The sequence below is a fragment of the Lissotriton vulgaris genome, chromosome 1_1 (assembly GCF_964263255.1).
Source record: "Lissotriton vulgaris chromosome 1_1, aLisVul1.2, whole genome shotgun sequence".
NCBI classification, from domain to species: domain Eukaryota; kingdom Metazoa; phylum Chordata; class Amphibia; order Caudata; family Salamandridae; genus Lissotriton; species Lissotriton vulgaris.
In genome coordinates, this window is record NC_141685.1 from 51,320,424 (window position 1) to 51,392,512 (window position 72,089).

A 72,089-nucleotide genomic window follows, 5' to 3' on the forward strand; every position below is an offset into this window, starting at 1 on the left:
CACCTTGGCTGCAACTCTTAGCAAGGGATCAGTAGGTAAACAAATAGTGTAGGTAGGTGCATCACTTACACCACACTAGAAGCAGCATGTCAGACAAAGGAGGAAACTCTGAGTCTCCCCTCATGTCAGTCGACCCTCCACAGGTCATGTCCAGATATGCTGCACTTAGCTTCCAAGAGATGCGACAACTCTGTACATCTCAGAAGCTAAAACAGGGTTCAAACCCTACCACTCCGTTTCTGATCGGTCTCTTGGAGACTTATGATGCTAGGAGGGCCGGTAACACCGACCCTTCTCATCCGGAAGGGAGTATGCCCCCCCTCGAGGGAAGCGCAGGTGACCCTGACCTTATCCATCTCTCCGCAGAAGGCGAAGAGGAGGATGAGGATCTAGAGACATCTGAGGACGAGGCAGACAAAGGTCCAGTCGTAGTTAGCCAGCTAACTCAGGACAACTTAAGCCGGCACGAGAATGGTACTAGGAGACCCCTGGGGCCCCTCTCAGGCCAGCTTAACATTGGGAGTGGACGAGTTAGGTCTCTATCAAGAGGCTCTAACAGATCCGCTCGAACCAATGGCTCTCGAGGCTCTGCTCGAAGAGGGATGACATCCCCTCAGAGGAGAGTGTACGAAGCTAAGGAGCGGGAAGTCAATCTGCGGATCGAAAGGGAAGAACTTGCCCTAGCCAAAGACAGACTCGCCTTCCCTAGAGAGCAAGAATTGAGTGGGACCATTCCCACTGGTGGCAGCATTCCCCCACGGGAAAACAGGAGTTTAGACACTAGGCACCTGAGTAAGATAATGCCCCCCTTCAAGCAAGGGGACGACATCCACAAATGGATTACTGCTTTGGAGCGGGCCTGCACTGTACAGTGCGTCCCCCAGAGTCAGTGGGCAGCTATCTTGTGGCTCTCCTTTGAAGGTAAAGGTAGAGATAAGCTCCTCACTACTAGAGTCGAGGATGCTAACAATTACCAGGTCCTGAAGAACACACTGATTGATGGGTTCGGCCTAACCACTGAGCAGTACAGGTTGCTGTTCAGGGATACCCAGAAAACTCAGTCTCAGGACTGGTCTGATTTCATTGATTGTGCCACTAAGGCTTTGGAGGGCTGGTTGCTGGGCAGTAAGGTTACTGATTACACAGGATTGTATAATTTGATCATGCGAGAACAGATTTTAAACAATTGTCAGAACCAGTTGTTGCATCAGCACCTTGTCGACTCGGATCTGACCTCTCCCCAAGAATTGGGAAAGAAGGCAGACAGATGGGTCAGAACAAGGGTTAAGCAAAACCAGGGCCAGAACCAGGGTGGTCAGAAGAAAGCAGACCAGAAGGGTAAAGATTCGAAAGGGGACCAAAATGACCAGAAGTCTTCAACAGGTCCCCAACAACCCGAAGAGGGGGGGGGGTCAGGCTTCCCTGAAAAAGAAGAATCAAGAAGGCCAATCGAAAAGGTGGTGCCAATACTGTAAAAGTAAAACTCACTGGTTTAGTGAGTGCACCAAGAAAGGAGGGCAGACTCCTGCTACTGCAGCCCCTAAGGCACCTGTGCCCCCTAGTACAGCCAGCAGTAGCAGTGCACCTCCCAAGGGACTAATTGGGTTAACCTTGGGTTCTGAGGGGTGTGACAACTTAGTTGGCACACTCACTCAGGCTGTCCTTGTCTGTACAGGGGATGTGGATATATCCCCTGATGTCAGTCCCAATACTTTGGGCAAATACCGACAGACGCCTTTGATCAATGGAAGAATGGCTCAGGCCTATAGGGACACTTGTGCCAGTGTCACCATGGTGACGCCTAACTTTGTGGACCCTGGACAGATCATGCCAGGTACAGATTTCCTGGTGACCAATGCCAGCAACGTCACTACCAGTCATAGTATGGCGATTGTTGCTTTCTCCTGGGGAGGGGTAAATGGCCAGAAAAAGGTTGTTGTTAGTTCAGACCTCCCAGTGGATTGTTTGTTGGGCAATGATTTGGAGTCATCGCAATGGTCAGAAGTGGAGCACCGGGCTCACATGGAGATGTTAGGCTTGCCAGCGCATGTGCTTGCTGTGACTAGGTCACAGGTCAGACGATGCCCCACTGAACAGTTGCCGGATCCTGGAACAACGGACCAGACACCTCCCAAGAAGAAGAGCAGTCGGGTTAAGGCAGCGCCTTCCCCCTTGCCCCAGGTCGAGGATCAGGTCTCAGAGGAGGCTGACCTCCAGGAATTGCGGGAAACTGGACCTAAAGAACTCTAACTTGATCAAGTTGAGTTTCTGGGCTCAGGGGGACCCTCACGAGAAGACCTGGGGAAGGACCAGTTAGACTGCCCTTCCCTTGAACCCCTCAGACAGCAGGCTGCTGCTGAGGCTGCTGGGAACGCCACAGGTACCCACAAGGTATACTGGGAGGATGGACTCCTATACACTGAGGCAAGAGACCCCAAGCCTGGCATGACCAGGAGGCTGGTTATCCCCTTGTCTCAGCGTGGTTTCCTTCTTACCTTGGCCCACGAGATTCCCTTAGCAGGACACTTAGGCCAGACGAAGACGTGGGACAGGCTTGTTTCGCACTTTCACTGGCCTCACATGAACGAAGATACCAAGGAGTTTTGTCGCTCCTGTGTCACTTGCCAAGCCAGTGGTAAGTCAGGTGGCACGACAAAGGCCCCCCTTATACCCATGCCTGTGGTGGGGGTGCTCTTTGAACGTGTGGGGATTGACATTGTCGGTCCAATGGAACCCCCAACAGCATCAGGGCACAAGTTTATACTGGTGGTAGTGGATCATGCCACCAGGTATCCTGAAGCTATTCCCCTTAGGACCACTACAGCACCTGTTGTGGCAAGAGCCCTAGTTGGAGTGTTCTCCAGAGTGGGCTTCCCTAAGGAGGTTGTCTCTGACAGAGGTGCAAACTTCATGTCGAGCTACTTGACTGCTATGTGGAAGGAATGTGGTGTCAACTACAAGTTCACTACACCCTATCATCCACAATGCAATGGGCTTGTTGAGCGGTTCAACAGGACCCTAAAAGGGATGATTCATGGACTACCTGAAAAGCTCCGGCGTAGATGGGACGTCCTGATTCCCTGCCTTTTATTCGCTTATAGAGAGGTCCCACAGAAGGGGGTTGGCTACAGCCCTTTTGAACTTTTGTACGGACATCCTGTAAGAGGACCCCTTTGTTGGGTGAAGGAAGGATGGGAGAGACCTCTCAAAAAGCCTGCAACCAGCATAGTGGACTATGTGCTTGGCCTCCGCTCCCGGATGGCTGAGTACATGGAGAAGGCATCCGAAAACCTTAAGGCCAGCCAAGAACTCCAAAAAGCTTGGCATGACCAAAAGGCTGTCTTGACTGTTTATCAGCCCGGACAGAAGGTGTGGGTGTTGGAGCCAGTGGCCCCAGCAGCACTCAAAGACAAATGGTCTGGGCCCTACACCATCCTGGAGAAAAAGGGAGGGGTCACCTACCTGGTGGACCTTGAAACTCCCAGGAGCCCCCACCGGGTGCTCCATGTCAACAGACTCAAGGCATATGTCGACAGGAAGGACATGAGCTTGCTCATGGCCATAGATGAGGGACAGGAGGAAGAGAGTGACCCTCTCCCCGACCTGCTCACTCAGAATCCTGACGATGGATCGGTAGACGGTGTTGTCTTTTGTGGCAGCCTCTCCGAACATCAACAGGAGGATTGTAAACAGGTTCTTCAATCCTTCCGGCATATGTTCTCTCTAACACCCAGTCAGACCAATTGGTGTACCCATGAGGTTGACACTGGTGACAGCTTGCCCGTCAAGAGTAAAATCTACCGGCAGCCCGATCACGTTAGAGACTGCATCAAGACTGAAGTGCAGAAAATGTTGGAGTTGGGAGTCATTGAACCCTCGGATAGCCCTTGGGCTAGCCCCGTAGTTCTAGTGCCGAAGCCTCACACCCCGGGTGGTAAGAAAGAGATGAGGTTCTGCATAGACTACAGAGGTCTCAATGCAGTCACTAAGACTGATGCCCACCCAATACCGAGGGCAGACGAGCTTATAGATAGATTGGCTTCTGCCAACTACTTAAGTACGTTTGACCTGACAGCTGGGTATTGGCAAATCAGGTTAGCTGAGGACGCCAAGCCTAAGACCGCATTTTCTACCCCTGGTGGGCATTATCAATTTGTGGTAATGCCCTTTGGTTTGAAGAATGCACCTGCCACCTTCCAACGGTTGGTTCCTCTCAGGAGGAAGGATAGAACCCTATGCCGCTTGGTACATGTGCCCAGCCCCCTCATGTTCCAGCTGAAGAACTTGTGTGCCATGAGTGGTGAAAGCGTCCATCCGGGCGAACAGCTCTACGTCCTGTGACCCACCATTTCCGTGCCCGAACTGTAATACACCTGATGCCTGCAACATTCCCCCCCAACTTTACGTCCCTCAACCCCAACCACCCCCCACCCACGAGCAATATTACTGCAACAATTAAACACGCTAATATGCCCTTCCCCTGCCTGTGCCAGGACGTACGCAGCATTACAAGTACCCAAACGGGAAAAACCTCCCAAACTCCCCCCCAACCCGACTCCCCCCTAGGCCGCCCTCCAGGACCCAAAAACAACCTCCATCTCATTGTTAGCAATAAAGGAGACCCTCTTACAGCCCTCTTACTGTCCAACCAGTGTCTAGCAATTTGTCCAGAGTTCAGGAAACTATCGGATGTATGGCCCCTCCTCACGATAGTCCATCCGGCTCCCGCCCCTGCGTTCCAGCCGTCTCCGGGACCGTTGCACTGGTCGGGGAAACCTCCTCCGCAGAGGGCAGTAATGTGTCAGGTACCAGGATCTCCCCAGGAGAAGTAGGTTGAGACGCTGCCGGTAAATCCATGTGTAGGGAGCCATCTTCTCCCACCATAACACTGTTGCTCTCCACACTCTCATCCTCACGGGATCCTCAACGCCGTCCGGCTGCGCCGCCTCCGTGGTCCAGGCCCCCATGTGCTCCGGGCCCCAGCCCGTTCTCCAGGAGGGAGATCATCTCCCCGAATCTCGAGCCACTCCCACACATCCGCAGGAGCTTCGAAGAAGTGAGCCTTTCCCTGAGAGAGAACCTTGAGCTTCGCCGGATAGAGTAGCATATACTGCAGGTGCATCTCCCTGAGCTTTTGTTTAACATGCCAGAAAGGACTTGTGCTGTTCCTGAACTAGCTGCGTATAGTCCGGGAAGATGGATACCTTCGCATTCTCAAAAGTAAGGTCCTTGGATTCCCTCGCCGCTCGTAGGATGCAGTCCCTGTCACGGTAGTTCAGAATTTTGGCGATGAGGGCCCGAGGAGGGACGCCGGGCTTCGGAGGTGGGACCAACGCTCTGTGTGCTCTATCTATCACAAATACTCCGACAGGCCCTCAGAGCACAACACCATATGAATCCATTGCTCCAGGAAGCGCTCCGGGTGGCCCGCCTCCGCTCGTTACGGGATACCCAGCACACGGATGTTACTGCGGCGCGCTCTCCCTTCTGCGTCTTCCGCCCTCCACTCTAGGGCCCTCGTCATGGCCGAAAGTTGGGAGACCGTTTTCTTGAGGGACGCCACCTCCCCTTGCAGTTGAGCAATATTCCCTTCCGCAGCCATGACTTTATCGGCCACCTTGAGCAGGTCAGTCCGTAGAAGGTTCACGTCGATGGAAACAGTCTCGATCTGACGTTCCAAGGCCGAGTGGGACCCCTGTATCGCCTTCAATAATTCCGCCCATGACGGCTCCTCGGGCGCTGGACCCCCTCCTCCTGACCTGACTGGCGAGTGAGTCTCTGAGAAGGGAGCCTCTGCGTAGTATACTGTGTAATGGTGTTGGGCTGCACCGCCCGGGGTGTTCTATCCTTGCGCATCATGAATTGCGACGGAGGGCCTCTCAAACGTCCCCCATCCTCTAGCTCGTCGGCACAGCAGCACACTCAGAAGCCCTATACGGTCCGGGCACCAGGCCACCAGGCCCACTATATCCACTTCTGGGCCCCCCACTGACCAGGGACGTCACATGTGTAGCTCTGTCTTGCGTATCCCCAGAAAAATCGTCCTGTAGGAGCCGGCACGCTGGGCTACGGCCACCTATCCGAGCTGTCCCTCACTCATGCAGACTGGGCCAGGAGGGCATTGTGGGGGTGCGTCCCAGGATCCGATGTACCATAAGGAGAGGAGAGGCTAGGCCCAGACGCCGGTTCCAGTCCTGAGTGGCGCTATATGTGGGCAACACGGTATCCTCCCATCTCCATCAGCTGTAGGGCATTCCCCCCAAGGGTACCTCCTCTGGGCCACCGGGCATCTAGACGCTGCGTCTCAAAGCTTATGCCCCAGCGATAGCAGAAAGTTCCCATAGACGTGAGGTCCCCAGCACCAGAAGAGACTTGTTCCAGGGGCCCAGTATACCGCTCTCAGTCCGGTCTCCGATAACCCCGCCTCCGGGCAGTCGGGACTCAGGCCTCCGTCGACCCACTGTCCACCTGTACTTCTCCCATGCAAGGGGGGGGGAAATCCCCGATGGCGGCAAGTGCCCTGGAGACCCTTCCTTCCGCAGGCTCAATGGGCAGGCCCAGTCCCCGGTCCCCAAGCTCGCGCGGCCCTGTCCCGAAGGGGACAGGCCGCACTCTCACCTCAGGGCCGGGGCACAATTCGGACCCAAGGGCCGGGTCTCAGATAGCAGTAGGCACCATGCAGGGCGACACCCCGGCCGCGGCAGACAACCCCGGAGGCGGCGGACTCCCTCGCACCAGGCACCCTGACAGGGCACAGTCCGTCACCGCTACCGGCACCGGCAGCTCGTCACCTTGCCTCCCGAACCGGCCGGTGCGGCAATCCAGGCTCCCGCTATTGCCTCCGCCGCCGCAGAGCCCCCCGATGGCAATGGGGCCCCCCGGCAAGTCTGCTTCTCCGCCGCGACTAGGCCCGATCCCCGGGCTCAATTAGCGGCGACCGTCGCCTCCACCGCGGGTCTGCAGCCGGCCAGTAAGTTCGGCCCACTAAGGTGCTCCGTTCCTCGATGGGCACAACGCCGCTCCGGGGCCTCGGTACCTGCGGGAGGGCCCGATGGCAATGGGTCCCCCGTGTCCGGAACCACCGATGGTCGGGTCAGGCCGCAGTCCCCGGCCTCGATTTCAGGCAGGGCCGGCGGCGGACCTGTCGGGTCGAGCTCGCCGGTGATCTGGTCACCCACAGCTTTGAAAGCGGGACCGTAGGAGTACAGCACGGTCTGGGATCGAGGAAGCTCAATTTAGCATTCTGAGGTGGGCTGAAAGGATCGAAAATCAGGATTTAAGCGGCGGCCGGCAGGGAGCCGAAGGAGCTCACGCCCTGTCGGCCATGCTGCTTGGCCATGCCCCCGCAAAGTCTTAATATTAATTTGATCATAGGAAAGTACACTATTGCACAGCACTCGCCACTTTAATAGCTTTTATGGATCTGTCCTCAGCTTTCAATTTTGTTAATAGGTCCCGTCTATGGTCCATCCTTTTAGAATATGGACTGGATGAGGCCCTTGTTCATTTTTTGGCCTATCTCCATACGGACCTGAAAGCGCGGGTCAGGATTGGGGTTGGGGGAGAAGTTTCCAATTACATCAGAGTAGATAGAGGGGTCAGACAGGGGTGTGTTATGGCTCCTTTTCTATTTATCATATATAAAAACAATTTACATAAATCCCTGATCACACTAACTAATGATGTTCCCAGAATTCAAGGCAAACCTCTCCCAGTGCTTTTAGACACAGATGATGAGGTTTTAATTGGTCGCACACCGAATGCACTACGGACTTTAGTTCGAGGTTTCACAGATTTTATGTCTGGCTTAGATTTATGCACACATTTTAAGAAATCTTTTAGAATGCCTTGTGGGGCAAGGAAATGTCCTTTAAACTGTATCTCTGTTGGCGACCAAAAATTAACTTGCACTGCTACTTCCCCTTATCTGGGAATGGTCTTCGCTGCGAATGGCACTTGGTGTGAATACTTGGCATATTGTAAAAGTAAGTTCTCAAGGGCTTTTAACTCAATCCTCAGTCTCCTCCGCCCTAAAAGATCGGGAACAATTTCAGCCTTTTTAAAGATTTTTAAGATCCAGTGTGTACCAATACCTACCAATGAGGCAGAGATATGGAGTGTTGCCAAATGCTCTTGCGTCCAATCAGAGGAAAATAGATTTTGTAGAAAACTCTTGGGCGCTCCTATCTCCACCCCTCTGTACGTATGTCAAGGCGAACTGAAATTAGGATACATTGAAGACACATAAGGGCCTGCTCCGCACTATTTTAGCTGTCCATAATGAAGAATCCCAAGGCTTCTCTCAGAAGGGCCATAATAGGTATTAGTCTTCGCTGTGAGAAAGGGACGGATATTCCATGGCTTGATGGGGTAGTCAAGAGTCTGGAAAGCGTTAACCTTGGTAGACTGTTTGCCAATTCAAACACAGCTGTAACAATGGACAAAAAAGTTTTAAAGACAGTACTGTACGCACTTTATAGCGCAGAAAGACTAGAAAGGGAATTGAATAAACAAACTGTTGCAAAATGTATATCCATTGCGTACCCTGAGGATTGTCTACCAAGTCATATTGCACTACCCATGTCCCAATGGGAGAGAGGCCTCCTATTCCGTCTAAGAGCTGGGACAGTAAGATATTTGCTTTGTTTTCCCTATAGCTATAACGCAAAACGTGACTTCCTGCCATTTCCATGTGATGGTCACAGCGGTCAAACACTTTTACACTTTTTATTCTTTAGTAGATACTATATGAAATATGCACTATGGTTTCTAATTCCGTATTTTATCAAAAATTGTCACCTATTAATTTATCAGACGCTCTTGACTGCAAATTTAAATTGGACAATGTTGAATTGATCTTGCGCATTGGCACCTTTTTGAGAGTAGCTACGGGTGCACGGAAATCTATGTGCGATGTATGAAGTCATTCGTATTGTACTATTCACAATATCCACTTTACCCAGGTTTACTGTATTTTGCTACATTATGGATTGGATATTGCTATCTATGTCATTCAAAACATCTTTATTCCATTTGTGGAATCATAAAAGAAAAAACAATACAATATTTATAGATGCATCATTTCCGTCCAATGCCATAATCCTTGAGAAAGTAAATTGCAGATCTTTGGGAATCATTACATTTGTGCAAATACGCAATTCCAAGATAAGGTGCAGTTAGTAGAATCAGTGGAAATAACACGGCCATTAGGTTCTCGGTGCAATAGACAATTAAAATAGTAAAGTACAGTTCATATTTATAATAGTAGTATTCCCAAAGGTACTTGTGCCCCTTATATGTTTACCACAGTAAAAATTAAAAAAGGAAATAATAAGAACTACTACAAATAAAATACATTGTAAAATATGAAATACTATATACAATAAAACGTTTTGGCGATTCAGTCCTGCAATACTCAATTAATGTTCTTTTATCCTCTATTGAAGAATCCTAGTTAAAATGTCAAACCCTTCTTCATTCTTATGTAGTTGATAGCCAATAAAAATCTAAAAACTCCAAATACAGTAAGCTGGGTGTTATCTGTTTTTAAAATGCGTAACATATCATTATATCTTCTGACACCCATATTCCTGCCCAACGGTACAATCCATTTATGTCTAGCTCTCAGGTAAGTGGGGCAGAAGAACAAAACATGTGCTATATTTTCCTGCATACCCAGCTGGCACATTTTACACTCACTATCTTCCCCCCATTTCGGCAATTTTCCCATTTGGTTGTAAAGGACTTAACACGGTGGGTCCCATACCTGCATTTCAAGTACAATATTTTCGCCAATTGGGGTTTGATTTGGACTAAAAATGCCTCAAAGCGGGGTGTTGGTTTAACCATCAAAAAGAATATTGTTTGTGAGTGAGCCAACTCCACAATTTTGTAAAACTTTGTGCACAGTGAAGTTCCAATAGACCCTTCTGAGTTCCCTTTTTGATTCTGCGGTCAACCTTTCTGGGTGGTGCCAGAACTCACTAAGCCCCAAGGTCAAAAGCCATCTACGTATATTAGCCAGCCATGGGTAAGTAACATGGGTATCTAGTGCGATAAGTTCACTTAGTGCCTGCCTGTAGATATGGAGTTCATCAGTGGCCCATAACCTAAACCAATATGACAAAGTTATCCACACAGCCCTATGCTCGATGCGTTTTAACCCCAGATCGTACATGTAGGGAATCACCGGTGTATTTTGGGGGAGGGGGACCATCTCTCTTAAAACCCTGTTTTCTCCCACGGTTAAGGTGGAGATTTGCTCTCCGCTCCACAGCTCCGAGCCATAGAGAGAAGCGGTTTGGCCCCTAGATTCATATACCTCCAATGCTGGGGTGATGGACTTCGTACCAGTTGCATGGAGCTTTTTCAAGATGGGCACTGAATTTTGCATTAAAATGGTCCCAGATTTTCTGACATGCGGGCACCATGAGAGCTTGGAATCTAGGGTCACCCCTAAGTAAACAAAAGTGTGAACCCTCTCTATCGCTACGCCATTCAGCATCATCTTTTTCTTAAAACTTTTGTGCGGCCTGATGGACATGTATTTTGGTTTTGATGGGTTTATTTCCAATCCTTTTTGTTTACAGTACACCACCAACTTATTCAGAAGATTTTGCAGTCCCATTGGGGTCTGTGAGAGGAGGATGGTATCATCCGCAAATGTCAGAGCACATACATGAGAGCCACCTAAATTTAGGGAATCGTGGTTTGTGTCCAATAGGAAATCCACCATATCATTAACATAGAGGAGAAACAGGGTAGGTGCCAGGACACAGCCCTGGCGGACCCTCTCCTCGCCGGTATCTCCTCTGTCAACTCCCCGCCCATACCCCAGCGCACTTTTGCAAAATTATCTTCATGCAATTTTATGAGTTGCACCAGTATGGTTTTTGGGACCCCTTGATTTAGCAGATTTATCCACAGCAGATCTCTTGGAATTGAATATTTGAATTGAAAGAGGCCTTTAGGTCAATAAAGGCCACATACAAATTGCCGGATCTTAGTTTAGTATACTTCCAGGCAATGGTTAGCAGCCTTAACACCTGATCTATGGTGCTGATTCTTTTTCTGAACCCTGCCTGGCATGGGGATAATATGCTGTTGTCAACTAGCCAGTTGTTGAGCCTGTCCAGTATCTGCTTTGAATAGACCTTTTGGGTAATGTCTATCAAGCTGATAGGTCTATAATTAGCGGGATCGTCCCTCCTGCCCTTTTTGTATATATGGACGATCTCCGCGCCCTTCAATGATATAGGGATAGGCTGCCCTCTGCTAATTGCATTGCACAGTAAGTTGATATACGGTGCCCATACCTCTGGGTCATGTCTAAAGAGGTCTCCCGGGATTTTTATCTGGCGTGGCGCTTTAGACGGCTTAATGGCAGCTATAGCCTACTTAGTATCTAAGATACTAAAATATAGTGTTTCAAACTCCTTGGAGATTGTCAGCTCTTTAATTATGCATAGGTTCTCGCTTGGAGGGGAACCCGGACATGCATATAAATGTGCAAAGTGTCTGAACCATGTTTTAGGATCTAGGAAACAGCTAAAAATCTCCCCCTCTGCGCGTTTCAACGGTTACCTCTCTATCTCACTCTATAACAACGGTACTGTCATGATCCAAGGCAATGACACCTGTCTCTCGCTCTTTGACCACCTCTTCCCCTCCCTACTTCCCTCCTCTACGACCGGGTTTTCCCCCGACTCTCCTTCTAGCTCCACCCATTACTCCCTCTCTCCTCCCCTGACCCCCCTACACTCCAATTGGCTGCACTCTCAAGAATCACAGGTCGGCCCTCTTCCCGCCCCCTCCCCTGTGACCTCCTCTCCTATTCCTCCCCCTCACAATATGCCCCCTCCCACTTCACTTCAGCCTCACCGCTAGCTAATGCGCTCCTCGTCCAATCTACATCATCCCGGTACTCCAATCTCTTCTCCTCCCCCATTTTCCTTCCAGTCACCCCCCTTTTTAGTCCACCTCTCCTCCAACCTTCTCCCCCAGTGAACTTTTCCTACGCTCCCCTTATCCCTTCTTCCATACCTCCTGTCCACTTCCCCCTCCCCTCGTTATTCACCCAGATTTCGCCTCAATCCCACTGCATCTCTCTCCGCCCTCCCACTCCTCCAGCAATGCTATGCTACTCCCTTCCCCCCCTGGTAACCCTGTCCATTTCCCTCCCTCGGGTCCAACAGTACCACTTCCTTTCCCCAACTTCCCTTTCTCTCAACCCCCTCCCACTCTGCCAGACGCCCGTTCCATCACAGCCTCCTCTCCTACCTGACATGCCCTCCACAACCACCTCACCTCTTTTCCTCCCAAACCTCCTTCATTCCCATGACTCCACACAGTCCTCCCCTCTCCTTCTTCCCTACAGCTGTGTTCCGCACCCTTCTCCCCCTAAAGTTATCCCTAATTCCTCTCCTTCTTGCAACACCAACAAAGGCAACTGTTGGACCTGGGCCTCTTGGCAGGGTCATCCCTAAACTTTTTGCCTTCCTCCAATACTCTCTCTGACCTATTTTGTTTGGTTTAATGACTCTGGGCACTTTACCACTGCTGACCAGTGGTAAAGTGCATATGCTCTCCCTACTGAAAATTGTACATGTGATTGATGTCCATGATTGGTTCATTGGATTTACTGTTAGTCCCTAGTAAAGTGCACCAGGAGTGCCAGGGCTTGTAAATGCCAATACTGCTAGTGGGCCTGCAGCGCTGGTTGCGCCACCCACAGAAGCAGCCTTAAAATGTGTCTAGGGTCTGCCATTGCAGAACCCGCGTGCAGTCTCGTACTGTCATGCTGGCTGGGCAAGTGCACCCACTTGCCAGCCCCTAAACCTTCCCTTAACTTTATATTAGTCACCCCTATGGTAGGCCCTAGGGCAGGGTGCATTGTAAGTGTAAGGTAGGACAGGCCCTGATGTGTGTGGCATGTCCTAGTAGTGAATTACAACCAAATTTGTATTTCACTATTGTAAGGCTACCTGCTTCCTTTAGGCCAGAATGGGCTGCTGGAATTATTACACTCTATAATCCCAGCAGGCTCAGGGAACATGGTAGAGAGTCATGTTTAGTATGCCTGAACTCAGAATAATAAAATACTTCTTTTAGTAAAGTTTATTTTAATATCCTGGGTTTGCAAATGCTACTTTTAGAAAGTTAGCATTTGCTTGCCTAACCATTTCAGCCCGCCTCTGCTCTTGTGTGTATCTGACTGTCTGAGTGTGTGAGTGACAGGGCTGGGAGTTGACAGGTTGTGAATAGCAAGATGACACCTTAGTGGGTGGTGGGAGTTTCCCCTGAGTGATGCATCAGGATGTGCTCTGCCTCCACAATACTGGCTCCGCCCCCCTGGGGAGCGACTGATGACTCAGCCTGCACCTGGCCCAGGAAGGACCGAAGCTTGTCAACAAAGTGCTCAAGCTGCCCCTATCTTCATAATGTCGGCTCCGCCCCCCTGGGGAGCGGCTGATGTGCCTGCCCTCACACTGAATGCAGAAGCAGAAGTACCCACCACAAGTGCTCAGGAACTGAGAACAGTTATGCAGAGGCCCCCCTGGCCTGTAAGAACAAAAGAAACTGGGTATAAAAGTAGGAGCCCTGCTCCTTGTAAATTAGATCCAGTTTGCGCAAAGAAGAAGCTCTGCCTGAAAAGAAGGACCCTGGAAGCTGCATGGAGAAGTACTGACTCTGACCCCAAGAGACTGGCCTGTGGTGGGTGCCTTGCTGCTGAAGGAGAGCAGGAGAAGAAAGACTGAAAGACTTTGCTTTTATTCAACTTGTGCCAAACTTTTACCAAGATCTTCAAGGGCTTGCTGTGAACTTGCCCCCTGACCAGCGCCCCAGGAACAGTGGGCGCTACCCTGGAAGAGAAAGCTGCTGTGAGTCGTGCATCTGTCCTGCACCACTACTGAGGAGAAGCGGAGTGCGCCGTGAGAGAATCGCTGTGCCCTCTGAAAGGCTCTTGGCACCCCCGTCCAGCCGAGCACCGCAACTGCTACCTGGCAGGCCCCAGCTGACATCGCCAGGACCAGCCTCGCTGGCCCCAGCACCGTGCCTGTCGCCTGCCTAACTGCGGTCTGCACCGCAAGAACGGACCCTGCCTTGTGCCTGCCTGCTTCACAGGAGAAGAAGTCGCCCTGAAGCCCCAGCCGCCGCCGTTTGCCAGCTGCAGCGGCGTGGGGAGAGAAGGACGACCCGCTGTGCGCTCAGAGGCTGTGTTCGCGCCTCTCACTGCTGTCCGGGGCCCTGCCCCCCTCTTGCCAGGCCGGGAGCACCTCGTCGGAAGATCTGACCCCCACCGCAACGCCGCCCTCCTGAGCCGAGCCGCCGCTCGGATCGACCGAGGAAGACACCGCGACGAGGGACCTACGATCAACCCCGGCATCGTCCGCCCCGGACCCCCGCCTTCAAGGATTAAAGGTACTGTTGTTGCTAAAGTGCGCCGCGCTCTGGACACGGAGTCCGTGAGGCGCGCACCCCTCGTCCCCTGCTGGCCCCCGCTCTGTGCGCTCTGAACTGCGAGACTCCGGGAAGCCGTCCCGCAGCCCAGTTCGAGACGCACTGCCAGCGGAACGCCTCTCAGCTTACGAGGTGCCCTAACGCCCTAAGGGGAGTCGGTACTCTGCCAACCTTGCCCCATCCTTGAAGGGCCCCTTCCCTGAGAGTGCCACATTCGAAGGTCCGCTCTTTGGCTGCCAAACCCTGTGCGCTAAGAAGTGTGCGCCTGTAACGGTGACTGGGAGGCCGGTACGCCTCCTCTCGGCCATCGGAGTGAACGCCGCGCACCCCTGCTCACGCGGAAGGCGTGAGGGTTGATAGGGACTTGCATCCAAAGCCGGGTACAGCGCCCAGAAGCCCTAGAAAGCGCTGTACTGTCCTGGAACGGGGTAAAAGACCCCAAAGATCGCATTCAGGAACTGTGACACTCTTTTTGAAGGGTAAAGACTGCTTTTGATTACAAACTGAACAAGAACTGTGGTATATGTCAAAGAGTAAACTGGAATCCTGAAAAATAACCTGAAAGACTGTATTTACAAGCCTGCTTGAAATTATATAAAGAATATATATTTTTACAAAATACAGTTTGGTGTCATTGTGTGGTGGGTTGGTGGTGATGGTGTAATATTGCAAATGTTTAACCCTATGTGCCCCAGAGATTAGCCTAAGACTGCTTAAGCCACACTACCTAGAGGGTAAGCAGAGGTTGTCTTGAAGGTAACCCTCAGCCCTGACGAGGAAGAGAGAGTCCCTGCTTGTCGCCAGTGCTGCACTGCGCCAACTAGAGACTCCCCCTTCCTACATTGGACGCAGCGGTGAGGATCGCGAATTTACATTTGCAGTGTTTTACCTTAGCTACTGACCATTGCACAGTGATTACAGTCCAGTAACTAAGCCACAGACTTTTGTTGATTTATGTTTTGCTAGAAGAGATCTCCATGTGTTTTTGAAGTCATGCCTGTGTCAGAGAAAATGGAAAAGGCACCATCCATTTCTTCTATTGACTGTGTTTGGGAAAAACTAGAAAACTATACCGGGAAACAGCTCAAGAGCTTCTGCAAAAATGTGAACATTTCCATGACCGGACTCTCCAGAAGGGAGCAGTTCCAAAAGGCGCTGAGGGCCTGGGTCAAGGCAAGGAATGCCCCTGGAAAAGATATTGAATTTGAGGATGCAGAACAGCAGCTGGAGGGACCCCTGACTCCAGAGTGGAGGGGTGCAACCTCCCCATTGAGTAGCAGTGTTTCTGGCCGAGGTCTGTCGCCAGAGGAGCTGGCGGACAGACAGGCAACCCGAGATCATGAAATGAAGTTGGCGGAGCTGAAATTGAATTGCCAACTGGAGCTAGAATCTAAGAAGTTAGCCCTGGAAGAAATAAAAATGGAGCTTGCGCATGACTTAAGAATGAGGAAACTTGACTTGGAGCTCGAGGGGCTTGAGGCCAGGAGGGCTTCAGCCCAGCAACAAGAAAGGTGTGTAGCTCAGAGATTGAGCTTTGCTGAGTTGGAGGTGGAGTCCAGCTCAGATGGTGGCAGCAACATTAAGGTATCTAGTGCTGACAGCATAGTGCGCGCACCTAGAGATAAGGCACCTGACTTGGAGGGGGTTAACTTACATCAGGAGGTTCAAGAGCATGAGGTAGCTCCAGTAGTGCGCAGCGTCCCTGAAGGGAATAGGGTAGCTGGCGTAGGAGTTCATGGTCCTAGAGGTGGGAGGGATTCCCCCATGGTTGAGGTCCTGGTGGGTGAGTGTAAAGACCGCCCAGAAGAGTGTGGGTTGTGTGACAGAGACAGTCCGCTACTGTCTGGCCAGTCTCAGAAGAATGGTGTGGAGTATGTGTGTGAGGCGCTGGATGGTGAGGTGAAGGATAGTTTGGTTAACCCTGCTAGAGGGCTGTGTGATCCAATCATGGGAGAGCATACTTTAAGTCCCAGTTTTCCAGAGCTATGCCAACACCTGTTTGAGAGTGAGTTCTCTGACCCGAGGGAGCTCACATTGGAGGCAGACCTTGTGGTGGATTCCAGTGGGTCTGGAGAGGCATTGGGGTGTGATCCTGTGGGGAGTGGCTCAGGTATCTTCCAGCCCAGAGTGGTGGGAGTGGCGCAGAGTAGCACAGCTAGGTCCTGTAGTAGTGAGAGGGGTGTAGGGCCTCACGTCCTGTCCTTGAGGGGAAGGAGTGAGAATGGGTTTTGTCCCGGTAGTGCCCAACCTCAGTCTCAGAGCCTGGATGGTTCTTTAAGGGAACACCAGGTGGGGAGCCTAGGCTGTCCCTATGAGTCACCCGCTGAGGGGGATCCCCCAGTGGCTAGAGAACATGGAGGCTCTGTAAACAGAGCTCCAGTAGTTCTGGTATCTGGCAGTACCACTCCAGTTGGGAGGGTGCAGAAGTCCAGAAGGAGGGGCGAGAGGGGGAAAGAGTCCCCAGTGGAAGAACCAGTGGGTCAGGGGCCAGCCAACAGGGCTGCGTCCCCAGTGAATGACCATGGGGACACCACTTCTGTCCTGGGGGATCTTCCCGCACTGTCAGATGGACAGGGGTTGGGAGATCTGCGCCAGGCAGACTGTCGCACGGCACATGAGCTATGTGCCACCCTCAGGGGGGGCAGGCGTGCTCCCGGGAAGTCCTGGTGCGCCAGGCAAGTGTTCAACTGCAGGGTTGGGTCCCTGAGTTGGAGAGCCAGGTTCAGGTGTTGTCTGACCTGGAGGGCGGGGCCCCTGTAATCAGTGTCCTGACCCATGTCACTTCTAGGGGTACCACTCCAGTTGGGAGTGGGCAGTACTCTGGAAGGGGGTGCAGAGGGAGGAAGTCCTCGCCCCTGACCCCGGTTCAACTAGAGGGTCTAGACCCTAGGTTTAAGGGCCAGGTGCAGGGTGTCCCCCCTGACCTGGTGCCCCAGTTGCAGGATAGCACCCCTGAACTGGTGGGCGAATTGTGCAGGTCACCTGCCACAGGTGCCCTGACAATTCTGGAAGGGGGTACCACTCCAGGTGGGAGGGTACAGAGCCCCAAGGAGCAGGACCGGGAGTGGGAGAGCCCACCCCAGTGTTTGGTCCAGCCGCCAGGTACAGGCCTGGGGCTGGTGGGTCAGTGCCAGGATGTCATACCTGACCTGACAGGAGAGAGAATGGACAAAGGGTGCCAAGCACCTGGGGCTACTGCCCCCCGCTCTTTAAGGCCACAGAGGTTTGAGAGCCCTGAGAGGCATGAGGCCTGGGTCTCAGCCCTGACTACTGTCAGTGGCCACTGTGATTTGATGACTTTCTGTTGGGACACACCTGTGAGCGAGTTAAGGTTAGAGGCTGCACAGGTGGTGTCCACAGAGGAAGAGAAGGGTGCCCCATGGAGTAACTGGGTGGACCCTGAGAGTATGTACAGAGGATTTAAAATAGGTTCTGATTGGCGTAGAACTGGAATGTGCCCCTGCTGTTGCGGGCCAGGTCCATGTTCTATCGCCCCAAGCAGGGAAGCCCATCACAGTGGTGATTGGTCTACCCTGCGTTTTGGCTGGAAGGGGGTTGTGTTGGACCTGGGCCTCTTGGCAGGGTCATCCCTAAACTTTTTGCCTTCCTCCAATACTCTCTCTGACCTATTTTGTTTGGTTTAATGACTCTGGGCACTTTACCACTGCTGACCAGTGGTAAAGTGCATATGCTCTCCCTACTGAAAATTGTACATGTGATTGATGTCCATGATTGGTTCATTGGATTTACTGTTAGTCCCTAGTAAAGTGCACCAGGAGTGCCAGGGCTTGTAAATGCCAATACTGCTAGTGGGCCTGCAGCGCTGGTTGCGCCACCCACAGAAGCAGCCTTAAAATGTGTCTAGGGTCTGCCATTGCAGAACCCGCGTGCAGTCTCGTACTGTCATGCTGGCTGGGCAAGTGCACCCACTTGCCAGCCCCTAAACCTTCCCTTAACTTCATATTAGTCACCCCTATGGTAGGCCCTAGGGCAGGGTGCATTGTAAGTGTAAGGTAGGACAGGCCCTGATGTGTGTGGCATGTCCTAGTAGTGAATTACAACCAAATTTGTATTTCACTATTGTAAGGCTACCTGCTTCCTTTAGGCCAGAATGGGCTGCTGGAATTATTACACTCTATAATCCCAGCAGGCTCAGGGAACATGGTAGAGAGTCATGTTTAGTATGCCTGAACTCAGAATAATAAAATACTTCTTTTAGTAAAGTTTATTTTAATATCCCGGGTTTGCAAATGCTACTTTTAGAAAGTTAGCATTTGCTTGCCTAACCATTTCAGCCCGCCTCTGCTCTTGTGTGTATCTGACTGTCTGAGTGTGTGAGTGACAGGGCTGGGAGTTGACAGGTTGTGAATAGCAAGATGACACCTTAGTGGGTGGTGGGAGTTTCCCCTGAGTGATGCATCAGGATGTGCTCTGCCTCCACAATACTGGCTCCGCCCCCCTGGGGAGCGACTGATGACTCAGCCTGCACCTGGCCCAGGAAGGACCGAAGCTTGTCAACAAAGTGCTCAAGCTGCCCCTGTCTTCACAATGCCGGCTCCGCCCCCCTGGGGAGCGGCTGATGTGCCTGCCCTCACACTGAATGCAGAAGCAGAAGTACCCACCACAAGTGCTCAGGAACTGAGAACAGTTATGCAGAGGCCCCCCTGGCCTGTAAGAACAAAAGAAACTGGGTATAAAAGTAGGAGCCCTGCTCCTTGTAAATTAGATCCAGTTTGCGCAAAGAAGAAGCTCTGCCTGAAAAGAAGGACCCTGGAAGCTGCATGGAGAAGTACTGACTCTGACCCCAAGAGACTGGCCTGTGGTGGGTGCCTTGCTGCTGAAGGAGAGCAGGAGAAGAAAGACTGAAAGACTTTGCTTTTATTCAACTTGTGCCAAACTTTTACCAAGATCTCCAAGGGCTTGCTGTGAACTTGCCCCCTGACCAGCGCCCCAGGAACAGTGGGCGCTACCCTGGAAGAGAAAGCTGCTGTGAGTCGTGCATCTGTCCTGCACCACTACTGAGGAGAAGCGGAGTGCGCCGTGAGAGAATCGCTGTGCCCTCTGAAAGGCTCTTGGCACCCCCGTCCAGCCGAGCACCGCAACTGCTACCTGGCAGGCCCCAGCTGACATCGCCAGGACCAGCCTCGCTGGCCCCAGCACCGTGCCTGTCGCCTGCCTAACTGCGGTCTGCACCGCAAGAACGGACCCTGCCTTGTGCCTGCCTGCTTCACAGGAGAAGAAGTCGCCCTGAAGCCCCAGCCGCCGCCGTTTGCCAGCTGCAGCGGCGTGGGGAGAGAAGGACGACCCGCTGTGCGCTCAGAGGCTGTGTTCGTGCCTCTCACTGCTGTCCGGGGCCCTGCCCCCCTCTTGCCAGGCCGGGAGCACCTCGTCGAAAGATCTGACCCCCACCGCAACGCCGCCCTTCTGAGCCGAGCCGCCGCTCGGATCGACCGAGGAAGACACAGCGACGAGGGACCTACGATCAACCCCGGCATCGTCCGCCCCGGACCCCCGCCTTCAAGGATTAAAGGTACTGTTGTTGCTAAAGTGCGCCGCGCTCTGGACACGGAGTCCGTGAGGCGCGCACCCCTCGTCCCCTGCTGGCCCCCGCTCTGTGCGCTCTGAACTGCGAGACTCCGGGAAGCCGTCCCGCAGCCCAGTTCAAGACGCACTGCCAGCGGAACGCCTCTCAGCTTACGAGGTGCCCTAACGCCCTAAGGGGAGTCGGTACTCTGCCAACCTTGCCCCATCCTTGAAGGGCCCCTTCCCTGAGTGTGCCACATTCGAAGGTCCGCTCTTTGGCTGCCAAACCCTGTGCGCTAAGAATTGTGCGCCTGTAACAGTGACTGGGAGGCCAGTACGCCTCCTCTCGGCCATCGGAGTGAACGCCGCGCACCCCTGCTCACGCGGAAGGCGTGAGGGTTGATAGGGACTTGCATCCAAAGCCGGGTACAGCGCCCAGAAGCCCTAGAAAGCGCTGTACTGTCCTGGAACGGGGTAAAAGACCCCAAAGATCGCATTCAGGAACTGTGACACTCTTTTTGAAGGGTAAAGACTGCTTTTGATTACAAACTGAACAAGAACTGTGGTATATTTCAAAGAGTAAACTGGAATCCTGAAAAATAACCTGAAAGACTGTATTTACAAGCCTGCTTGAAATTATATAAAGAATATATATTTTTACAAAATACAGTTTGGTGTCATTGTGTGGTGGGTTGGTGGTGATGGTGTAATATTGCAAATGTTTAACCCTATGTGCCCCAGAGATTAGCCTAAGACTGCTTAAGCCACACTACCTAGAGGGTAAGCAGAGGTTGTCTTGAAGGTAACCCTCAGCCCTGACGAGGAAGAGAGCGTCCCTGCTTGTCGCCAGTGCTGCACTGCGCCAACTAGAGACTCCCCCTTCCTACAGCAACTCTCCCTTAACCTCCGATTCATTAACTCCCGCTCTCAACCTCCACCTGTCCCCACTTTTGAACCCTACACCCCAACTCACCTCCTGTCCCCCCACCTCTCCCTGCCTTCCACCACCAATTCCACCACCCCCTGTTTCCATCGATCCACCCAACCTTCCGTGCTCTGCATTACTCTCGCTGGAAAATAAGCTAGGTTCCCTTATCACCTCCATCTCCCAGCTTACAGCTGCAATTTCACTTCTAAGATTTCCACCTTTCCTTGCACCCCCTCTCCTTCCCAACTTCCCACGAGATGCACCTCGCCCCCTCACCTCAATTTAGCCAAGCTCCATCAGTCGTCTGCAAACTTTGTTAACTCGCACAAGCCTTTGAACACCGCCCTTCCTCAACCTGCATACCCTAGCAACCCTACTATCTACACTATTCCAACCATCTCCTCTGTCAGAACCAAGCATCCACCTAAACCCTCCCGAGCACCCCCACATAAGCACAACATCCCGATCACCCTTCAGAGCCCAAGTGCCCCCGTCACCAAAACAGTCCTGACAGAGCTGCGCTGTCTGCTCCACAACTGCAGATCTGCAGTAAAACACAAACTTGAAATCTCAGATACCATCACCCACCACAATATTGACATGCTCTTCCTCACAGAGACCTGGTCCAAAGATACCTCGCATTCTATGTTTGATCTCCTATTACCTACAGGCTATTCTATACTTAGGAATGACAGAACTGACAGCACGGTGGGAGGTGTTGCAGTCATCTTTAGAAACTCCCTTCAACTTACGGCCTCTCCTATTAGCTCCTTCCACACCTTTGAATGCCTTTCTCTTGAGTTACAAGTGCACCACCGTTCACCCCTTAGATTCCATGTCATTTACCACCCGCCTCGTAGTGGCCCTTCGTTTTTGGAGGAACTCACTGACTTCATCAGTGACCAATACTCGCAAAGTGACAATCAGACCTTCGTGGGTGACTTCAATCTCCACTGGGGCTCACCGCAAGACTCTTCCGCAAACTCCCTGGCCACCTTCCTATCTGTAAACGATCTCATCCAACACTGCACAGAATCAACACACTCTAAGGGCTAAATCTTGGACCTAGTTATTTCTAAAGCAGGCATGCTTTCCATCACTACCCCTATTCATGTAGACTGGTCTGACCACTTCCTCATCCCATTCTCTATTCAACTATCACACTCTATAACACTTGGCCAACCCAAGAGGGCTATCTCCTGGTTCCGTGATGTTAAAAATATCGATGTCGGTCCCCTCTGTGAATCAGCTTTGTTATCACTTCCAAGGCTAGAACCGAACCTAGATGTTGACGATCTCACCTCCCAATGCCTCACAGTTCTTGCAGATGAAATCAATAACGTCGCTCCACTCAAAAGCAAAAGGTTAAGGCCCACCCCCTCGGCACCTTGGTTCAACAAATCCCTCTATGAAGAAAGGAAGCAGCTAAGATTCCTGGAGAAACAATGGAGGCAAGTGCCCTCCACCGATAACTTGTCCACGCTTCGCTCCGCAAGATCCAAGTACCACAAACACATCTTCCTTGGGAAAGCGGCGCACTTCAAAACCCTCCATGACTCAGTCAAAAATAGACCCAAAAAACTATTCAATCTCATCAAGATTCCTGACTGTTCTCCCCCATCCTCCAAGTTGGAGGATTCTGCAAAGAGAGCAGCGGATTTTGCTATATTCTTCGACGAAAAAGTGAAATCACTTGTGGATCAGGTCGCTCATCCTACCCCTCCAGAGGAGTGCAAATCCTTAGCCATTTGGCAAAACTTTGATCCCATATCTGAAGATGCCCTTCTCAAGTGCATCCGCGAAACAAAGCCCTCCAACCAGCATCTGGACCCCATCCCCAGTGCCATTGCCATTGACTTTTATACCCTTTCCCTCTCCTACTAGACCACTCTGGTCAACCTCTCCCTCTATCAAGGCTCCCTTCCTGTCTCCTTCAAAACTGGGCAGGTCACCCCGCTTCTTAAAAAACCAACTGCTGATGCGTCTGACCACAACAACTTCCCCCCCATCACTAATTTACCCTTTCTTGCGAAGATTACAGAAAGATGTGTAGCGAAACAACTCTCTCGTCATATCAAGGACAATGATCTTCTTGACAATTTCCAGTCTGGCTTCATTCAAAACTGCAGGACTGAAACTGCCCTACTGCAAGTGGTTGATGACGCACTGAGGATCCTCAACTCGGTGGGGTCCTGTCTTCTAATTCTCCTCGACCTTTCTGCAGCCTTTGACACCGTCAATCACAACACCCTCCTCAACATTCTTAAACAGAGAATGGGCATGGAGGGCACTGTGCTTAAATGGTTTGCCTCCTTCCTCTCTGATAGATCCCAAATGATCAAAATAGCGAACAGTCTTTCATCTCCTGTGGCGGTAGGTCAAGGTGTTCCTCAAGGCTCTATACTTGCACCCACATTGTTCAACCTCTATTTAGAACCACTAGGAAATCTCCTAAGTAAATCCGGGATCCACTATCATCTCTATGCTGACGACACTCAAATCTACCTCAAGGTTGCCTCCACTCACGATCTCTCTATCCTAAGCTCTACTCTCGACTCCATTCATAACTGGATGTTTACTCATCAACTGATTCTGAATCCCTCCAAAACCGAATTCCTCCTCTTCTCCTTTTCAATCTCTCCTCCCCCGGTGCAATCATGGATGGATCAGTTGAATCTACTTAACACTAAACCCATCATTGCCGACAGCGCAATATCCCTGGGTGTCATTCTCAACAAAAAACTCAATCTAACCCCCCACATCAATTCCGTTGCAAAGTCTGCTTGATACCATCTGCGCCTTCTTTGGGGAATCCGTCGCTTCTCCCCGGAGCAGGAGCTTATAACCCTGGTGCAATCGCTGGTCCTCTCCAGACTTGACTACTGCAATTTTCTTCTTACTGGCCTCCCCAAATCCCACCTGTCCCCCCTTAAATCTGTTTTCCATTCAGCAGCTTGTTTCATTTATGGGGCCAAAAGAAGCGACCACATCACACCAATGTTATCCACCCTCCGCTGGCTTCCAATCGAGGCTAGAGCTATCTACAAGACTGCTTGTATCACCCACAAAGCCTTGCACTTCTCCTCTCCTCGCTACCTGATGAATAAACTGAAACTCTCTGGAGGCTCTAGACCATCACGTAATGCGGGAAATCTTCTGCTTGAACCTCCCACTTTCAAGAAGGAAAGAACAATGGCACAATCCTTTTCAGGCAACGCGGTGAGAATCTGGAACTCCCTTCCGCCGCAGCTCTGGACCACCACCTCCTCCCAGGCCTTCAAAACTAACCTCAAAGTTCTCGTCCTTCAAAGACACTTCCAAATGTAATCCATGCCCTCTCTATTATCTGAAGGAAGCCCTTCCATTATAGAAAAATCTACTTTACATGACTATGGAAGTGTCTTCCCAGTGTGTTCTTGTGGTTTGAGAGTCTGCCATTTATTGCAGTATTATCTTTCTACCTATGTTTGGTACTCGTGTGTAACATATACCCGTCACTTTCTCTTGTAACACACTGTCTTCTACCTATTACATTTGTTTATTTTCGATACCTGCACAAGTGCCACCATTGCCTACGTAACGTTTTTGTATTTTGTATTTTGGATTTGGATTTGGATTTGTAGAGCGGCTTATCACCCAGGGGTCTCTAAGCGCTTAGGGGAGAGTGAACACATAGTTGTAAGGGGAGCAGGCTAGATGGTACCCCATGCCTCCTGAAACAGCACGGTTTTTAGCTTTTTCCTGAAGGGCAACAGACTTGTTTCTTTGCGCAGGTTCTCTGGCAGTTTATTCCATGCACTGGGAATTGTGTAGGAGAAAGTGCGCCCTCCTAGAGAGGACAGTTTGAACGTTTGTTCTTGTGCTTGAGGGCCCTCCATATATTGCAGTATTATACCTCTACTTGTACTTTCTACGCTTTTGTACCCTGCACACGTCACTTTTTCCTCCTGTAATGCACCGCTTGCTTCCTCTTGTATTTTGTTGGCTCACGATTGTCACTTTTGTAATGCACCGTTTGCTACCTCTTGTATTTTGTTGGTTCACGATTGTTACTTTTGTAATGCACCGTTTGCTACCTCTTGTATTTTGTTGGCTCACGATTGTCATTTTTGCTTCATTTAATGTAACGTTTGCTTTTGTATTTTGTTCACTTGTAATGTTCTCATGTATCAGTTCTGTTCCTATTGTGAAGCGCTCTGACGCCTTCGGGTAAAGTCCGCGCTATATAAAAACGCACAAATAAATAAATAAATAAAGTCTGTGCTTGCTGTGCTTGAGATTGTGTTCCTTTTGCCTGCGGTGTTTTCATTCTATGGCCTGCTATTTTTATTTGTTCCATTCTGTAACAGTTCTCTCATGTAACGTACCTGGTTCTATTGGTTCTATTGTACGGTGCTTTGACACCTTCGGGTAAAGTCCGCGCTTTATAAGAATGCATAAAATAAATGACTTCACCTGGGGTTTAATGTGGGTGCTGGGCTCTCTGTTGTGAGTCGGGTTAAAAGAGGACCTGTGGATGACCAACTGCGCATGCGCGGAGGACAGACATAGCTTCCCACAGCGCGGGCTAAAGAGGCATTGGATTAAGTACGCATGCGCTGAGAACAGACACTGACTCCCACTGCAGAGCGAGGGCCTGATGGATGACCAACTGCGCATGCGCTGAGGACAGACATCGATGTTACTACAATCCAACTCCAGAAGTGGGTGCAAGAAAGATTTCTTCATGTAGTTCACAGCACAGGCCCCGACAGCACGGAGCGCAGTAAAGGACTACAGCTCAGAGCCAGCACAGGTGGGACGGGGTCCGAGCAGAGACACAAAGAAGCACAAGAATGACAGTGTCCGCGCGGGGACACAATGAATGAGATACAACCGCCTGCCGCCGCGGAGCGCGAGGCGCCTCGCGCCACAGCACAGGGTGCGATGTATTTATATGCAAAGCTCCTCGGTCTGCTCCTCTGGTGGAAGTGTCTTTCCTCTGCGCATGCGCAGTGAGACTGAGTGTTCTCTGTCCAGGGCGGTTCACAGTCCGTACCCCGTGCAAGGTCCTAACTCGGCGATAGGACGTAGTGTCTTCGCTCCGCACGTGCGCCGCTGTGACGCGCGGTCCTGCGCGTGCGCAGCAGTGAGACACATTGTTTTATTTTGTTGAGCTCGCCCGTCACTCGGTGGGGAATAACACACCGGGCCCCATTCCTCACAGGCAGCCGGGCCCCCGGTGCCTCCCTCCCCCAGACCCTGCAGCCCCCACTGAGCGGGGCTCCAGCAGAGGTGAGGGAGGCCTCTGACCCCAGGGTGACTCTCGAGCACGGGGGCATCTTCAGGACACTGAGAGGCAACATTCAGGGCAGGGGCTGTGCAGTGCTTTCCAGACTCTGAACTGTTTCATACATGTGTGAATTAAGAAAAGAAAGTGCATTCACAATGAATAGTCCCACCATCTTTATAAAACAATGTACATATGCAAGCATAGAACAACTGTATATAGTGTTTCCCTACTTTGCTTTCCTGAGTGTGTGTCTGTTGGTCTCTGTGTGTTTGTCTCCCATTCCCTGTAGGGAGAGTATGTAGCTCCCCGTTCTAGAAGAGTCGGTCAAGCAGGAGCTCACTGCACTGAATAATTTCTCGGTATGCACTTTTTATTAGTATAACAGGAAATCACAATGATTGATTGTCTCTTTTGTATTCTTCTTTCCCACAGGGTCTTCCACTTCAGTCCCTTAGGTGAGCCTCGGCCGCCGTCGTCCCTCGGACAGAAGGAAAAGACTCAGGTAAGTGTTTTTGCTTTATGGTTTAGTCAAGGGAGGATGTGAGAGATACATAATAGCTATGCATAAATGTGAAGGGAGGGGGTAGAGGTTGGAGCAACCAAAAGAAAAAGAGTAGCCGATGATTTCTGCTCTTGTCTTTCTTTTCCGTCTCACTTATTTCCTTTTCCCTGGGCCCCTTTCACCCCTCCGCCTCCCCTCTCGTCCCTCTCTGACTCAGCCCCTTTCCAAAAGCCCTGTAGACGCTCACGCTCCTGTAAGAGCCACATTACTCCTGGGCCATGGCGTGGTGACTCCACGTCCTTCAGTGAGGTCTGGTCTCCTTCTGTTTCTACTTTCCCTCCTCCGCCAGGTCGGGTGTTCCGCTCGCCAACAAGCTGTGACCTCCGCAAGGCTCCAGTTCTCTCTCTCGGAAGGCTGTTCGGTGTTCTCCGTTTTTCCGGTCTTCCCTGCTGGTTTCTCCGCCTTAGGTTATGGCTTACTTGAGCTCGTGGAATGCCTTTCTGGCGGGTTGGGGAGGATTTACCAAGTCTTAGTTCCTTTTCTCTTTCTTCAGTAGGTCGGTTAGTGGTGCTGCTATTTCAGAATAATTGGGTTTAAACCGGCGGTAGTAGCCTTGTAAGCCCAAAAAGGATCAAATGCCTTTTTTGGTGGTAGGGAAGAGGGTATCTAAGACTGCTCTCAATTTCTCTTGTTGCAGAGCGATAGCCCCATCTCCCAATAAATAGCCCAAATATTTGACTTTGGTAAAGGTTATCCTGGACTTTTTGGAGTTCACGTGGAGCCCTGCAGTCCTAAGTGCTTGGAATACCTTCCCATAATGGACGAGATGTAGTTCCCAGTTAGGGCTAAATATTATGATATTGTCAATGAAGGCTAAGGAGTACACTTGATGTTGGGAGCAAACTTTGTTCATAAGTCTTTGGAACGTCGCTGGTGCTCTGTATAACCCAAAAGGCAGTGCAGTAAACTCGTATAGCCCATTAGAGGTGCTAAAGGCGTTTTTTTCTTGGTCTTCCTGTTTAAGTGGTACCTGCTAATAGTGTTTTGTAAGATCGAATGTGGTTATATATTGGGCTAAGCCTAATTTCTCGATTCATCGACTCTTGGTAATGGGTATGAGTGAAATTTCGAGATGGCATTGACTGCTCGGACGTTTATACAAAAGCGGATGGAACCATCAGGTTTCAGAACTATGACAACGGGGGAGACCAGTTACTGCTGGAAGGTTTTATGACTCCTAGTTGTAACATGCTCTCCATTTCGGCAGGAACTGCGTCCCGCCTATCGGTTGGTATTCTGTAGAGGCATTGTTTTATTACTTTATTTGGTGGGGTAACAATGGCATGCTCGAGTATTGTTGATTTTCCCAGGAGGTCGGAAAAGATGGAGGAGAAGGACTCTAAGAGGGTCTGAAGAGACACTTTTTGTTCCTCTGTTAGATGTTCGTTTATGGGCAATTTATTCAATGTTGAAGCAATGGGTTTTGAGTCAGACAACACGTAATGGGTGTCTTTGGGGAGGGGTCCCAACCATTTCTTTAGTAGCTTTATGTGGTATATCTGGGTTTTGGTTGAGGAAAGGCGTAACCGGTAAGTAGTGAGGCCTATCCTTTCAATAACTTCAAATGGTCCCTTCCATTCTGCCCTTGTTTGGCGTATAGAGGTAGGTTGGAGTAGGAGCACCTAGTCATGGACTTGTAACTGCTGTCACCTCTTTCCTTTATTGCAAGACATCTGCTAGCTTCTTTGAGCTTTTTCTAGGTTGTCGTGAGCCAAATCTCACAGTTTCTGTATGCTGTTTCTTAGGCTTTGGGTGTATTCTAGAAGGTTTTGCGTGTCTTCTTGTTTCTCTTGTTCCCACGCTTCTCTTGTCATTTCTAGCAAGGTTTGTGGCTGTCTCCCGTAAAGATATTCAAAGGGAGAACAACCCAAGCTTCTCTGAACCTGGCTTCAAATAACAAAGAGGGCGAGTGGCAACAACATGTCCCATTCTTTCCCTTCGGTGGTTAGAATTTTCTTCATGGTTAGCTTGAAGGTGGCGTTATATCGCTTGCACAGACCATCTGTCTGAGGGCAATAAACCAATGTTTTTATTTGGGTAATTTTCAGGTTTTACAGACTTGTTTCATTAAACGAGAAACAAAGGGGGTACCCTGGTCTGTCAAAATCTCTCTGGGAAATCCGATCCCTCGAAAACTATTCTAGTAACTTTTGACTGATGTTTTTTTCGTGCTTGGTGTTTGTAGGGGAAATGCTTCTGGGTATCGAGTTGCGTAATCAACAATAACCAGTATATATATATATCATCTTTTTGGTTTTGGGAGAGGACCCACTAAATCCATACTTATCCTCTTATAAGTAAAGCACTGGGTGTACAAGCGAGTCCGAACATTAGGGTAAATACTATTTTATCATGTCCGTGCACCATCCATTGATTACACCCACCAACTATTAAAACGACAAATCCATGCCAGGACTGTCCAACATGCATGGAAATTAAGAGTGCCCTGACAATGTACGCGGTCTAAGAAAAACGCAAGTTAAATTGTCAAAGCAGACTTGATACTCTCGTCATAAGAAAAGTTAAGTTGCCAAAAAACATTAAACGAGGAAGGATTGCTTTTAATGGGGCACGGCTCCATTGCGTATTATGTTGCACTGGGTAAAACGGTCAGTAGTAGGAATCTCGCTGGACACCGGCATGGTGAACAATGCCCTTCCAGGCTGCTCATTCCCCTGCGTGCTCGTCGTTCAGCACAGAGTTCACATGGCCTTCACCTCTATCACACACACTCACAGCTCTTTCTGCTCCGGGCATTCTGAATGTAACCAAAAGTTGATTTCACTCACCGCCATGACGAGCTCGAAGGGATGTTTGTACAACCGCACTGGGGACTAGTACTTTAAAAGAACTGGTCCCCATGGTGGGCCACTATGAACTCTAAGGCTGTGGCAGACATATTTAGATAAATAGCAGGCCCACGGGTCACCGCCCTCTTTCTTTTGTTAACAAATCAAAGCTCCCCTTCTGTTCTAGGCCTCTCCCCAGCCTTTACACCTGCAGCGGCGGGCAATGCTGTGTGTTTAACCACACGGCAGGGTCACAACTGGCCGCAGGCTGGGCACACCTTGAGTGACCCACACCTTTCTGTTCCCTTCAAATATTTATTTTCACTTATCCATGCAGCTTTCCCACACGGTGTTTGTGCCTCGCCGTCTTTGGAATTCAGCGGCCGGTGGACCCGAGCTTTTAATTATTAATTAAGTTGGCACTAGGTGCCTCTCTGGGAATATTCTGCTCGCCCTGCTCATTAGCTGAGTCCTGATCCTGGCAGCAGGGGCGAGGGAAGCCCAGGGGGGTGGCAGGCAGGAAAGCACAGTCTACTGCCCTCCTACAGATATCAGTTGTCACATAATGCAGCTGTGACAGGTGAGGGCGGCATTCTATGCAGCTGGCCCAGTGCCTGGACTCTACCTGGGGGCCATGATGGTGCATAGGGGACCTGGCCTGGACGATGCACGGGGAAGGTACTGACAAATGCAGTGTAAATACCTACAACCTGTCCACATTTCTGCATATCTTAAGACGTGTAAATGTCACACCCTGTACAACATGTTTTTCATGGATACAACGTTATCGCTTCAGATTCTTTATGCCTGCCTTCATGCTTGAGCCCCAGAGTGAATTACCATCTTTAGTAGCTACCACGTGGAGGGTTTCCTCAAGGCCATTGTTGTTTAGTCACATTAAACGACTTAATTATGATGTAAGGCCTTCTAGATTTACTGCCAGACGCGGCCGGCATGACGGGCGGGTGGGCGGGGCGGTGGAAATGGGGTCGTGGCGGAGGGGTTTATTTAATAAAAACAAAATATTACATAAAACTTATTCTCCCGCTTCTGGATGGGTCCAAAAAAGAGAGAGTGGGCGGTCCTGCTCCAGGGCAGGGGGATTGGCTTGCCCACTGTTGTACATACTGACTGGTCGGCCCTGGAGCCGACCAGTCAGTATGCACAACAGTGGGCAAGCCACTTCCCCCTGCCCTGGAGCAGGACCGCCCACCCCCAATGAGGCACTTCTGCTTTCTTGCCGTGCGAGAAGTAAGAAACATAAAATGGTAGTTAATACCATTATGTTTCTGCCTTCTCGCACAGCGAGAAAGCAGGGGGGTGACACCCCCACGCCCCAGTGGGGGAGCCGCCACTGTCTGCATGGTACACGTTCTTTATAGCAGTCACATTACCCATCTGGGGTTAAAAGTATATGGAGGTGGTCCAGAAAGTTGAAAATACATTTTTGCATACCCTCTTATCGGTCCCCCAATTAACTTCAATTTTTGTTATCGATCAAGATTTGATGGTTAGGTATGTGTCAGATTTGATGAGGTTGGCCCGGTGGTCTGTTGGCTCAAGACCTGGCTTAATCTAGACTTAACATTGTCCGTCAGATTATTAGGGACTGCGTCACTCTGGAGAAAGCTAGTAGTATCCCATGGCTTTATTACATTATGGGCTTTATTACATTATTCAGAAAATATGTAGGGGTTTACCCAAATAACCCTCCTCTACCTGGGCAAAGTACTACAAAAAGGTAAAGAAAAAACGGCTGGCAAGGAGGAAAAGATATGTGTATATCTACTTAAACATAGGAAACTTTATATTGCCCTATGAACAGTTCATAGTCCTGTTGTTAGTTCATATTTCTTATTTTAAAACAATAACATACCAGACACATTTTGTACGAACTTTTAGTTATCGTTTTTAGTTATTGTTGTAATAATTTTTTAGTCATCAATATTTCGATATTATCTTTTTCATTTTGTTTTCATCTTTTTGGACATACAAACATATATGCAAACTACAAATAAGTAGACATCCCAAAACACAATTCATAAAATTCCTTCTACCCATTTGATAGAAAAAACAGTGTTCGTCTATTAAATAAAGGGAATACACTTTAAGGTTGTCTTATATGCACACGAGGTAATTACCCCTCTAGAGACCTTAATTCAAAAATGTGAATTCACTCGTCAGAAAGATATATCAATTATAATCAGACTCCTCTTGTCAAAGACTGCTGACACGGACACGTTTCGGCCTTTATATCATTCTTGGCCTCCTCAGGACAAAGGTAAGGAAACTTGTAGAGCCAAGTCCAGGTGCCCTGAATTTAGAACCCAGTTCAGGACGAACAAGCAAATGTCCAGGAAATCTCACTTCATTACTTTCTTTTAATTCACATGCCACTAATAGAACGCCAATTAATTTCTTAGTAACCTCTCCGAGGCATATACAACGTTCCCCGCTCTCTGTGCTTTAACAAACACATATGGTCACCATTCTCTGTCCATTCTGCTAGGGGTTAGGTATGTGTCAGATTTGATGAGGTTGGCCCCAGTGGTCTTTCAGTTCAAGACCTGGCTTAATCTAGACTTAACATTGAACCATCAGATTATTAGGGACTGCATCACTCTGGAGAAAGCTAGTAGTATCCCGTGGCTTTATTACGTTAAGCACAGCCTATTAAAATTGGGGCACCCAGATCTTTTTTATTCACCGGATACGATAAAAAAAGAGGACCTGACTTGGATTAAAACCCAATTCTTGAATTTCCTGTCGGTGGAGTGTCGGTGGACCGTGAGGAGCGGGAGCTACTGAAACCATCAGTAAAGGCTTATTTTTTGTCAAAAACCTCCCCTCGGACTGAACCTTACCTAAGAATTGTTACTAAACCCTTCCACCATTTGCTTTTAACTAGGTTCTGTTTTAACCTAATTCACTTCTTTTTAGGTAATTCCCAAGGATGGAGTAGGCAAGAAGATTTGAGTCCGTGTACCTGTGACAATTTCTCACCACAGGATACTATGTATTTTATAATGTTTTGCAACCATTATACTGTGTTTCGCAGGAAGTTCTTAGTTCCTATTTTAAGAGAAAAAATGTTTTGTACAGGTTAAACCTGCTTTAATTTAACTCCAAATGTTGATTGATCCATGGGAGATTTTTAATATTGCAAGCTTCTTAGTAGCAGCCGTTCGTCTCAGACAAAAAAGGTACCCTATGATAAACGCTACATAAGCATCAACTATATATATACAATCATTGTTTTCCTTTTTTGCTGCCTTTCTTGAAAATACCCCTACTGTGGTAGTCCTTTTGTCTATATATGTGCTATTGGCTATTGGGGTTTTTCTATGCCTATGAAATTGATTTTGTAACATTGATAATTTTTTTTTGCTCACATGTAATTTGGATTTTAAATGTTTTTATTGTGTACTGGGTTATTAGAATTTTACTTGTATGGTATTAATTAACTGAATAAAGTGGTTTGACTGACTGACAGTCACATTACCCTTCTCTGCTACTTCATGATGAGGGAAAACTGCCACTAGACAAAACGCTGATCTCGCTCCAGCAGAAATATTATTCACAGGAGGCATCTTTACATTTTTAATGTTGCGTGAGAACTCTTGGACACACAAGGAATTTGACAGCAGGTGGTTTTAAACCAGTGTTGTTTCTGAACACCCAGCACCTGAGCCTCCACTCCCCCGACCAGTGCAAGGTGTTGCAGTGCACCAGACGTTGCACAAGTACCTAAAGGATATCTATGACAAAACCAGTAACTCATTGCTATAATCTTCATAAAATACAGTCATGTTTGTGATAAAAGCCTGGTACGCATTATTTGGAGCAGGATAATTAACCCTCAGTGCTCAGGATAATTAACCCTCAGTGCTACTAGCCATGCTTGTCAGTCAAAACTGCCACTAGACAACAAAACTCTAACCTTTCCGCAGGAAGATTAGTATTTGACTTACATGTGTGTCTCAGAGTCTAGCCGCCATCACCTGAGTCACTGAAGGAGGGAGAGGATGCAATTCCTGCAGTCCCGCAGGTGGAGGTCTACAACTCCCAACCCTCCTGCTGCTGGACTCACACATTTAAGCACAACGTGTTCCCGCGGCTGTTGTTGCCGCCATTGCCTGAGTCACTGGAGGAGGGAGAGGATGCAATTCCTGCAGCCCGCAGGTGAAGGACTACAATTACCAACCCCCCTGCTGCTGTACTCACACATTTAAGCACAGCGTGTTCCAGTGGCTGTTGTAGCCGCCATCGCCTGAGTCACTGGAGGAGGGAGAGGATGCAATTCCCGCAATCCTGCATGGGAGGTCTAAAACCCGCCCCTTTAAGATCGCTAGGGGAGTTAAGCTGGGATGTGTCCTCGTTCGTTTCTTTTTTTCCAGCTATACAAACAGAGTTGAGGCCGCCCTCTCAGGCTCATCCCCAGACGTGCCCGTGTTTGACACCAACCCACTACAAATGTTAGCTTACGCCAAGGATGCAGTGTTAATAGCAAGCCTTGGGGCTCCCAGTCACACGTCCTCAGGTCTGTAGACTAAAGACTGTTGCAGCTTGCAACTCAGAACTGGCAATTCCTCAAGCTCCGGCGGGCTGCTTTTGGAGGCTTCAGGCATGATTCTGAATGCCGCCATAGTCTGCGAATCTCAAGTTGCACATTCTTACCTTTCTCCTCAGCCACCGCAACCACAGACTTTACCCACTTGCTGACCGCATCTATAAAATAAGTTTTTGACACAAGTGTGTCCACATGAGCATCTTTTAATTTGGCTGATCTAGGGTTTGCTGCAAATATTTTTTTTAACCCTTGCGTGCGTTGGCCAACGGCCGTCGCAAGCACTACCTCAGTAGTGCTGCGCACGCCGCTTGGCCGACACTGCCCCGGCCGCGCATTCGAACGCCCACATCGCAGCGGAATTGCCGCCGCAATAGACGGGTTAAAGCCATGCTCTTGTATTTACAATCAACAGAAGCTTGTGCAGTAAGGGCTGGTGCTGTTCCTGACCTCCCATTCATTTTGTGGAAGTGCCTGGACCAGTCTTCAGCGCGTTCCTTGCTCCCAAATGGTGCTTCTCAGGCCCTAGACAGAGGCAGCCCTCTCAGGCTCATCCCCGGACGTGCCCGTGTTTGACACCAACCCACTACAAATGTTAGCTTACGCCAAGGATGCAGTGTTAATAGCAAGCTAATATAATGCAACAAAATATTAATATACATAATGCTATACGACATTTGGTATATAAAAATTTACAATTCCTGTTGTTATCGCTTTTCTTTAACAATACAGAATCCATCTTCTAGGTGTTGCTCTTGGCAGTTTTTCTTCTTCACTTAGCCGTGATTATTAGCCGTCCTATGACACTGCAAGTCCCGCAGACCTAGAGTCACGACTCGGGTCACTAACTAAGACTCTTACCACGATCCTGCAACCTAATTAGATGGTCAATATCACATAAAAAGGAAACACAAAAAGAAAAGTCTTTCAATTGTCTTTAGCCTTTCTAGGCCTTAAATTGTATTTAGTTTTGTTTTGTATTGTCTGGTTTTGAAAAAGTGTCTCTGGATTGATTGTATTCAACTTCAGATGTGGTGGGACAGCTTCCTGCAAGACGTCATCATCTTCCTTCGTAGATTGAGTCCAATACAGGTGTGCATCGCTAAAAGGTACGAATCGAGGAACTTTCTCACCTTCGAAATCACTAAGACCTTCGCGGACCCACTGGTCATAGGGCAAAGGCAAGAGTACCTTTTTGCAATGCACACAATGAACCCAATTTTTCTTGCCGACCACTTTCACTGCTGTTTGTGTTGTTAACAGGACTTGACACTGTCCCCTGGGTGTATGCCGTGTCCAGGATCAGTAGAAGCTCGTGGCAAGATGTCTTGCCATTCAAGGGGCATTGGTGTCGTTTTGGACAGTAATGCTAACAAAGGTTTTATAATGTGCGAAAACCCCATAATCCATTGTCTATAAAAGGACGTTAGTCCTATGAAGGCGCGTACATCTCTCTGAGTGCGGGGAACTGGCGTATCTAAAATCGCTTGAATTCGATCTGATGTTAATGCACGCCCCTCCTTAGACAAAAGATGGCCGAGGTAGGTCACCTTGGGTCTACAGTATTGTAGCTTTTTCTTAGAGACTTTGTGATTGTTCTGAGCCAAAAAAGAAAGCAAAGCAAGTGTATTCTCCTCACACTGCTCAAAGATCATCAACATACTGTATGAGAGCTACTCCGGACTTCAATTCAAATGAGTCAAGCTGTCTTTTCAAAGCCTGGCTATAAATGCTTGGGCTCTCTGTGTAACCTTGGGGAACACGACAAAATCTATATGATTTATTATTTAACGTGAAGCCAAATAGGTATCTGCTATCAGGATGAATGGGAATGGAAAAGAACGCGTTCTTAAGGTCAGTAACAGAAAAGGTCGTAGCAGTTGGGGGGACCAATGTAAGTAATGTCGTGATATCAGACACCACCGGATATTGGGAATGACAATTTTGTTAATTTCTCTCAAATCAATAATAAATCGATAGACTTTGTCGTCTGTGTCTTTCTTAAGAATCGGAAGAATAGGGCTGTTACAAACATTATAAGGAACTTCCTCCACCACTCCTGCAATAATCAAATCCTGAACAATGTGCGTCAGAGCAATTTCACCTTCCTTAGAGATCTTATACTGCGGGACACGTGGCAAAGAGACTCCCTCCTTGACAGTAATTCGAATAGGTGGAATAAGCATCTGTCCCACATCCGTATCCGAGGTCGCCCATAACGTGTGCGGGAGAGAGGCTAATGCTTCAATGTCTTTTATTGTAAAAAATCTGTGTGAATCTGGGTAATTGTCATTCAAAATAACCCGCACTCCTTCAGGAGCGCAGCGTATCGTTGCTCGGAAATATTTAAGCAAATCAATACCCATTATGTTATCTGGAGTGTGAGGTGACAACAAAAATGGGGAAAAACTGAAAAATTTAGCAATACAAAGTGCAAGAGGTTGTGATAATGGGCTAGGAGAGGGTGTGCCATCAAACCCTATACACGTTATCGTGTCGCCAGACAGGGGAGCCCTTGGAACCAGGTTTTTAGACAAAACACTACGAGTAGCTCCTGTGTCGACTAAAAACTGATCAGTAGAACCCAAAATATCTGCTGATACATATGGACCGCTTTGATCTACTGGCACTTCAACCGATTCCACACCCCATCCTACGCAATCCTAGGCATGCACATAATCCTGATGCTCCACATTCTCGCCCTCCGATATCTGATACTGATTCCGTCTATCAAAGGTGTTTCGTTCATCCTGACCACGGCCCCTTTCTTCAAATCGACCACGATCACTTCCGCCACCTCTCGCTCCTGAATAACTATTCCGTGTCCTTCCACCTCCTCGACCACGCTGGCTACGCTGCTCACGAAGCACCAGACAATCTTCAGCCCAATGCCCAAACTCTTTACAATATGCACATTGGTCCTCAGCAATGTCGGTACGACCATATGACGCATTACTCCCTCCTCGCCTGCCTCTATCATTCCCTCTAGACTGAGTACCACGAACCTGTGCCAACATCACCTTCGTTTTCAACTCCTTCGCTTTCTTATCAACACTTTCTTTAGCCTCTAATTCCTGCCACTCATAATACTGAGCCATAGTTAACAAAGACGCAGGGGTCGCCGTGGTCCAGGAACTTTCACTCGTCTTCAATCGCTTCGCAATCTCCGGTAGGAGATTAGCCACATACTTATCGACAAACAGATGTCCGCGGACTACCTTACCGATCACAAATCTTACCCAAATCTCAAATATCCAGATTCCAACTGCCAAGGTCTTTAATCGAATCAGCCAAACAGGCACTTGCACAGCAACACAGACGAACAGGATCTCAGTCGGGGACCGGCGCCACCTGGAAGGTCAGATCAGAAGGAAGGAAGAACACACGGTGGGTGCCAAGACTCGGGTCACTCAGTGGCAGCGTACGCGTCCATGGCGAGTTTCCAATCCTTCGTCACGACCTCTCCTTCAGGCATCCGAGTCGCCGATGAGTCCCTTCGTGGTCGCCAATTTGTGGTATTGGGTTCCCAAGGCCTACATGCTCCGCAGAAATACCCACTTACACCATAAGAACTGTTGGCACGGAAACTGAAAAGTACAAAAGACAAGTTTATTAAGACCCCATGGGGTGGTGGTACATTCCTACAGCACCCTTCGGCAATGCAAGAAGTATCACACCGATCGTTGGTGTGAGTCCTCCTTTTATACATTATACAGGTAATAAAAAGATAGGCGTCACAAGGTTTACAGAGTTTATGTACATATATGGTCATTTTTGGAGCACAGCCAACTCATGGAAGGGGTTACAGCTCCACTGGTCAATTTGGCGGAACATTCCTGAGGGGTGACTGGTCAATGGGGAACTGCGCATGCACAGGCTTGACCGTTACTAAAAATAGCCTGTTGCTGGGCAAACTCGAGTGGTCAGCGGCACGGACAAATGACTAAAGGCATGCTGACCACGAGGCCGCTCATTCCCAAAAATGGCCACCGTAACATACAAAATGGCGTTTTCGAGTAAAGCCAATTTAAGGGAAATAACGTGTAGCAAAGCTAAGCGCTAACCTGGCCATTCGTCAAATTACGACACCGTGCTGGCCTGTATGTTTGCTAGCTTGAGTTTAAGAGTACCATTATAGCATTCCACTAAACCTGCTGACTGTGGGTGGTTAGCTGCATGGAATTTCTGTCTTAATCCAAGACCTGCACATACTTTCTGCATTATCTGTCCTACGAATTCACTTCCATTGTCGCTCCAGAGGATTCGGGGCAAGCCGAACCTCGGGAAGAATTCCTTCAGAAGGACTTTAGCTGTAGATAAAGCAGTATTATCCTTTAGGGGTATGGCCTCTATCCATCAGGAAAAGGCACATACCATCACAAGGACGTACTTAAGATTATTACAGCGCTCCATATGAATGTAATCTATCAGCTAGACCTCAAAAGGATATGTTGGAGGAGCAAAATGACCTGCTGGAGTTGGCGTTCCCTTTCCTGGATTATGCATCAGGCAAACAATATAATGTTTAACTAGATTGTCTGCACATTTAGGAATACCTTCATTTTGCAATACAGGAGCCAGAAGTTTGCATATTCCCTTAGCGCTGATGTGAGCTGGACCATGTGCCATGGTAACTACCGGAAGCACATAGGCATCTGGTAACAGCCAACGCTGATGCTCTGACAATTCTGTCCAACACCCTGTTGCATCTAACATTCCTGTAGTTTCTCTCCACTCACTCAATTCTTTCTCTGTAGCCTCTTCCTGAATCATTTTCACACTTTCTATGGTGTCCTCACACATTCCTCCTTGACTGATCCATCTAGCAGTGCCTGCAACATACATGCGACTTGTAACATCTCTGGCTGTCTCTTTTGCTGTCTGGTCTGCAAACGCATTTCGTTGACCCACTTCATCAGTAATCTTTTTATGCGCACTACATTTGATAATTGCTATCTGCGTAGGCAAGGTAAGTGATTCGAGAAGGTCATTCACCAACTCGCCATGTTGTATCTTAGTACCATGGGAGGTGAGAAATCCTCTCTTCCTCCATAAGCGGCCAAAACTATGGGCCACTCCAAACGCATACTGACTGTCGGTGAATACATTCACTCTTTTTCCTTTAGCCAATACACAAGCTCTAGTTAGAGCTATTAATTCAGCTGCCTGGGCTGGATTTTGTCTAATGCGTGCGGTTTCTACAATTGTATGCAATGTAGTAACTGCATAGGCTGAAGTCTTCTCACCATTGGGGAGCTTAAAACAGGAGCCATCAACCCATAGGATTCCATCTGGATTCAAGAGTGGAGTATCCTTTAGATCAATTCTACCTTTTGTTTCTTCCTCCGTACGAAAAAAAAAATCATGTTGTTCCTGAGTATCTGTTTCTTCTGGGATCGGCAACAGTGTAGCTGGGTTTAGGGAACTACATCGATTAATATGTACATGACTAGCCAAAAGCGTCAGTTCATACCCTGATAAACGAGCACTAGTGAGATGCTGAGTTTTTGTCCTATTCAGAAGAATATCTACTGCATGTGGCTTGATTTCAGTTTTTGTAAAACAGGAAAACTGTCAAACATGGTTTGTAAATTCGTCCCAGACATGGTCCCATGACAACAAGAGCATTATCCAACACCAATCCAGCAGACTGCGAATGGAAATTGCTGTTGCTGCTGTAGCTCTCAAACAACTAGGTAACGCTTTAGCCACCGGATCCAATGTGGCTGAAAAATAGGCACACGGACGTTGCTTGTCCCCAAATTGTTGTGTTAAAACTGACAATGCTCAACCTTCCCTTTAGTGGACATTAAGTGTAAAAGGCTTACTGTAATCAGGGGTACCCAACACAGGGGCAGAACACAGGGCAGTACGTAAGTCATTGAAACTTTTCTGAGATTCTGCAGTCCAAGGGAGAGGTTGGGGTGTATCTTTAAGAGTGAGTCCCAACAGAGGTTTCGCTAGCAGAGAAAAATTCGGAATCCATTGTCTACAATAGGAGGTAATGCCCAGGAAAGCACGTACCTCTTTTTGCATTCTTGGTACAGACTTTTGAGCAGTTGCTCGAACACTGGAGTTAATTGTCTTCCCTCCTTTGACAAGAGATGACCTAGATAGGTAACTTTTTGACGACAATATTGCATCTTAGAGGATGAAACTTTGTGGTCAAGACCAGCCAAATGTTGTAACAGTTTAAGAGTAGCCTGTTTACAAATGTCCTCGGAATCAGCAGAAATCAACAAATCATCTACATACTGAATAAGGGTAGCACCTTGAGGCAAGGTAAGAGTATCGAGCTGTGTTTTTAGAGCTTGACTATTAAAGGGGGGACTCTCACAATAGCCTTGAGGAGCGCGTGTGAATCGGAAGCTTCGGCCCCCTAAAGAGAAGCCAAAAATATCCCTACTTTCTTCGGCAATGGGAACACTGAAGAAAGCATTCTTCAAATCGACAACAGAGAAACAAGTAGCAGAGGCAGGTACTGTTGTCAACCGGGCTGTGATATCCAGGACAACCGGAAATTGGGGTACAACAATCTTGTTGACCTCTCGAAGATCAATAACAAAACGATATATGGGTGGCTGGGAAGAGTCCGTTCGTTTAAGAATAGGTATGACAGGGCTATTGCATATGTTCCCTCTTGTTTCTTCAACCACACCTTTCTGGACTAAATCATAAAAAATAGCCAAAAGAGCTTTTTCACCATCATTAGACACCTTATACTGAGGAATGCGTGGTAACTTAATATTAGGTTTGAGGGTGACAACATAAGGCGGGATTTGCAAGAGACCAACATCATTTGGACCTGTAGCCCAAAGTGTAGTAGGAAGAGAACGTAACTCAGGAGGAAGTTTGTCTTTGCAAAAATACACTGGGGAAATTACTTCCCTACCTAAAGTGAGATGTACACCAGAAGGAGAACAATGTAGGGTTGCATACAATCTTTTTAATAAATCCAGACCCAGCAAATTTTTACCACAACCAGTTGTTAAAATAAGTGGAGCCTCTAGATCATAAGGACCTATCGAAATGGGTAAAGGCTGAGAAACTGGGTTTTTAACTGGGACGCCAGAAAATCCTACGGAAATATTCGTTAAGCCAGACAAAGGTGCCCCAGGGTGTTTAGAGTGGATAATAGAACTCTTTGTTGCACCAGTGTCCAATAGAAATGGCTCTGAAACACCTAATGTAACTACCTCAACATAAGGCCCATTCTGATCCACTGGAACTGATATGACTCCCTCACTTTGTCTATGGCTGCCCTAGCTAGTATGAAAATCTTGACTCTCATTCTCGTTATAATAATCATCACTGTAATATTGAACAGATGGAGTATTTTGTTGATCAAAATAGTTCATAGAAGTTTGAGGGGAAAAAGAACGCTGATTCTGATCATAAGATGATTTACCTCGTCCCCTTCCCCTAGGTGCTGACTGATAGCCACCTCGGCCACGTTGGCCAGACGTATTACCATTACGGTGTAGCAAAACCGGGCAACTATTCTTAAAGGGACCTTCCTCTTTACAATAGGCACATTGATTTGAGCCTAGTGGAGTTCTTGGAACAAAGGGTTCAGGTTTCTGTAACAGCCTCTGAAATTGGGGAACTGGCTGATACGGACGCTGAATAGAACGAGGAGGATAAGCTTGCTGCAAAAGAATTTTCGTTTTAAGGTCTTTATTTTTCGTCTCTGACTTCTCTTTTTCTTCTAAATCCCTATTTTCATAATACTGAACCATCGTCAAAATTCCTGAAGGCGTTGCCACAGGCCACGCACTTTCAGACATTTTGAGTCTTGTAGATAAGTCCGGCAATAAATTAGAAACAAACTTATCCACAAACAATCTCTGGCCACCTGGTGTAGCCATATCTTGCCCCCTGTGATCAATAAATGATTCCTCAAAACGCGTAAAGAAGTCAGACACATACTCATCCTTCTTTTGCTTACAGGCGGACAATTTATCCCAAATTGACTGCTTGTTCTGGCATTAGAGTAATTATGAGCGTTATTATTCTGTTGGGCAATTCGGTAATCATTGGTCCTGGCTTAGCTCCACCCACTTGTCTTTGGTCTGCTTGTAAGATAGCAGGCCAATCTCCACCTAATTCAACTGCGTCATCCTCTCTACGAATTTTATTCCATATCTCAGATCAACATCAACATATCTGATAATGTTAATGTGCAAGAGGACAACGTTTGCGTTAATTCTTTATAATATCCTGCTGGATTTTTACGTGGATCGGGTAATGCTTGCTTTAACGCGATGACCTCTGATCTTTTCCATGGAACATGTACCCAAACTTGCTGGAAATGAGCAGGCATAGGATTAAGTCCTCCTACCACAGCTTCACGCCATACTGGTGGTACCTCTCGCATAGGGTATAATTTATCTGGAAAAATTACAGATTTGTTCCAATTGATTCCCAGTCCGGAATGTCTGCCAAAGCGCAGAATTTCCCGGATAAGGGGATCAAAATTAGTCTGGGGGTTGCGTACATGAAAAATCGTGTCATCTGGATACAATGATACTAACAATGGGCCGGTGGTGAAGTGTAAACACCTATGAAGGTGTTTCTCTTGGAAGTGCTGTATTAGTGGGTCCGTGGCTAAAATGAACAACTGAGGCGACAACGGACAGCCCTGTCTCGTTCCACGTGAAAGTGAGAAGGGAGCCGTCAATGTACCATTTAGATGGAGTAGGGCCAGCGGTTGACTGTATAGCAGGGCAGTCGTGGCAATGAACCAAACGGCATCCCCATACGCTCCATGATGGATAACATAAAAGGCCATTCAAGGGAGTCAAATGCCTTTTCTGTATCAAACAGGATTGCCGCAGCAGGGATTTCCGGGTTAATTCTATGCAAAGTGTTAAATAATGTGCGTAGATTGAAGGCTGTCGAGCGATGGGGTATGAAACCAGACTGGGCCGGGGAAATGATAGATTCTATTAAGAGAGACAGGCGACATACCAGAGCCTTTGCCATTATTTTGTAGTCTAGGTTTGAGAGTGATAACGGTCGATAGGAACCACATAGCAGGGGGTCCTTGCCAGGTTAGGGGAGAAGAATGATTACTGCCTCACACAGGGTGGGAGGTAATATCTGCCTCTCCAGGGCTTCTGCATATACTTTAAGGAGATGGGGATTCAATAAATCTTTACAGGCCTTATAAAAATCCGCTGTGAAACCGTCGAGCCCCGGGACCGAGGAACTCTTCAGGGCAGAGATGCCTCATCAATGCTCTCCTCAGATACAGGCTCAGCGAGAAAGTCCTGCATAAACTTCTCAAGATAAACTAAAGCAACCTCGGACAAATAACTCTTCTGCTGCGCCCTGTCTTGACCCAATCTAGTGGTGTATAATGTTTTAAAATAGGACATAAATTCTCCCTGGATATCCAGTGGGTCAGTGATCTGCTGTCCCGACGAAGTTCTCAACTCGGGGATGTATACCTTACAATAGGGAGGTCTAATCATCTGTGCTAGGACTCGTGCCGGCCGCTCGCCTTTGCCGTATTTCCTGGCATTGTAGTATTTCCCCATAAAAAGGATCTAACTCTCAGCGTATCTTTGAATTCTGTGAGTAGGGACAAACGTCGCTTGTCAATTTCGGGACCTGTCGCCTGGCGTTGTTCAGAGTCTAACGGCCCTAGGTCCTTTTCCATGGGGGCTAACTTACTGCACAAATCCCGCACTACACCGGCATTTTTGGATATACACACGCCCCTCATGTATGCTTTAAAACCCTCCCATAACATTGCCACAGTGTCTACTGAACCAGTGTTAATGACGAAGTAGACCTCTATCGCTTCTCGTTATTCCTGTCTAAAAACGTCATCATCTAATGCGCGGCTGGGGAATCGCGGGACCTTCAATATTAATAATACCGGGGAGTGATCCGAATATGTGCGAGGAAGCGTCCGGATTACATGACACCAGCTGATAAGTTCTGGGGATGCCAGCCAATAGTCGAGCCTCGTCCATGTGGTATGACTGCCAGTGTAGTGAGTATAGTCAGTGCTATGCAGGTTTTGCGTACGACCTATGTCAATTAAGGAGAATTGATCGCAAAGCAAGCTCAATGCCTTTCGTGCTCACGGTTTGGGATCTAGTGCTCTCGAAGTGGTGTCAAGTGACTGGTCCTGGACTATATTAAAATCACCCCCCAGTAAAAGGCAACTGGGCCTAGCTGCGCCAGTTTAGAGAGTAGCAGGGAGTCGCTATTGGGGCCATACTCACAGACCAATGCCACCCTGTGACCCATTAACGTGCCCAGGACAATGATATACCTGCCTTCACTGTCACGTATTACAGAATGCAAATGGAAGGGGAGTCATTTATGTATAAGAATGGCAGTGCCCCTTGCGTAGTTGCTGAAGTTGGCAAAATATCGATGTGTTCCCCAACTTGCGGCAAAGTGGGCCTGATCACTAGGAGGCAGATGAGTTTCCTGTAAGAAAGCTACATCTACCCTGTGACGTAGTAAATACTGTGTTATCTTCCTTTTCTTGCGAGTGTTGTTCAGGCCGCGGACATTCCATGTCACCAAAACCACCTCTGAGGGTACAGAATTACGCCCTAACTGAGCCATGGTGGTGGTAAAAATGAGTGCTTAATGAAAATCAACCGTACGTACTTGCTAGTTACATCCAAGTGTGCACCTAAGAACGTCTCAGTGTAGCTAAACAATGTCCCAGCCTCACCCTCCCACCCCCCACCCAGCCTCCCCACCCAACCAGAGAGTCACAACCATTACTATCCAAAAACAGTGCAGTACCAATAGTTCCTCTGCATCGCTGAAAAACAACCATAAATAGTACTTTCTAAATTCACACAACAATTGTAAGGTGAACACCATTAGGGGTGGTGGCAGCGGCCCTACAGCTACTTGGCAATAAGAAAATTATATTATAAAGTGATTGAATGAAATCCCAACTTATTAAAGTCTCCATGTAAAGGAAGGCCATATTAACAGTTCAGCCGTGCCCAGATCCCGAAAATAGTTCCATGCTGGCGTCTGAACCACTCTGCAGAGGGGAAAATCTGTTGTCCTCAGCTGGGCATTTGTTGTTAAGTTTGTAAGTGTGACAGAACTCCTGCACCTCCGTAGGATTGTCAGACACGGGCTCTCCCATTGATCTCAACACGTAACCGAGCTGGATAGAGCATACCATATTTCAGTCCTATATCTCTGAGTGTTGCCTTAACTCCAGTGTATTTCCACCTGGCCTCCTGTTCCATGATTGTAAAGTCTGGGTTTAGGAACAGCTTGGAGACCTGCCATACCGTTTCACCCCGTTCTCGTGCCTGGCGTAGGGCCGTGTTTCGATCCCTAAAGTTCATGATACGGGCGGTGATGGGTCTGGGCGGGCATCCAGGATTCCGTTTTTTGCTCCGGGAGCAGCGCAGCCACGCCAGGCAGCGTTACAACAATGGAGCCCTGCGGGGGAAGGTGGGGGGAGAACAGCACGGGCCGCGGCCGAGCGAGTGCATATGCGGGGAGGAGATCCCCAAGGGCTTTTTAGAAATGCTGTACCAGGTGTCGACGGGGGAGCGACCACAGGCACCGTCCCTGTGTGCCCCCACGATCAGCGCAGACATAAGAGTGGCGCGCTCGGACCGCCGGAGGTCAAATGGACCTCACCAGTACCGATCGCCGCTTTGCCTAGAATGTGGCCGCTCAACACTCCGGCCTGTGGCCCAGTGACTCACAGCACCCCAGCTGCTGGCTCAGTCCCTCTGCCGCCGCACCCGGAGTCTCCTCATATCGTCGATGCCGCCATCTTGAAAGTCGTCCGTCTACCTGGAGTCACTGATTTCTGCCGTTCCGGTGGTTTTCTCGCGGCGCCATAGGGAGACTTTTAATCAGGATCCCTTCCGCTGCATTTAGGTGTCTTTTCCCTGCCCGGTAGCCTCGCTGGATAGCGGGAAATCACGTTGTTGCAACGACTGCCGGCGGAGCTTCAAAGCCGAGCGACCATCTTGGTCTCCGGCTTGGCCACGCCCCCGGCTCTTACCCCTTCTTCAGCCCTGGTGCCACTGTGCCTGCTGCACTAACAATAGATGTGCCTATGTTCTCTGTCCTAGGAGCATTTTGCACTTTGACCGCTAACCTTCGGTGCCCTGGGAGTTGGTTGCACTGGGCTGTTTACATTTATGTGCCCTGATGTGACTCCATCTGCTGGACTGCACCCCTCATATGAACCATACATTAGATAAGACCCTTTCAACTCTGAGTTCCGGAAGGGCCTCTCTGAAACCTGATATGCAGAGAATAGATATAAGAATACAAAGCAAGAGAGAAAATAGGGATATAAAAAAGAGTGAATGTTGTAGAAAAACAGAACGAGAAACAGCAAAGGAGAACCAAAGGATATGAAGTGCGTGTGTTATTACGGTGACCAGGTGCCCCGGATTTACCAGGACTGCCCCCGTTTTTTAAATTTCAAGACATTTGCCTTGTGTCCCTGTTTTCATAGAGGGCTAACTGAAAGAGACACATTTTTTTGTATTCCATTGGAGGACTGGCTAGTTTCTGTGATCAGAAAGCAATTTAATTAGGAGGTATGAAACAGTGTTTAAAATGGCATTTTATTTATTTCCTTGGCATTTTGATGTTGATAAGTACTGTCATCCCATACCCCTCAGTTGATTTAAAATAGTCGCCCTTCTTTTAGAATTTTTAAAATGTACAGTTTTTTTGTTGTTTTCAAAATCAGGTAGTCTTATGTGTGACCAAAATAGCAAAAGAGATAGAAAGATAGAATAAGAGAATGTGAAAACGAAGTGAGAAATAACATGAGAGAATAATAATAATAATAATCCACATTTGTAAAGCGCACAATCACCCGTAAGGGTCTCTAGGCGCTGGGGGCCGTCGGGAAGATTAAGCAAGCTATTGCCCAGAGTCACATGGTGCTGAGCTAATCTGCCACCGGTGCCGGGGATCGAACCGTGATCCCCAAATTCCGGAGTCAGTCACCCGTGCCGCGGCGCCACAGGCAGTCACAAATGGAGGATGCATAGATTGAGAGAGAGAGAGAATTTACTAACTAGCCTATGGCTTACCTGGAAGATCCTATTATAAATTGATATCTTTGAGTTTAGAGGTAAGGGCTGAGGAGCACATTGGGTGTCAGCGAGTACCCGAAAGTGGATAGGATCACTCATCAGTGAGGCAGTAAAGCCAGAGTCTCAGAAAATGCAGACCACTGCCACCGGGGGATCACACGTTGTGAGTTTTAATTGCGACAGTGCCCTGTCCCTCGGGGCCAATTGCCCTCCTGTACTTCCAGTAAGCCCCATGCAGCTGGATTTGCTGAGAGTGTTCTAAGGCCATGCCACCTTTTTACACCATTCTGCAAACGCGACTCCTGGCGCATTGCTGCTCAGGGGATGAAGTTCACTTTAGTCCTGAGGGCCTCAGGACACAACAGGACCTCATTGCCCCATCAGCAATGCGCCACGAGGCGAGTTTGCAGAGTGGTGTAAAAAAGGGCGTGGCCTCGGACCACCTCTCAGCAATCCCACTGTGTGGGGCTTGCTGGAGGACCTAGTGGGCTAGTTGGTCCCTAAGGACCCATAAGATGTGAGGGGACTTCATCCACCAACCCAAAACACACCAGGAGGCGTGTTTTCAGAGTGGCGCAGGAAGGGGGCGGGGCCTCTACCGAGATCCAGCTTTGGTTTTCTTTTTCATTTTTAGGAGGGGGGCTGTGTGGCCCACCTTCTCTTAACATTTTTTGGGCCCTGGGGATCCCATCTCCCAGGGCCTGAGCATTTACAAAAAACAGGAAGAGGGCCACATGGCCCGCTTCCCTGGGCCACTATTGGCCCCGGGAACCCTATTCCCCGGGGCCTGGCCTTGTTTTTTTTTGTTTTTTTGCAGGGACGAGGTCCCCGTGCCCCTGGGTCACTTCTGACCCGGGGACCCAATCCCCCAGGACCAGGCCTTGTGTTAAAAAATGTTGCTGGGAGGAGGGGAAGCGTGGCCTCACTCCCCTGGGCCACATCCCCCAGGGCTGCCCTTCCATTAAAAAACCCCAATAAACTAAAGGGAGGGGGATTTGTGACCCCCTCCCCTGCCATTTCTGGCCCCAGGGACCCCATCCCCGGGGGCCGACCCTCAATTTGGGGGGAGCCCCAATGCCCCCACTGCCCCTGCCGGCTCCTCGCCTCCTGCGGGAGCCGGAATTGCTTTTGGACAAGGGGAGCTGCTAACATCCAGCTCCCCTTGCCCAAAAGGAATTCTGCTTTGATTCTTGGAAGCGAGAGCAGGTTTCCAAGAAGCAAAGCAGAGTTTGCTATGGCAGGGAGGGAGACATTGCAGCTGGCCCTAGGGGGTGATGGTCCCCAGGCCATCTAGGGCTCTAGAATGGGGGCCGTGCGGCCCCCCTCCCAACGAGTACAAAGCCCCAGGGAGGTGGTGGTCCCTGGGACTTTGTACAGGTGGGTATCACGAATTCACCCACCTGTACTCCGGTTTGTTCCTTCCTTGATGCTGCTATTACCCAACTCCCTCTGAACTCCACCAGAGAGGCAAGGATAGGATTCACTTGCCGCCCTGATCGAACCCCGGGGGAGGGGGGAATAGGGACGAGAGAAAAGAGAAGACACACTGGATTCTTGTAGACCCACTAGACAATTCAGTCGTGTAGAATGTCTCTCGAGAAAGGCAAAGTATTAATGGGCTTCAGTTTTCAGCTCGTGTATAATCTGATAAATGTACCCGATTAATCTGAACACCCTAAATCACTTCTTTAGGTCAAACATCTGCTTTGGAACTCTTAATTAGGTATACCTGAATTACCCTTGACCTTTTCTCAAAAGGATTCTTTAAACTAAAAGAAAGAATAAACAAAAAAAACACTACAGGTGCACTAATAATCTGTGATTGCTCAAATTATCTCAAGAGTTACTGATTTCCTTTACAATATTTGCTCCGTAATTTCACATTAAATATATATAAATAATAACAACAATCGAGCTCTCTGTTTCCTTTCAGTCTTCTAATCAGACTCCAGGTATTTACACAAATGTCCGTTTTACTTTAACATTCTTCACTTACTCAATGTCCTTAAAGTCCTTGTATTGTTTCAGGAAGAGTTTCAAAACGTTCTCTTGATTTATAGAAGGTCAAGAGGTCTGCCACAGTTTTCATAAAGTTTAAATTCTTACTGGTATGTGTTCAAGCATGCTAACGCTTTACCATTCAGAGCGAGGTGTTGCTTGGCAACTCTTTGTTGATTCTCTTTTCTTTTCTCTTTTGCAGGAAATCGGAAACAGTGCTGGGAGAGGATTTGGAGCCGGAAATTCAGAAACAGGAAGGAACGTCTGAAATGTGCTCCCGGGAGCAAGAACACAGCCGAAGACACTGAGTGAAGACAGGGAAGAAAGCAGGGTGGAGCGCTAAAGAGCTCGGATGATCTGCCACCAAGGTCCGGAGTCAGGTGAGTGTTTAGGCACGAAGCGAAGCATCGGGAACCAAGTGGGTGGGATTTAAATTGCTTTGGGTCTCAGGTTTTCTCACATGTGCATGTGAAGGTGATTTGGGCCTTAGATCTTTCCCAAGTAATTCACGTGTACATGCCAAGACCGTTTACACATGGAGGAAATGCCTCCTGCCCCCCCCCAAAGGTCTTCGTATGTGACAGGGTTTTTCCGGATGCAAGGCATTGAAAGATCTGACCAATCTTGGAGTATGTACATGTGTTTCTGTTTCCAGGATCTTTCTGATGCATCATAACCCTTCCAGTCAATTAAATACTGTAATCGACCATGTATACGTTTTGCATCTATAATGCGGTTTTCTTCATATGCAATATTGTCTCCAACTACAACAGGTGGAGTAGGGTTGTCTTTTCATGTGGACTGATGTAATGACTGATATTTTCCTACTTTTATGGTGTTTCAGCTAGTTAGCTATAAAGTAATTACTCATCACAATCCCTTCCCAGAATGCCTAACAACAAAACACCACATTCAGACTACCTATCTGAGAAAGGAATAACATAAATAACTAAAGATACTATAGATCATAGCTCAAAGGGTATGTATAGCAACGTCCTCCGACGAATCAGAATCAAATATCAAATCAGGTCAGCAACGTCTTCCGACGATCAACGCACACTTATGCGAGCAACACACCCTGGTGTGAATCAATATCAAATCAGCAACGTCTTCGGACGAATCAATATCAAATCAGCAACGTCTTCCGACGAATCAAATATCAAATCAAGTCAGCAACGTCTTCCGACGTTCAACGCGCACTTATGCGAGCAACCAGCAACACCTTCCGGTGAAAATCAGTACATACCTCTTACGCTATGTTGGGTTGGTCTACCAGCAATTTAGGTATTCCTGCTCAGGAGCCGATTTCCCTTCCGTATCTACAATTACTCATTAGAGGGGAACTAGCACATCCCTCTGTAAGCACTTGGTAAAAAAGGGGCCCGACCTTCCTCCACAGAGAATAAGGACAAATGATATATTCTCCCATGTAGTCATCCCTAATCATGAGCAGCGCACCTTCCCATCATCAGTTACCTGTAAGAAGGGAATCACCCATCCTTCTATAGGACAGCACCTGGTTAAGAAGAACCCACACTCCCTCTTAGTGACAACAAACAAATGGAATTAATGCAAATTGGGCTCTTATTATTACACAATGATGAAAGGACATAGAAAGAAATGACTTATTAATATACATACACACATATAGAACCTGAAAATAAAGGAATAATTAGAATATTATTAGACATCTGCAATCTGATGACAGGTCCGTCTCTCTTTCCCTCTTCGGTTGGGTCAGGACTCTCTGTTCCACAAACGCGACTGCATGTCTGCACCGTGATGCTTCACCAGACCGCCAAAACCACCAGACAATCATCTCACCTTCACTTGGACCCGCTTTCACTAATATAGAATGTAGCACTCTCTCGAAGCTTCTAGAAGAACCCGCCTACCGTTCTCATGAGATTCTTGTACCTTTCCGTACCTGGCACACAACAGCAGCTGGCCAAGCGTTTGTTATGGCTCCAGCGAGAAGAGAGCACATTTCTGCGATAAGAACCGGTGCTTGCTGGTTCCCTACTAGCGAACAACACATTGAAACTAAAACATTGCCTTTCACCTAAAGAGGCTTAGGAGGATGGTGTCAGAAAAGAACATGGCATCGCTCGAGCGTAGGCCTTTAGGCCCGAAAAAGAGCAAAAAGCAGCATATAAGGGGACATAAAGCTGTCAAAGTCTATAGGCAAGCACTACCAACTAGGTGAAATAAAGGTCGGGAATGGACAAAACACCATACATGTTCGATTGACAGGAGCATATACTGAGATGGTGGTGGGCAACGGTCATAACCGAGCCAAAAAAGCACCAATACCTCAGTCACCTCAACGGATCATGTAGTTTGAGCAAAGATACATGAAAAACTGGGTGGATGGCATATTCCGAGGGCAAAGTTAATCTCATTGAAACTGGATTCAAAATGTTATTTATGGGAAAGGGGCCAATGGACCTAGGTTTTAGTTTCTTGGGGCCTTCAATCTGGATATTTCTGGTTGATAACCAGACGAGATCCCCTACTTTATAGGGTGGTGCTGGTGTTTTGTGTTTATCGACTGATAATTTGACCTTTTTGTTGATTTTTGGCTAAACTACGCTTGGCTTGTTCTTGAAATTCCCGCAATTCTGTTAATCTTTCGGTCACAGGAGGCATAAATCTGGAAGGATGGCAGGAATAGATCGTGGATGTAAGCCAGTTATAAAAAAGAAAGGGGAACAGCCTAAAGCTGCATGATAGCTATTGTTGTATGAAAACTCTGCCAATGGTAGGACCTCATCCCAATGAGCCGATATAATGGAGGTTAGGCACCGTAGACTTTGTTCAAGGTATTGATTAACTTTTTCTGTCTGGCCGTCAGTCTGTGGGTGAAAAGTGGAGGATAATGCTATTTCAATTCCTAAATGTTTGCACAACTGACTCCAGAATTTTGAAATGAATTGAGGACCCCTGTCGGAAATTATTTTACTGGGAAGGCCATGTAGTTTTACAATATGGTTTCAAAACACTTCACTAAATTCTGTAGCTGTTGGTAGTTTTTGTAATGGAATAAAGTGCCCCATTTTAGACAAAGAACCACAACTACTAAAATTGCAGTGAAGTTATGGGATTTAGGCAAATCTGTGATGAAGTTCAAACTGATAGTATGCCAGGGAAGCAGAGGTATGGGCAATGGTTGTAGAAGACCTTTAGGGGATGAATGAGAGGACTTTTGTCGTGCGCACACTGGGCAGGCTTTTATATATTGTTGGACGTCCTGTCTGGTGTTTTTCCACCAGAAATGCCGCTGATATAACTCTAATGTTTTATTGACCCCTGGATGTCCTGCTGTACTAACATCACAAGTCCAGTGTAATATCTGTTGTCGCAAGTTTTCTTGAGGGATAAACAGTTTATCCTTGTGGAAGAAGTAACCCTCAAATATGGAGTTTTGTTTCTGAGCTAGCCATTGCTGTTCATTTAACGTCTGAACACTCAATTTAACTTGGTCTAAAAAGGTGTCCGCTTGTGTGACTGCCACTATTTTTTCAGAAGGAATTATACTTTATGAATTCTTTGTTTCGCTAACATCCTTTTCACAAACTAATCTAGACAAAGTGTCAGACAGGAGTTGCTTTTGTCCCGGGCAGTATGTTATGATAAAATCGAATTCACAAAAAAAAGTAACCAGCGCATCTGTCTGGGAGTGAGTGCCTTAACTGTGGTGAAAAACTGGAGATTTTTATGGTCTGAAAATATGGTAATTGTATGCTTTGCACCCAATAAAGGGTGTCTCCATTCAAGAAAGACTGCTTTAATTGGCAACAACTTGCGTTATGCAATGGTATAATTCTGTTCAGCTGGTAACAGTTTGCGCGAGTAGAAGGCAATTGGGTGTAAATGTCCAGTTGCAGCATCGTTTTGCATTAACACGCCTCTCAATGCAGTTTGGGAAGCGTCCGCCTCAACAAAGAATGATTTATCAGGGTCTGGGTGAATCAAAAAAGGTACTGATGTAAAAGCTTGCTTCAATTTAAAAAAAGCTTTTTACAGCGTCTGGGTTCCATTGAAATTTCTCACCCTTTCAAATAATAGTAATTGAGTGATAGGTGTCACTATCTCAGAAAATTTAGATATGAAGCTCCTATCAGAATTGGCAAAACCTAGTACTCGCTGTGTGTCTTTTACAGAAGAGGGAGTGGGCCAATTTAAAATTGCTTCAACCTTTTTTGGATCCATGTTTATTCCTTCGGGAGAAAGCCAATAACCTAAAAATGTGACCTTATTTGTGTTAAATACACACTTTTCAAGTTCTACATACAAAGTATTGTCTCTTAATCTTTGTAGAACTGAGCGAACATGTGTAGTATGCTCTTCCTCAGTCTTGGAGAAGGCCAGTATGTCATCAATATATACGATGACACAGATATCAAGTAAATCTTGTAGGACTTCATTGATGAAATACTGAAATGCTGCCGGGGCGTTATAGAGACCGAATGGCATTACTGTATATTCGAATAGACCATATTTCGTGCGAAAGGTGGTCTTCCATTCGTCTCCCTCCTTAATACGAACAAGGCGATACATACTACGGAAACCCAATTTAGTATAAATACTTGATCCTTTGATTTGATTTAGCAAGACTTAGCTAAGAGGTAATGGATAACGATTTTTAATTGTTGCCTTGTTAACTGCGCGGTAATCTATGCACGCCCTCAGATCGCCAGATTTTTTAGTTCCAAAGAAAAGTGGCGAAGAGACTGGTGACGTAGAGTGTCTAATAAAATCAATCTCTAACAGTTTGTTTAAGTATGTTCTCAAATATTGGTTTTCAGGCTCAGTTAAGGCGTATATCCTACTACAGGGTAAGACTGCACCAGGGATCAAGTCTATCCTGCAGTCGTACACTCTGTGTGGTGGTAATTTAGTTGCTCGGACAGGATCAAATACATCAGCATAGTCTTGATATTCACTGGGTAACTGTGGAGAATCTTGTTGTAAGGCAGAACAAAATAATGGAGTTATGGGATCTTGAGTTTCCGAATAACAATGATTTCTGCAATAGGAGGAGTCAAAAGTGACAGTTCTTTTAATCCAATCTATTTCCGGATTATGTAGTTCTAACCAAGGAACTCCCAGTATGACACCAAAAGTGGGTGTATCAATTTGATCAAAACAGTTTCTTCAGTGTTCCCATTTTCTCCAACTATGGTCAAAGGTTTGATATGAAACTTAATTGATCCAGAGGCTAAAGCTGAGCCGTCTACAGCTCTGACTGGTTCTGGTTCAGATTTTGCAGCTCGAGTTATTCCTAATGTACTGGTTAATTCCAAATTAAAAACAATTGCCGGTAGCCCCAAAATCAATCAGAACAGCCAAGCTGTGTCTTTCTTGAGTTGTTATAATAAAGGTTACCCTAATTGTAAAGTGCTTCGGAGTATGATTAACAACATTAGTGGCATACTGTGAGATCTGTACTGAATTTGTTCTCAAAGAAACAATCTCTTTTTTTCTCTGAGAAATCTAGTTTTCCGACTCGCTCAATGGTTTATGTGTTATTGCTATAGCTTTCTTTTTGTTAGTTTTAACTGGATAATCCTTAGCAAAGTGACCTGCCTTGCCACAATGAAGACACAAATTGCCCTTTTGCCTGCGTTCTTTTTCTTCTGCAAAAAGTGGTCCATTCAGACCACCAATCTGCATTGGTTCCACGCGTGTGTTCTTTTTTCTGTTTCTTTTTTCCCAACTCTAAAATGCCAAGTTCTTAAATCACTAAAATCTTACCACGATACCCGACGCCGCCTAAGGGGACTCCTCAGCCGAGGCCCCTAGTCAGGCCGCAGTCGCCTACTCGTTTGAGACCTGTGGAGCGTCCGAAGCCGAGGAGATCGCGCTCTCGCTCCTGCCGGAGGGAGAGATCGCAGAGTCGTCACCGGTCGTCGACGAGATCAAGGCGATGCCACAAGAGGCTCAGATCAAGATCCCACACGGACTCTTCTGGGACCAGGGACTACTCGCCGACTTTGTCGGAATCCCCGGGGACGAGGGTGTCGCCAGTAGACGACATCGTCTCATTCCAAGATGTCCTGCTGAGGGGTGCGGCTAAGTTGGGCATCACGGTGACGGTGCCCACGATGTCCGTGATTTTCGAGACGCTGCATAAAAAGCACCTGTCTCGACCGTTGCTGCCTCTAGTACCAGGATTGGTAGAGCCCGCCATGGAGTTGTTTCTCACTCCGGCGGTGACGAAGGCGGCTCCTTCCAGGCTGTGCTGTTTGTGGGTTTTTGGTGGAATTTCTAGTTGAAGTACTGGACAGTGTAGCCTGTGGATATAGGCTGCATTTTTTGTCTTTAAATTCTCTCTTAAGTGTTGGTGCAGGTCTGCATTTTTGACGACTTAAGAGATTATTTTTGATTGCTCCGGGGTCCACGCACATGGGCGGGACTATTCATTAGATTATGACTATAACAGAGATACCCCTACTACAGAACTGGAGTTACAGGACAGAAACTACTCCTTCTTTTAACTGGCAGAAGAACAACACTGACATACATTTCCTGGCACCGTCTTTAAAATGACGTACACATTAGGAATGGCATTTCGTTCTGCTGGAATAATAACACAAGTTATCTTGTACTCTGCGATGATGTTACATAGCTTGTTGGCTGCAATGCATTCCATGTTTCATTCAAGCATGCTTTCTACAGGGCACATACACGATTTGCTGCTGTAGAGAAATAATGCTCCTGTGAACTGTGGCAGACTCAGAAATATTGAAAAACTTCATGATTTCTCTTTCAGCACTTCATAGTAAAACCTTTCAATTTTTGACTCAATCATTTGGCAGGAACATAACTTAGTACTATTAAAATAGTTGTGATGGGAAACATTCATGTGGGGTTAGGACTGGCTCGACCAGAGTGCTTGCTGACTTGGAGGAGTATGGGGATGACCCCCTTGCCTGGTCCGGTGTGGAACCAAGCCAGCGATGCTTTGCTGCCGGCTTATTTGCCCTGATAGCTGGTCAACAGTTTGAGGAGGAGGAGATGAAGAGCTGTCTAAGTGTGCCATGAGGCTGGCATTTCAGTACATCCCTGAGAAGTGAGCTTTGAGTCATGTAGTGTTCCTCTTATACCACATGCAATTCACCCTCCAAAGACTGAATAATTCCTGGGTGTGAAGGGCGGCTGATTCTGATAGGGTGCTTGACAGTTTACCAGAAACTCATGGTTCGAGGCATATGAGCTGCATATAGTACACTGTGCATTAGATCGCCACCTGGTGTTGGGCTCAGATGATTGCAGGTTGTTGTCTTCTTGGAAGAAGTCTTTGTTAGTCCCGATAGGTGACTCCTCCCTTGGGCAATACTGCGCATGGGCATCAGCTCCATCCTCAGATTGTTTTTTTCTGCCACTGGGTTTGGATGAAAGTTTCTCCGCTCCGGCCAGAAACTGTTTTTCTGCAACTTCGACGCGCAGACCTTCATAAAACATATACTACTTGCCTTCGACATTGACTGCGGCACCTTTCGACAACGAACTTTCCATTCCGGTCATCCAAGTGGGCCCTTGGGCCTATCGACGCCGTGCGGCCTGCACCATATGGAAAGGACTCCATTCCGAAAATGCCCGAAATGTCAAGCAAAGTTCCCACATAGCGACCACCACGAGGTTTGTAACCTCTGCCTGTCGCCGGACCACAACGAGTCGACCTGCACAGCCTGTGCTTCCTTCCGCTCGAAGAAAACCATCCTAGACCGGAGGGCCCGTCAACACGAGATGAGGAGAACAGCTCCAGCACCGGAAGACATCTTCGACGACGAGGTTCCACTCATTCCCGAAGAAGACTCACCGGATCTCCTGATCGTCTCCGAGGCAGATGACTCTGACGACTCCATTCCATCGGGTCAGCACGTGAGTACTACTGCCCCGGCCACACATACGCCCAAACAGAAGGCAACGGTCAGCACTCCGCCCGCTGGGCCCAGTCGAGACCAATCATCTACTTCGAAAGTCCCGTCTTCAGGCTCGACTCCGAAGAAATCTTCCACGCCTTCCGGTGCCTCAACACCGACCAAGAGTCTTCCGTCGGCTCCGAAAAAATGTCCTTCTGACATGCCGAAACCGAAACCTGTTTCGGTCCCGATACCGAAACCAAAAGACGCACCTGCTCCGAAGCCGCACACGGTGCCAAAAGACACACAGCCTGATTCTGAGGCCTCCCTCGAACATGCCTTCCAAGCCAAAAACAACGCCTTCGGCGCCGAAACCTATGCCACAGAACGCTGTAACACCTTCCAAGGCTAAGGACACTAGATAACCTACGCCGGCTCCGAAAAAATCAACGCCCAAGAAGGTTGTGCCTCAAGAGGACCTTTTTCAACCAGATCCTCAACAGAAAAAGATCTTCATTGACCCGAAAACCGGTCATGTTGGTGCCACACCGCTTAAGAAGAGACCTGCAGCTACACCACCTACACCTGTGGTTCCTGCCAAAAAGGAGGACTGTGCAACCTCTCCTCTGCACTTTTCCTTTCCTATCTCTCCTCCTTCTCCCGCTCCTCCCTATATTTCACCTCAAACCTCTCCTATACAGTCTCCATTGTCACCACATTCGCCACAGAGTGATGATGAATATGATTTGGGTGGAGGGGACAGGGAAGGAGACACTGCATACCCTGTAGGCGAGGGCACGTTGAATTTCCATACACAAAACCTGCGTCTGGGTGGGGCTTTCCATACCTTGCAAATGAACCTGATGTCCCTGAGACACCCTCATACCCATCTAAACCTTCTCCTCCTGAGGATACTATTGGTTTTGGACAGCTGATAAACAGAGCTGCTACATACCATGGTGTCACAATGCATTCTGAGGCCATTGAGTAAGATTTTCTCTTAACTACTTTTGAGCAGTCTCGGAGATCCGCTCAAATCCTTCCCATGATCAAAGGAGTGTTAAACATGCTACTGAGGTCTTTAAAGATCCTGTGCGTACCAGAATTTTAAACCCCAGGATTGAAAAGAAATATAGACCTGCACCCTCAGACCCAGTCTATATTAAAGGACACCTACCACTAGACTCCTTAGTCCAACGCACGTAAAAGGGCCAATTCTCAGACTTCTGGTGAAGCACCCCCGCCTGACATAGAATCCAAAATTATTGATGCGTCAGGCAAGAGAATAGCTGTGCAGGCTTCCAATATATGGCGCTTAGCTAATACCAAAGCCCTCCTCTCTCATTATGATCGGGCTCACTACGACCAATTGGAGAAATTGCTTGAGCACCTCCCAGATCAGTACAAAGATCAAGCTACTGACCTCATACAGGAAGGCGTTTAGGAGAAGTGTGGCTCAATGGTTAGAGGAGGCATACCCAATTCCCGACGCAGCAGGGTCTGAGCCCAAGTGTCCACGGACTCGATAATTCTCACTTCGGTGCCTACTTGAATCACGGGTTCACACTCTGCAACTCTGGGCAATAGCTTGCTTAATCTCCACTACAGCCCCCGCGGCGGGATGCCTGGCTTTCACCTTGGGGATGCCCAGTACGGGTTATCTCACAGAAAAAGCCAGGACGGGTTCCCAATGCAAGCGCCGGGACACCCCGTTGGGGTAGCCGTGCGCTATATAAGATACACTAAAAAAAAAAAAAAAAGTTAATATCTAACGCTTCCATCAAATGTGCACTAGATGCCGCAGGCACAGCATCTAGGGCTATTAATACCAGTGTTGTTATTAGGAGACATGCATGGCTATGCATCTCAGGGTTCAAACAAGAAGTACAAACCACCATTTTGAACCAGCCTTTTAATCGAAACCAAATATTCGGCCAAGAGGTAGACCCTACCCTTGAAAAAATGAAAAAAGACACTGCCAAGTCTATGGGGGCTTAACAGTCTACCCCAGCTCGAGGTTCCTTTCGTCACTCCTTTTACAGAGGCGGCTCCAAACAAACTGGAACAGACATTAACACGTCTTTCAAGACACAAACCTCCTCCAACAAGAGTTACTATAGAGGAGGATACAGAGGCAATAATACCAAGGGCAGAGGTAGAGATAATAACAACTCTCGAGCCTCTTCCGCCCCTAAGCAATGACTTTCCTACGCTCCCGCCGCAGCATTCCACTCCTGTAGGGGGCAGACTAACACAGTTCCTGCCTGTCTGAACTCCATTACAACAGACAAGTGGGTAAGACAGATTATCCAACATGGCTACTGCCTAGGACTTACAGCAACCCCTCCACACATACCTTCCAGACAGCGTTGAAATGTCTACAGATTATCTAGCTCTGCTTCAGCAAGCGGTCCTGTCCCTTCTACAGAAGGGTGCTATTCAGTTAGTTCCTTTACAGGAACAAGGGACGGGGGTTTACTCGCTCTACTTTCTAATTCCCAAGAAAGACGGGACCCTGAGACCGATTCTAGACCTCAGGCCCCTCAACCATTACATACAATCAGATCATTTTCATATGATCACTCTGCAACAAGTGCTTCCACTGCTGCAACAGGGAGACTTCCTTGCTACACTAGATCTGAAAGACGCCTACTTTCACATCCCTATACATTCTGCTCACTGGAAATATCTAAGGTTTGTACTGGAAAGACAACACTATCAGTTCACAGCCCTGCCATTTGGGGTGACGACGGCACCAAGAGTATTCACGAAGTGCCTAGCAGTCGTAGCAGCACATCTGCGAAGACAACAGATCCAGGTCTTCCCTTATCTAGACGATTGGCTCATAAAAGCCAAATCGGCCAGTCAGTGTGTTACACACACACATCAGACGATCCAAACGTTGCACAACTTAGGGTTTACAATAAACTACACCAAGTTGCACCTAGAGCCTTCGCACGTACATCAGAATCTAGGGGCTACAATAGACACGCCTACAGCTCTAGCTTATCCCAGTCCAGCCAGGATACAGAGCATTCAAAACTTAGTTGCTGTTTTTCAACACCACCAGTATTCGCCAAACCAGGGTGTTTATAAAACTCATAGGCATGATGGCATCTTGCATCTTCATAGTTCCACACGCAAGATTGCAAATGCGTCCGTTACAAGAGTGTCTAGCACGACAGTGGAACCAAGCCCACGGTCAACTAACAGACTTGGTGTTGTTGGACAGCCGCACACATCGCTCTCTGCAGTGGTGGAACACCAAAAACCTGACAAAGGGGTGGCCATTCCTAGAGCCAGTTCCACAAAGTAGTGCTCACAACAGACGCATCGCTCACAGGATGGGGAGCCCATCTCCTACATCATACCACTCAGGGTCAATGGACCGCTCAACAGCGGCTACTCCATATCAACCATCTCGAGCTGCTAGCAATATTCCTAGCACTCAAGTCCTTCCAACTTCACGTGCAAGGCAAGGCTGTCCTCATCCGGACGAACAATATGACAGCCTTGTACTATATTCAAAAACAGGGGGGGACACACTCTCTGAAACTGTCCCAGCTTGCACAAGACATTTGAAGATGGGACATTCCTCAAAACATACATCTGTTTGCGGAACACCTTCCAGGAGTTCACAATCAGATAGCAGATCTGTTGAGTCGGCAGTCACAACAGATTCACGAATGGGAATTGCATCCACAAGTTCTTCAGCCATTCTTCCAACAGTGGGGTCATCCACACATAGACCTGTTTGCCACCCACGAAAATGTGAAATGCCCAGCCTTCGCCGCCAGGTTTCCACACCCACTGTCCGAAGGCAATGCGATATGGATGAACTGGTCAGGCAGATTTGCGTACGCTTTTCCGCCTCTCCCACTAATTTCATGAGTGGTGCGCAAGCTCAAACAACAGTCTCTCAAACTAATCCTTGTAGCTCCCACGTGGGCACGCCAACCGTGGTTCACCACGCTGCTGGAACTCTCTCTAGTTCCACACCAAAGTTGCGGCTCACTCCATCTCTGTTAACACAGAACCATGGTGAAATCAGGCACCCAGACCCGCACTAACTGAATATAGCGATCTGGCTCCTGAAGTCTTAGAGTTTGGTTATTTAAACCTACCACCAGACTGTATGGACATTATTAAAGAAGCCAGGAAACCCACTACCAGAGCGTGTTATGCTGCTAAATGGAAAAGATTCGCAATTTTTTGCACAAATAATCAAATTGACCCCTTGGATGCTTCCATCCAGAATATTATTTGTTACCTTCTTCATCTACAAAGGTTTAATTTGACATATTCTTCCATACGCCTGCACCTTGCAGCAATTGCAGCTTATTTACAGAACAGGCAACATCTGTCTCTCTTCAGAGTTCCCGCGATTTAAGCATTCATGGAAGGCTTACAAAGGATAATCCCACCCAGGTTGCCTCCTTCTCCTGTGTGGAACCTAAATGTTGTCCTTACCAGACTTATGGGACCCCCTTTCGAGCCCCTAAATAGATGCGAGCTGCAATTCCTAACATGGAAAACTGCTTTCCTTGTTGCTATCACCTCTCTCAGAAGAGTAAGTGAAATACAAGCTTTTACTATACAAGAACCATTTTTTCAAATACATCCTAACAAAGTGGTTCTTAGGTCTAATCCAAAATTTCTCCCAAAAGTTGTCACTCCTTTTCACCTCAATCAGTCTGTCGAGCTACCTGTGTTTTTCCAAAACCGAGACTCGGTAGCAGAAAGGGCTTTACACACCCTAGATGTTAAAAGAGCTCTACTCTACTATATCGAGAGGACTAAATCATTTCGAAAAACTAAACAACTGTTTGTCGCTTTCTCTCCTCCGCACAAAGGCAACCCCATCTCTAAAGGCGGGATTGCACGGTGGATTGTAAAGTGTATACAAATATGCTATATAGAGGCTAAACGTACACTAACAGTTCCTCCTAGAGCGCACTCCACTCGCTAAATAGGAGCCTCTATGGCTTTCTTAGGAACTGTACCACTAGAGGACATATGCAAGGCAGCAACATGGTCTACACCAGTGGTTCCCAAACTTTTGACTCCTGAGGACCCCCACTGAATCACTACTGGAAGCCGGGGACACCCAAACAATTTGTACAATTAAAATTTCTTTTAAAAAAAGCCTTTTGAAGCTGAGGAAATTTCAAGAGGGAGACAGCCTGAATTGGGTCTATTGGCATGGACATGTATGCATACAGCAGTGTATTATTTAGTGGTACAAGTCTCCTGCTCTTAGCCATAGCAGCACCTCTACATTCTCATTCCAGAGCCTTGGAGTGTTGACCCTTCCTTACAGCAACAGGTTGAATGATTGTGAATTATTAGTATTTTTACCTATTCACAGTTTAAGAAGGGCTAAAATATTATACAATTATGAAGCATTTTATAATAAAGACATGCCCCAAGGAGCAACGAATATTGTGAAAATTCTAACAAGATAGTGCACAAAGCGATAAGTCCAGTGAACAGAGCAAATTCAAGGTCTATATTAGGAGTTCATCATGGAGGTGCAAGAGATGGCAGGAACGTATCTGCACAGGAGGCTTATTGTATCAGTGAGATCATGGAACAATGCTATGCCAATTACCATAAACCCCGTTAGACATAATCTTTAGTCACAGACAGCAGAACAACATTTTACCACCATAGGATGAGCAGTGCCGTTAAGGCATATTTCAGAGAGGCCTCGCGTGGCACCTGACATGACCCTCTCCTGTTAGGATGCCCACTGCCCCGTCCCTTGCCAACAACAAACTGCAAAGGCTACACAGAATAAGAGCTTGATATGTCTGAATATGAAAGCTTGACAGCACACATAATTAACCCAAGAAGTGGAAAGTGAGCAATCAGACAGCAGCACGAAAATCCTACTGCTGATCCTGGCTGGATCTATTTTTACCTGCCTGCCAAGTAACGTTAACCTTTACACATGTGCCTTTCAACGCTTTATTGCTTTTATTGTATTGCCTGTATTTTCATTGTTGTGTCTGTGACTGCTGTTGTCTGTCTTCCTCCGCTGCCTGTACGTGGTCCGTGCCCCTTTTTCTTCCCTCTGTTCCCCTCGCTGTCCCCGTGCTCTCTATGCCCGGTCTTTCCTTCTGTACCCCTCGCTGCCCCATGTCTCTGCCCGGTTTTCCCTTCTGTTCCCCTCGCTGCCCCAGTGCCTCTCTGCCCGTTCTGCCTTCTGTTCTCAGCTGCCCCTGTATTTCTGCATTCTGTATTTTGCCTCTGTGCCACTCGTTTTTTGTGCCTGTCTGCCCTATGTGCCACTCGTTTTTCCCTCGTTTTTTGTGACTTTCTGCCCTCTGTGCCACTCGTTTTTCCCTCTTTTTTTGTGCATTTCTGCCCTCTGTTTCACTCGTTTTTCCCTCGTTTTTTGTGCCCTTCTGCCATCTGTTCCACTCGTTTTTTGTGCCTTTCTGCCCTGTTCCACTCGCTTTCCCCTCATTATTTGTGCCTTTCTGCCCTCTGTTCCACTGGTTTTTCCCTCGTTTTGTGCCCTTCTTCCCTCTGTTCCACTCAGTTTTTTGTGCCCTTCTGTGCCACTCGTTTTTTCCTTGTTTTTGCGCCCCTTTTGCCTTCTGTTCCACTCGTTTTCCCAGCCGCTGTGCCCCCTGCGGCCCCACGTCCCTGACTGCCCATTCACTGCCCCCGCCTCCTGATTGTATTATTGTGGTCTTGCCGCCCCTGTGCCAACATTCACAGCTCTTGTGTGCTGTGAGGACCACAGGCACTCGAGTCCTGCGGACCCCCTGGGAATGTCTCACAGACCCATGGGGGTCCGCAGACCACAGTTTGAGAAACGCTGGTCTACACCACACACCTTCACTAAACACTATTGTGTTGATGTACAAGCCAAGCAGCAAGCTGCAGTAGGCCAAGCTGTCCTTAAAACTCTCTTTCAAACGACTGCAACGGATACAGGTGACCATCGCTAGAGGGGATACTGCTGCACAATCGATGCACAGTGTACTATCTGCAGCTCATATGCCTCGAACGGAAAATGCTACTTACCAGTATGCATCTGTTCTTGGCATGTAGAGTTGCAGAGTAGTACATGCCCTCCCACCTCCCCAGGACTTGTATCCGTTCCAGTTTTCATCTTACTTAGATGTATACGCATGGACATCCTTCTTTCTTTACTTCTACTGACTCCATCATTTCCCATCATGGCGAAAAACAATCTGAGGATGGTGCCGATGCCCATGCGCAGTATTGCCCAAGGGAGGAGTCACCTATCGGGACTAAGAAAGACTTCTTCCAAGAAGACAACAACCTGCAATCATCCGAGCCCAACACCAGGTGGCGATCTAATGCAGTGTACTACTCTGCAGCTCTACATGCCAAGAACAGAGTCATACTGGTAAGTAGCATTTTCCTTCTTGATTGTTCATGTTTGTCTATTTTCTTTTCTCTACGATTTGACTTTTTCCAAAATTGAAAAAATAATTTAGACCACAAAGTAATCTGCTTAAAGTAGAAATATTCTTAGAGAACAAGATTTCTTTGAATTGCTTCCAAGAGACAATATTTTAACTTGTCCTTAAACCGAAACAGTTTATATATTCTGCTATGAAATGGTCTTGACCCTTTCTTCTGTATTTAAGAGCCATTTTTCATGAAATGTCATTCAGTGATTCATTCAGTAGCATTGCCAATGTCAAACTATATGCTTTGACTATAACCATTGCCTTTACAAATGCGTACAGTACAAATACTCATTTTTCGTGTGCAACCATTTCAAGTACATTTTATGTATTTTTGGTGGGATTGTAAACACATGCCTTAGATATGTTTTCAATGCTTATAATTTAGTAATGTTGAACATATTAAAGTGGAGTGGGTGTTGTATAGCATTTTTGGACCCTAGTGTAATTTTCCAGATTTATGCCCATATATAGGTATAAATCACCTTGTCGTTATATAGGCATAAAAATCATAACATTATTTAGACTTAGCCCATGCAGTCCAAATACGGCATGGCTACTTCTACTAGTTCCGAAAATCCACACCGATTTCTTGGAAAAACTCGCCTTCAGCAGTCAGGGACTTCCCTTTGCTTGAATATTGATTTGTCCAAGAACTCTGGAGTTTTCAAAGAACTCCGAGTCTTTGATGACGTTATTACGTCCAGCCTTACGTCAAACTCAGCACCTTCAAGGTGTAAATATGGCCACACTTGCCCTAGCAAACACAAAGTGGTTTGGAGCAGTTCGACTATCTACCTACCTGACACAGCTCGCCGCAGAAAGTGCCGAAGGAAGCCAACCCTCCAGCAGACTCACTGAGAGAGACGCTGTCTTTTCTCTTGCCGAGAAATCCAGCTCCAGTGTTTCCAAGCTCCCCTTGCGGGGTGTTGGGAAATTGAGTCCTGAAACCGAGAGATACCAGACCTTCTTCCTTTTAAACCAAGGTACAGAGCTGATTAGACCCTAAGAGACATCTTGGATAGATTCTTGGCAAAGAATACTAAACCTATGCTACACCTCACTTACTTCTTCCCTTGTACTAGACCTAGGTTAAGTACATTGGGGTACACGTATTTTAGAAGCATCAGTTGAGTACTTTTTTAGTATTTATTTATGTATGTATTCTGTGGCTTAGAAACCATATCATGCTTTTACAGTATTATTTCATGATACTCTTCTTGCTGTACGCATTATACTTTACAGCCAGTATTACGATAATAGCAGTTCATTTCTTCTGCATGAGAAAGAAGACTGTTCAATAAATACCTTTTATTGAAAACGCCCGTCTCTCTATTTCTCTGCACCTCTGGTGAAACGAAGCATGCACGATTGACTGAGTGAAATATCTATCTATTGTTTCACGACTCTAGAGATACGTTTATCTGGGGGAAACAAAGTTGTCATGTTTATGCGGTTGTCAGAAACGAATCCCTTCTTGTGAATTCGAGAAAGTTTCTCGTGACCTTTGAGCCAGCTGGCACCCACAATTAAGTCTAATATATTCGATAGAGACCTAGCCGACCTAAGTCCTACGTCAATTCTATAGTATATATTATTCCAATGCGCAGAGCCTATTGCGAATATAGGAACTACACTACATTGCGCCCAACGTTTGGTAAGGCACTAATTTAATGTTAGATACTAGAGTAACTCAGTCATGCTTTTCACAGAGACCCGTTTTTCCCGTAAAATACTCCAATAGACGTCTGGAGTGGGTGAAAGGATAAAATATCCGCCATAACTGAGTAGGACGAAACATCCTATGTATTAGTTTTGGTTTGTTCAACGTTGAAGAATACAGTGTTCCAAAAATATTCTCCACCTTATCTTTGTTTCCTTGAAACTTGCTTTGCAAACTTTCAGTCAACAAAATGAGTGACAACAAAAGGGCTGGAGCTGCAGTAAATGCAGGCCAACCGATTTTAGATACTACAGGCTTTACTAAAGCCGACCCGGATGCCATAATCATCCCCGTAAATGTAAAGAAAGCCATCACTATAAAGCTTATAACAAATGGTGTATCATCAAGAGGTGGTAAGGTAATATTTGTTATAGAGGCACATGAATATCGGCAGACAGAGGTATTCTATTCATGGATTCTGTTTCCCACAGCAAATCCAAAAACACATGAGTTCCACTAGTACAAAGTAGAGGAACCACCAGTGTAATACATTCCTTTCGAGGATATTGAAATTCCATTAACATGCCAAGAGCATCAGCTCTGGTTTAAAGGCGCCCTACAACATCAAAATCACATTACCAGGCTCGGTCCTCTAGGTAGACCAGGAGCAACTTGGCCGGTACTAGCCAGCTATACACCACATCCCGACATTGAGAAAATGACAGGTCCAGAACTATTAGTTCAGCTAAAACAGTTAATCAAAATATATAGACAATTGGTTCAATATGTCATGCAGACTTTAACAGTCCAACCTGCTATAAGGATTCCACAGCACATCCCACACCAGGGGAACACAAACAAAATTACACCACAGACTATACAATCAGTCATTGGTAAAATACCCACAAAAAGGGAACAAATTCCATTCTGGTAAGCTCAAAGAATTACTCAAATTGAGGCAGTATTTCCCGATAGTACACCTCATGAGAAACACAGGATTCTAACAATCTGTTTACCAATGGGGATCGCACCATACCTGGAGGAGTGGGACACTTGGGGTACAGTCTTTGCTGCAATCTACACAAAAACACATGGCGTTCCGTCTATGGCAGTGATACCAGACGTCCTGAAACAGATTCAAAATGAATACGGACCAGAACCTGCCTTAAATCTTGGTATGAAATTACTAAAAGATTTCACACAGGTCTCAGCTATATTATTAGCTAAAATTAAAGGTGAAGCAGCATCCGTGGCAGTCTGCCAAAAACTAAAAGAACTTGATATTACTGAGCAACCATATGAACTTGTAAGAATCATTTAAAAAAATCCTATGAAGAGTTAGGCAGAGACAGTTTGGGTGGTAAACCAGTGAAACCTGAACTGACTGTAAATCCTGAAAAAGTCTTTATTAAAAATAATCTCACTATTCCTAAAAAGAAGTGGGAAAACACTAAACAGACACTTCCTAAAGAGAAGTGTTCTCAGTCCAGAGGTAGGTCTCCTCAAAAGGAGCCCTCTGAAAAGAGGTATAACCTCAGGAACAGGGATAATTTGAGAAAACCTGATAGATATCAAGATAGTGATACACGTTCCTCTCGTACCTTTCACAGAAATCGGAAAGAAAGAAGAGGACGGTCAGAACACAAGGAAGAACGCGTGAAGTCCAAAGACGATCAACACGTTCAGAAAAATAAAACTCAATTCACCGAAAAGAAGGTAGCAGGTATAAAAATCACACATGCCGAGGATCTTGAGGACACAAGTCAAGAACGGGGAGTCGGCTCAGACAATGCTAGACAGTGCAGCAGAAGTCACCATAGCTCGCAAGATCCTGAAGAAAATAAAAGCACTCTTTTGGGAGAAGCTATCTAAGGGTTATGACATTCTTCTAGCTGAAAAAGACTGGCCACCTGAATTTGTCAGGGAGTGCCCACATGGCGAAGAAATCATTATGCCAACCTTCTCAAATCATGTTCTAATTCATAAAAAATACACATATGCCTGCCAGAAAATGGGCTGTTGCCCAGGCTCCAGCATTATATAAAAATCATGTAAGGTGATTTTAACCCATTCCCTCTTCATGTCTGATAGTGATTGCCAATCTTCCAATTGGCTTCCTGTTGCGCCATTACTGTCGAGGCCCAGAATTGAGTGGGTCCTAAATATTTCTACTGCTTAGTCCTCACCATAACTCAAAACCTGGCCTTCCATTGCCTGGTTGGGAGGGTCTAGTTTAGGTGAATAAAATACACCCTCATTTGGAGGGTGACCACTCAAATATAGTGGTGTATAATCCAAATTTGAGGGGGACAGACCAAATCTTACCCACCGAAAATAAGTCCCACGGGGTTTAGCCGTGCAAAGAACTGTATACAAAAAGGAGGGACTTTCGGGCTTTTTCCACTCACGAGGGAGTGGGAGGTCCAGCATAAACGGGGGCCCCGTCACAGTATCCAAGAAGTAGAGTTATGCCGGTCCTCTAATTGCAAAATCACAGACGGGCTCCCTAAAAAATTGCCCTTTACTGATGATCTTTTGTCCAAAAGCCGTATGGTGAAGTGCAGGTGTGGGGCCAGAATATTGTAGATGGATAGTGGTGAGTTAAAATAGGATTGGGAGTATCTAGCAAAAATTGGTGTTCATTCCCTGTGTGTTGGCTTCTTTATTTGTCTGAATGCAGAGAACTGTTGTCTGAAGGCCAGTATTAAGGGCTAAATAAAATAACTGGACCCTGCTGTAGCGCCTGGAAGCACCTAGATATGGGTGTGTAGGTGTGACAAGAATCACCTAACCCTCTGATACTTTGTCTCTTTTAAATACCCAAGAAATTATTGGCATACATTCCTGTACCATGTAGAAGCGATACAAAGCTTGCCTTCGAGGGCCCCTTGGAATGACTGAAGGCATGACTGACATAAGTGTACATTGAATGTGTGAATGAGTGTGCCGTACAGCAGAAAAGAACCGACTATAGTATCAAGCCTCTTGGGAGGACTTTCGATTTGCTTTTATCACAGTTTATCCCTTAAGCCTTATCGCCTGCTTCTGAGGACGTTAACAAACAAGATTAACGCCCTGCAAAGGATGTTAACTGCTGTTAAGTGAAAGAGCCAAAGGCGAGGGAATGCAACGAGGGGACAGACAATTAACAAATGTTAATGCCAGACGGCATGTTAAAAACAAGTTTATATCCTTTCTCCATCATCATACCATACCCAGAAAGGCACACTCTTACTTTCCGGTCGATGTACATGCTTCTCACTCTCACAGGGTCTATAATGCAGACAAATGACAGTATTAGTGGCAGAATTCTAAGCATGCTGATTGGTTGAGCCGATCTCTTCACAGTGATGGCTGAAGAGCATGTGCTGATTGGTTGAGCCGATCTCTTCCCAATGATGGTGATGCCTGAAGAGTGCGTGCACTGTGATCATGCTTCTACGTGCAGGAGAATCGGGGATAAGTTATCAAGTGAAGTACAGGTGTTATTTCAGCTACGTTTTCATTATATGAAATGAAAATATAATTATGTAAAAAGAAGTATATTTGGGGTTTAAATAGGGCAAGCCTGTCTCTGTATCGCCAAGGGAAGGGAGGCTGAGACGTGGGGGGAGGTGAGACTTCACAACTTATGTCTAACACAGCGCCTCATCGGAGCACTTGGCAACTTGTAACCCGGCTCAGCTTCGTGGATAGAGGGGTGCATGCCTCGGTGTTAGTCAGGGTTTGGATAATTCTGTCCCCTACTCACTGCCTTCCAAAGGTGAGCCCTGCCACTGCCGGGGGTCTCTCGTGCCCAGGCGCTCTCAGTTCATTGAGTTATTTCAGTAGCCAGAGCATATTTCTACCACATGTTGCGTTCTGTGGTTTTTTCGGAGTCTAGGCGCCAGTCACGGTTCTGTATTTGTCTTTAACCAGAGTCATTGCGAGCTGTGGATAAAGCTAGAGTGATCCCTCGCTCCGGTGCCGAGGAGAGACATAGCCATCTCCCCAGCTCAGAAAAAGGATATTGAGGTGGGCAATCTTTGATTTTCTAAAATTATTTGTAGCCCATGTGAGCAAACTCCAGAATTATGCGATTTACTCTTGTCAGATGTTCCAAGAGGTCATCATCCGTCAGATATAGGACATCGACACAGGACAATACCTGGTCATTAAAATCTTTTACTAGCTTTGTTACTCTGGCTGAAAACAGCCCGGGCTATTCTCATCAAAATCTAAATTGCGATCTTGGCAGTAGAGCTGAGGAAGAACACCCATTCAAGTAGGCCAGTTTTGGGGACCCCAAAGATCTTTATTCTTCCCCAGAATCAGGACCTTAGTTTTCTCTCCATTGAGTTTGAGAAAATTGGCCTGCATCCAGTATGCAATTTTACTCAACCCCATCTGGAGAGCAGATGTCTCAGACACCCTCTCCACAGAGAGAGAGAAGACTATCAGGGTGTCGTCAGCATAGGAGAACAGGGACAGCCCGCCTCCTCTGCAATGTCAGCCAGAGGTCTGACACTAACGTTAAATAACAAAGGGCTAAGAATGGAGCCATAGGGTTCCCAGCAGGGAGAGGAATGAGTAACAGAACTGGCCGTTGGGGCGAAGACCGGGAACGTTCAGTCGGTGAGAAAAGAGATAAGCTCGTGAGGAATCTATGTTGTATGTTGTGTGCGGAAAATAGTGAAATAAGAATTAACCTGCAATGCAATCTAATCCTACATATACATAAATGAATAGTTTACTACATGTCCTGGTAGAGCCGAACCGCATTTCTGCGTTTGTGTTATACCAGGGTCTTCGCCTTTTCAATAGTGAGAGCTATTTCTGATCTACTGCCTTTATCACGTGGCTTAGCTAAGGGTAGATGAATGCCAAACAACCTAATTGCACACCTAGAACGCCCAGTCCTGCTGCAGTGAGTACATAGCATTTGTAGCACTGGGTTAGGAAAGGTTTACCTGTAGGGCCCCTAAGCCTTTGTAGCACTGTTAGGTTTACCTGCGGGACCCCAAGCATTTATAGTACTGGTAGGAACGGTGTATCTGTGGGGTTCCCAGGAACCCGTTTTGTTCATTTTATTCTTATTAACGAATCACATCTGAGAGGTGAGTGTTTCACTGAGGGTTGTGGTCTCTTTCTCATGCAATGCATGGGATGGCATTGTTTTCTCTAAGTGAGTGTGAAGACAGAAGACTTCTATTATCTGGTGAGTTGCCCTCCTGTTCATTGGCTCCTGTCCAGATCCTGGCCCTGGTTTAACAATTCAAGATTAATGTTCAGTAGTGGCAGTCACAGTATAAGGACTGTGAGCAAGACCTGCTGTATAGTTTTCGCTGTCCTAGGAAATATACCTGCGCTGATTGCAGTGTCCGATTTATTCAAAATTGCACACAGAGTACCCCTTAGAGGGGTCCCGTAAAATCTACCACTCCTTAGTGTGGTCACCGACTGGCCTGAGCCAGCCTGCTACCACCAGAGTGTATTCTGTCCTCGTGGGGAGAGTGCCTGTGCACTTCGAGGTCAATAACAATGCCTTTCCTCGGTGGAGGTGCTCACACCTCCCCCTAGTCAGGAAGAGCCTTCTTTGGTAAGGATTTTCAAACGCCTTGCCGCCTTTGTAATGCGACCCCAACCTCTCCTGTTAGAGGGAGCAAGCGATCTTCCTGTCCTCACCCCCTTTTAGGTGCAAGGACAGGTGGGAAACCTTAGATACAACAGGAGGTGTGCCCCCCGCCCCCTCTGTTACTCCATCCCTCAGGTGCTAGAGGCGAGGTGAAGTACACTTTGTAGTGCCCACCATCTTGAAGATGATGGGACTTATCCAATCAGGGCTAGGACTATGTCCCCTCCCCACAGGAGGTGGGCATGATAAGAGGGTGTAGACACCCCAGGAAAGGGGCCCATTAGCCTCTACCTGTCACTCCCTTGTAACATCCTTAAATCAAGA